This window comes from Phodopus roborovskii, unplaced genomic scaffold (genome assembly GCF_943737965.1).
Source record: "Phodopus roborovskii unplaced genomic scaffold, PHOROB, whole genome shotgun sequence".
NCBI lineage: Eukaryota > Metazoa > Chordata > Mammalia > Rodentia > Cricetidae > Phodopus > Phodopus roborovskii.
Window position 1 is genome coordinate 5,281,348 of NW_026125540.1, and position 72,089 is coordinate 5,353,436.

At 43.9% G+C, this 72,089-nt stretch overlaps 1 protein-coding gene across 1 annotated transcript; it reads right to left on the minus strand.

The window, feature by feature from the left end:
- Positions 1-7,186: 7,186 nt before the first annotated feature.
- On the minus strand, positions 7,187-45,537 carry Setd7 (SET domain containing 7, histone lysine methyltransferase). The gene is made up of 8 exons (XM_051176910.1): positions 44,961-45,537; positions 35,931-36,060; positions 26,627-26,828; positions 20,642-20,831; positions 18,087-18,168; positions 14,180-14,297; positions 11,965-12,122; positions 7,187-8,126 (listed from the first exon to the last, which is right to left on the minus strand). The coding sequence occupies exons 1-8, from the start codon at positions 44,998-45,000 to the stop codon at positions 7,946-7,948; spliced, it is 1,101 nt and encodes a 366-aa protein (XP_051032867.1). The 5' UTR covers positions 45,001-45,537; the 3' UTR covers positions 7,187-7,945.
- Positions 45,538-72,089: the final 26,552 nt, after the last annotated feature.

Sequence of the window (72,089 nt, forward strand, 5' to 3'; positions counted from 1 at the left end):
GAGACCATAAAAGCAGGCATTATAATATAATGAACTATTATTGTGCCCATCTCTCAGCTTCCTCATACGCCCAGTCTGGTTTTATCTATACCCCAGCTACTTCCCCCATTTCCTGCATTACCTTAAAGAAAGTTCCAAGCCTTGTACAGCTTCGAAAGATATTTTATCCAATCCTGTCCTGCTGGCTTGACTTTACTCTTCCTGTTCTCTGGTGACATCAGATATTGCTGCTTGGATCTTAATACAGCCCTCAGAGAGAAGTTTCAAGACAGTCACCGCTGTCATTTCTGCTTTTAATCTTTTCTTAATTACTCGGGAACACTACCATGAGCATCAATTACTGGACTACATAGCAAGGCAGAGCTCTGGGTTTTTTTATTTTTTGGTGGGGGGTCCTGCCCAGACAACTCCATGCAGATATGGGCTCTCTGAGACTAGGGTTCAAGAGGCCCTACATTTGACAAACCCTTATGCAACTCCACTGAAGTTGGAGAGTGAACACAGGAATGCTGTCAGTGATTGATAAGGTACAGAGGTAGTGACTGTGGTGCTCAGAACAATCTTGGAGACTTCTAGAATTTCCACAGTGCTCCTCCCTTCCCTCCCTTTTGCTGAATTTCATTTCTCCTGATCAGAGACCCAGAGTTTCATATCTGATGACACATGGTGGCTGAGTCAAGGGCAAGTGCATGATATTTGAAATAGTGACTGATTTTTGTCAGTTTTCTGGCCATATGCCACATTCTGAGGGTACTACAGGCATCACCTTTCTAAGAGTTCTTGTGCACACACATGCACACATACACAAGCATATGTTCATACGTGCACATAGGCTTAGTGTAATTTTAATATGTAATGTGACATTATAATACTATAAATATATAAACAAGGCTCTTTTAGGAATCTTTAGTTGCTATGGGGTGGATGCTACTATCTCTACCGTATATTCCACTCAAATGACAAGTTGGAATACTGTTTTCTGGGTTTTTCTGTTTGTTTTTTTGAGACAGGGTCTGTGTATCCCTGGCTGTACTAGAACTCACTTGTTATTGTTGTTTGTGATGTTTGCGTGTGTGTGTGTGTGTGTGTGTGTGTGTGTGTGTGTGTGTGGTGCTGGGGATGAACCCAGGGCCTCACATATATTGAGCACTTGTCTTGCCACTCAGCTCTACCCTAACTTCTTTCTCCTTTTCCTCTATTTTTGTTTTTCTTTTCTTTCTTTCTGTTTTTTTTTTTTTTTTTTGAGAAAAGATCTTTTGTATCAAATATTAGCCTTGAACTCAGAGTGTAGCCCAGGATGATCTTGAACTGCTGATTTTCTAGCCTCTGTTTCCCTAGTGGTACTTGTCTGGCCTTTGTGTTTCTTCTCAAGATACAGTAGAAGTAGGTCATTGTTTTATTTCTTATTGCCAGGAACAATATGAGAATAAACCCTCACCACTAGGGGGAGCTAAGCCACAGAGAAATTCAAGGATTGTTTTGGAACCAAAAGCTGAGGGTGAAGGTTAGTCTAGCAAGAGTAGTCATGGGGGTGGGGGGGGGGAGATACTTCCGTTAACTTTAGTTGTTCAGACCCCAACCATAGGGCTTGCCTATGTTGCTTAGTTTTGGTTCTGGAAACAAACTCAGGACCTAACAGTTGATGAGAGTGCACATGAGTGCATGAGCCTGCAGAGGCTAGAAGAGGCCATCACAACAATCCCTGGAATTGGAGTTATAGCCACTTGTGAGCCACCTGACATGGGTGCTGGCTACTCCAGCCCTCTGGAAGAGCACTGTGTGGTATTTTTGTTTGTTTGGTTTTGTTTTTCAAGACAGGGTTTCTCTGTGTAGCCCTGACTGGTCCCAAACTCACAGAGATCTGTCTGCCTCTGCCTCCTGAATGCTGGGACAGGGTCATCTCTGTGGAATCCTGGCTGTCCTGGAATTTGCTCTGTAGACCACACTGGTCTCGAACTCAGAGATCTGCATACTTATGCCTCCCAAAGTGTTGGGACTAAAGGAGTGAGTACCATTGAGTCATGTCAAGTCTCCATCACTTCACTAGGGTTTCTAAACAACTTGCAATGTAAAGTTCATTTACATTTAGTAATTTAAATACACAGGCACACCATATGGACATTGTTGCTGCTTTTCTTCCCTAGACAACCAAAAAAAGACAACAGAGGATTGTGTATTTTGTTTAATACTTGCATTGTTTCTATAGCGCAATTATAGCAATCTTTAAGTTTACTTTTCATTACAAATATTTGTCAAGTTTTGTTTCAGAAACATTTTTCCTACTTTCTTGCACATGCGCCCAGACACACTACAAAAAAATTCATTCATAACACAGTAAGGGCAAACATTACTCATGTAAACATCTTCCATTAATTTCCCATAATTAAAAAAAATCATAGAATTATAGATATTGAATAAGGCTCATAGATTTAGTTCAAATTTCACAAAAGACCAAGGATTTTTTTTTTGAACTGTGATATGGTTGACTTTTGGTTACAATCAAGGCTGAAAGCATAACCCATGGCTTCCATTCTGTAAACATACCTCACAACCCAATAAATGCATTTTAGGATGGGAAGAGAACATAGAAAACTCAGGAGGAAAAACATTTGAAGAAGGGAGCTAGAAATCATGGACATAACTTCATAACTTTCTTATGCAACCACCAGGCATGACATACATAGTCCCTGTAGTATCAAGGGTAATTATAGAAACCAAGGAGAGGGGTAGATTCACTGGCTCAGTGTTCATATTGCTAGTGTACACAGTGAAATTTTGTCAGATTATTGTTTCATTATATCCAGGACCAAAGGTGAGTTGGGGGAACACACGAGTGGCCTATCATTGTTAAAGGATTTTTTGTTTTGTTTTGTTTTCCTTCCCAGTAGTGTCGGAAGAGTTGGGAGGTATGTGTTAGGTACATGAATGGTCTTCATATTAAAATGACATTTAACAACTGTGTGTAAAGTCACAGACAGGAATCAAGGGTTTCCATTATCCGAGGAAGTCTCCCTCTCTGGTGAAGTCGGGTGCTTGGATGCATAGTCTTCCAGAGCTGAGACAGGATACGGACTGTGCTGAGAATGGCCCCCCCACCAGCGGCTGCCCGCCCTCTCTGGGAGAGGGAGGGCAGAAGGCAAAAAGCATTGGTAAATCTGTGAAGTCCCACCCCGGGGTTTGGACCCCAACTCCACTGAGGGTAGCCTCCCTGACATTGTGACTAGGCAGTTAGGGGTGGCGAGTGAAGGTGGCCGGGAAACCCTGTTCTGAGGTCCACACGGCCAAGTCTGGTTTCTGATTCTGTTGCCCTGCAAAGAAATTGTGCTCCAATAACTGCACCTTTGTCTCTAATGCCTTGATTCCCTCCCAGGCCCCTGGGAGGCCTGCAGGGAATCACTAAAAGGTAAACACACCTCCATTAGCACCGAACTTACCACCAGAAAGCGGCTGAGGCACTGGGGAAGCCTACCTCACATCAGACACCACCCCGCCAGGAGGTGGTCGCCAATCAGAGGGCTTTGTAGGCTTTTGATTTCTAAAAATGAAAATTGATCTGCATTATATCTCAATAGACTCAGATAATTCTCACCAAAATTTTTGTCATGTGTTTAAATAGTACTGGAATAATTCAACTTCATTTAAATATATTCATTCTACCATGAAAATATTTCATACAAACATCTATTTACATACAAACACATTAAAATTTGTGAAAAGGGTTTCCACCCCTGTGGCTGTATGGCTTGAAATAGTTTCATTGCTTTGAATATGTATGCACACATTTGGCAAATAAAATTTTTAAAATTTAGTACTTTTGAAAACAAAACAAAACAAAAAAAACACACCAAAACCCCAAACAACCACCCCCCCCCCAGAATGCCACAAGAAACCCTAAAACAAAATAAAACAAAACAAAAACCCTGACACCAAGGTGTAAAATTGCTGAAGGGAAAAAAAAAAATCCAAGGTATGGGTTGGGGAATCAATCAAAGTGCCTGAAAATTGAATATATTTTGTGAACCTTTGATCTGCAGCAAAGAAACATCACAACTATCCATCTTGCAACACAGTTTTACTTGTTTGTCTAAAACAAAAGATGTCTGGATTCTAAATCACTACTCTGAAGACAGAACTTGAAGTGGCTGTTGGAGAACAAATAAAATCCAGATTATTTTTGACTTTCTTGGAAGATTTTGAAGTGAGAAATTTAGATTTTTAAAAATCTATTAAGTGAAGATTAATAAAAGGGCCATATACTGTCTCACTAAGACAAACTTTTGATTCAATGTTCATAATTGACCCCCCCCCAGCATTAGGGATGTAATCCAAGGCTTCTAGTTGCTAGGGAAATGTTGGACCACTGAGCTGTATCTACTCAGTTCAATGCAATTTTAATTGTCACAATTAAATGTTGTAAATGGTTACATAGCCTTGTCAGTGTGTGTGTGTGTGTGTGTGTGTGTGTGTGTGTGTGAATGTGTGTGTTTGATGATAAGGAAATAGTTTTTCAAGTGTGATGAATCCCAAAGGGTAATGAATCTGAACTCTAGTCCCAGTAAGGTTCAAAGTGGTCTTGACAAAAAAAATTCCTTCTTAGTTACTAGGGGAGATCTGGAATCAAGCAGGTTAAAATAAGAATAGGTACTTAGAAACTCAGGTCCTCTCTACCTGTGTTATCTTTTAGCTTCATCATTTTTTTGTGTTCTAAATTCAGTCCTTACATTTGCTTGTTAGTTCGAACGAATGCCCCACACGGGGACATGCTCTGTAGATTAGTTCCTATTCCTAAGTCTAACACAAGGTAAACAGTTCATCATAGAAAAGATGCTAATGACCATGCAGGGTTGAACTGAGACAGCTCCGAATGAATCCCCTGGAGACCATGGCTTCAGTGGAGGGAGGGCACAGGCTCCAGCTGTTTGGAAGACAACAGGAGGGTAATTCTTTTTTCCCTACCACATAGACTCTCAATCACCTCTGTTTATGATTTTGATCATGATGGAAGACCAGATTTGCCTGCTTCCTATTTCCTTTTACAACAGATGTGAAGTAGAAGGTGCATTCTGAGGCTTTTCCACTTTGGGCCAAATGAGGAACAAACCCCAAGCCCCTTCAGTAGTTAATTCTCTATGCAACTTCTACCCTGCTGACATCTCTACCTGTACAATGACCCTTGGGTCCCTTTAACAGTTCCTGAGACAAAGCCGGCTATCTTGGGGAGGGGGCAAACAGAATGACTGGAATGGGTCACACTCAGGGAAAGGCTCAAAGCCAGGGTAGCAAGAGAGGAGAGGAACTCAAGACATAAAGAGGCGGAACAATCACCTGGGCTGCCATTCTGCACAGACTCCAAGGCTTCTCACATAGCAGAAGAAAGAGAGCTGAAAGACACAGGAAACACACAGGGCGAAGGAAGACAGAGAGGCTCAGCTGTGTGAACTATTCCCTGTGATTTGTCTAAGAGTCACGTACACAGCACTGGGCTTGAAGCCCAGGCTGTTTTCCTCCAGTATGGAATGTGAAATGTAGATTAGCTAGCTACAGTTCTTCAATCCATTATATATTTTAAAAAGAAGATTTATTTTTTGTGCGTGGGTCCATGCATGCTATACTCTGTGTGGCAGAAGACAGCTTTCACGAGTTGGCACTCTCCTTCTGCTATGGAGGTCCTAGAGATGAAACTCGATCATAAGCTTAGCAACAAGCACCTTTACCTGCTAAACTATTTTGCTGGCCCTCAAGCCCCCCAACTTTGTTTTTGAGTTCCATTTGAATGAGATTGCTAGAGTAGCCCTTTAGGATAGAAGTTGAACCCCCCACATCAACTGAGACTAGGTTCCATCTCCAGGTGTGGGCACACCATCCAAGGTGGGACTTGCCCTCTCTCCCTCTGCCTTATCTCTTGACCTAGCCCAACAGCGTGACTGATGGAGCTGAAGAAAAGCAGAAAAGCCATCTTTCTCCCTAAGGCAGCCAACTCTCTTTGGACACATTTACATGAAAGCACCTCTCAGAATTCTAATCCAGAGACCCCCATCCTTCTGTCACAGTTTACTGAATGGTCTCTTTCCGAAGAATAGAAGCAATCCTATCCATCCTGGTGACTTGTTGTCTAAAACCGATTCAGTTGTCTTTCAGGAAGACATCCTCAGAAGTCCTGAGGATGTTTCTCCTGAGCAAATTATTTTCTTAAGCTTTCAAACAGGGATGTGGCCAGCTCTCCTGGAAAGTACCTCCACCTAGGTGCAGAGCCTGGAGCTGGTGTGTCGGGAAGCTTGTAAAAGAGCCTAGGGCGTGGCTATCATAGCTGAGGGCAGAGACCTCCATTCTGGGGTTGTTCAATGGGCAAACCGTGTGCAGTCCCAGATGGAACACCTGTGAAAGCTGTTGTTACAAGCAATGTGCAACTGACAAAAAAAAAAAAAAAAAAAAAAAAAAAAAAAAAAAAGCAACCTGCCCTCTACCTGTCCCTTCTCTCCATTTCCACCTACTCGTGACAAGCATCTCTATACATTCTGAGCTCCCTCAAAAGCCTAAACCCATCCAGGCCACAGGTAGCCCTAGTGGCAGGCTTCAGCAACTGTTGTCCCCAGGCTTTCTGGTGATGGAGCGACACCCTGGGGGAGGAGTCCCCCAAATCCAGCATTCATTCAGAGCAATCCAGTTAGGTTACAGATTTAATGTGCTAAACTAAAAGAGTGGGCTTTTCTCTGTACTCCTGCAGTTGTGATTACATATGGCTTGTGCGGTGGCAATATGCTATTGATAGAAACTGCGCAGGTGTGAACTTGTGGCTTACAGAGCCTGGAAGCAGTTAAGTGCTAGGAGATCACTGTGGTGGACTGTGGTGGTGAGAAGCTTAGCTACAGATCTGATTTACACCCAGTGATCAGCATGTCTGTCTTCCTGGCACTGATTTTAAAGAGAATTCTGCATTCTGTGTTGGAATGCACATTGACTATCTTATTTTGAATTCCATGAGCTGTGTCACAAGCCAGACTGCACTAGGTTATGTACAATGAATGTGTACCCTAGGAGAAAAAATTGCCAGTACTACTAAATATACTGCAAAATTGCCACAATGACTGCTTAGAAAGACTAATTTTCCTCTCTTCTTCCTGAAAGTCTATCTTACAACTCTTTTGTAACTTAATGCAAACAAAGCAGATTCATTTCTTCTCACATCTGAAAGCAAAGATATCTTTGTTTACATGCGAGAATAATAAGTCTATAATAACAGTCTGGCCCTATGAGCCAGTTCTTTATATCAGGACATAAGAATGAAATGATAGAGAAAGAACCAGAGAGACCTGTACACTGCTATGAATGGAAAATCCGTTTGGAAGCTTTCTCTTGTAAAGGATAGCTAAGATAGGGAGTGAGGCTAGAGAAAAGACTCAAAGGACTGGGCTTCGGTTCACTAGAAGAGTAACAACAAAAACAAAGCCATTCTATCGCAAGATACAGATCAAAGGTTAAAAGGCAAATGACCCTACATTTATATAAAGATGTAATCGCTTCCAACCCTGCAGGTGGCAACATGCAAGGGTGATTGAACACCATTTGCAATGGCCATAGAAAACACATCATGGAAAAAAAACCATCGATGGAAAATGACTGAAGAATCCCATTTCCCTTTTTCAGCCTAATCATTTGGTATCTCTGAACGTGGTCCAGATTTAGACTGCAACCATCAAAGAACATCATGCTGTCTACAGTTTGACAGTACCTCTCAGTAGGGCGTTGCTGCAAGGCTAGCTAATTTTAAATCTGATATGAGTAATACAGTCAAACCTAGTTAGTATGCGAGAAAGTCGTTGCTAACGCGGGGTGAGAGGATGTGATGTCACAGCATGAACAGTCCCTGGTTGTCCCGTTGTCAGATAAATGTAGTGCATAGATCCAAGTTTCTATTCCAGGTCTCCAGACCCCAGGGCCAGGTCTCTCACTTTTGCTGGGTGGCCTGGAAGGCCTTCAGCTCCACCTGGTACCATTCAGGGGCTTCGGGCCCGCTCTTCCCTGGTGGGCTGTGGTCATAGCCATAGGCAACGGTCAGCTCTTCCTCAGCTTCCACGGCTCTCAGGGTGCGGATGCACTTGATAGGCCCAAAGCGAGGGTGGACAAACCTAGACATCAAGACGAGAAAGGTCATTATGGTGCCAAGATGGGACCTCAGTGGCAAAGAGGAGCATCTTGTCCACAGACACTGGTTGGGCATCACTCCTGTGTTCTCAGAGTATGGGTACAGTTCTGCTGGAGCTTGTAAGAGGCCCCAGCCCCAGATGCACTGGGTTAGAACACTACAGCAGGCTGGAGATGTAGCTCAGTTGGTAGAGTGCTGACTTAGCATTCTTGGGGTCCCTCAGTATTTCATAAACCAGGAATGGTGGTATATGCCTGACATCAGGGCACTTAGGAGGTGGGGCAGGAGAATCAGAAATGCAAGTTATCCTTGGCTTCATAATGAGTTTGAAGCCAACCTGGGATATATAATATCCTGTCTTAAAAATAAACCCAAAATCCCACAGAACACCCCAGACAGTGCACTGGCCTTGTCATATTTTATTTACTGTATTCATTTGTGTGTGTGTGTGTGTGTGTGTGTGTGTGTGTGTGTGTGCGTGCGCGCGTGTGTGTGTGTGCACAACATGATGCCACAGCACACGTTGGGGTCAGAGGACAACTTGCAGAAGTTGGTCCTTTCATTCTACTATATGGGTCCTGGGGATCAAACTCAGGTCTTCAGGCTTGATGACAAATTCCTCTACCTGTGGAGCCATTTTGCTAGACCCTGTCTGCATTTAGAGCCCCATGACGAATGTAAGACAGAGGTCACATCAGTTGGGAAGGAGCCAGCTTTAAATCAGATTGGTCTCTGTGGCCTGACGGGGCTAAGCATTTGGCTGTCTCCTCTGTTTGTGGAGGTAAGTGCCCTGACCATGCACTCAGGAATTCTTTGTTATTGGCTGAGGATATAGCTAGTGGTAGAGTACTTGCCTGGCATGTAGAAAGCCCTGGCTTTGATTGCCAGCACCACAAGATCACTATTCTGTATGTGTGCATATATGTACTTATACATGCATGTAGGTGTGTATCATCTATCTACTTACCTATCTATCTCATCTACCTGTGTATCTGTCTATAAACAGGTGTGATAATGTGAATGAAAATGGCTCCCATAGGCTCACAGGGAGTGACACTATTGGGAGATGTGGCCTTGTTGGAGAAAGTATATCAATGGGGTTTCAGAAGCCCAAGCCAGGCACAGTGTCTCTCTCTTCCTGCTGCATGTGAAATGAATGTGGAACTCTGAGCTGTCTCTCCAGCACCATGTCTACCTACATGCTGCCATGCTTTCTGCCGTGATGACAATGAACTAAACCTCTGAACCATAAGCCAGCTCCAATGAAATGTTTTCCTTTGTAAGATTTGCCATGGTCGTGGTGTTTCTTCACAGCAATAGAAACCCTAAGACAGAAGTGTATTATACTGTGTAGCTCTGGCTTGCCGGGAACTCACTAGGTAAACCAGGCTAGCTTTGAACACAGAGAGATTCACCTGCCTCTGCCTCCTGAGTGCCAAGATTAAAGACTTGAACTATCATGCCAGGCAGTTTTGTCTTTAAGTTGCCATGCTTCCTTATAATTGGTATGATATGATTTCAGTATGAAAATTAAATACTGTTCCTGAAATGGAGCGTTGATTAACTTTCTAGAAGATCTGCTGGGGTGGGGGAGGGGAGTCTGGTGTTGAAATTTGGGGCTTAAGACTTCTTTTCCAATGTTCTTGTAGCTTTATTCTCATGTTCATTGTCACTGGCTTCTTTTCATTGTGATGTGTTTTTTGTTGTTGTTTATTTTTGAATTTAATTATATATTTTGTTTTGTTATGTTTTTTCAAGACGGTGTTTCTCTGTGTGACCAGGCTGGCCTCAAACTCAAGATCCACCTGCCTCTGCCTCCCAGTGCTGGGATTAAGGAACTCATTCTCCTGCCTCTGGAGCTGGGGTTACAGGTAGGCATATCATCAGTTTGAATAGACAGAATAAAAAGAAAGAACTTGGTTTCAGGTGTTAAGGCTTGCCCAGGGCAATGGGTGTACACTGCCCTGGACCACTCTGTCTCCAGAGCTGAGGCCTGCCTGACTAGGAGTTCCTGAGGACTGAGATAAAACATGGAAGGCATCCAGAGTAGGGCTAGGGTACACAGGCAGAGTATGAATTTAGCATGTGTGAGGTCCTGGGTTCTATCTCTAACACAAGGAAGGAAGAAGAGAAGGAAGGAATGAGGGGAGGTAGGGAGAGCAGGACCCAGAATGAATGCTCAGAGGCCATGGCTATGGAAGTAGCAATGACCCCAAACCTGTGGGACCTTAGTTGACACATTACTATATTTACAGGTAGGGAAGTACTTGTGTGATTGTTCGCTGGGCACTTCATGCCAGCCTTCAGTGAAAGCAGCATGGAGAAATGCTGTTTCACTTATATTAATGCATACATTAACGCCAGTGACTTGAGGAAATATACATTTGGTTATTATTCAAGGAGTCATCACCCCACATAACTGAATTTTGGCCATGCTGAGCTTGCAAAACAATATACTAACAACAAAAGAAAGAAAACAGCCAGGCAGTAGAGGTATATGCCTTTAATCCCAGCATCCAGGAGGCAGGATCTCTGAGTCTGGGGCCAGCCTGTCCTACAAAGCAAGTTCCAGGACAGCCAGGGCTACACAGAGAAACCCTGTCTCGAACTTCCCCCCAAACAAACAAGCAGACAAGCAAACAACCAACCCCCCCCCCACCATCACCACCATAGAAAACAAACCAAAAAACCAAAAATAAAGCCTGCTGAGCAGAAACTGGTTTTGTACAACAAAAACTTCTCTTGTTTCCAGTTCTTTATTGCATTTGGGGGAAAAGCTGTCCTTGCAATGAAGTCACAGACAGGGTTGATTCGAATGAGGGGTCTGAGGATGGTTAGTTACAGGTATTAAGAGACCGTTGTTATGCCAGCACAGCTGAGAAGGAGCGTTAGCCAAATGCACACTAGCTGTGAAAGTCCTGCAGCCAATAACAGTGTCAGTTTCATCTCACAGGACACATGTCCTTGGCCATTTCAGCCAGCCCTTTAGAAGCAGCTGGAGCACCATTGCTTATTATTGGCTGCCAAGGAGAGCTAGTCACTGCCAGGACCATCTCAAGGACGAGTCTCAGGACATTTCCCATCAAGCTCCAGATCCTGGCAAGGTCTCAGATGGAATGCCCAGAGTGTGATCTTGCACAGAAGAGGGCTGAAGCTACTGCACCAAGCAGGGAAGAGATGCTCTATGACCACGCTACACTGCCATGTCTATTATGTGTGTGCACATGTGTATGCAGGTATGTCTGCACCAGTGTGTGCTGTGTGCATGCGTGTGTATGCGCGTGTGCACGTGTGTGTGTGTGTGTGTGTGTGTGTGTGTGTGTGTGTGTGTATATAGGCTAAAGGATAACTTCAGGTGGGGTCCTCAAACAGCATCCACCTTGGTTTGGGGACTGGGTCTCTCACTGTCTTGGAACTTCCTGGTTAGGCTGGCTGGCCAGTGGCCCAGGGAATCGTCCTGTTTCTGCCTCCTCAGTGCTCAGATTCTAACTGCCCTTTCCCACACTCAGCTTTTTATGTAGATGCTGGGTGGGGACTGAACTCAGGTCTTTATGCTGGTGCAGCAAACACTTGAATGATAACTCCTCCTTCCCTCCCCAGTCCTGCAATGTGATAAGGACAGCGATAAACAGCTACCATATTTCTATAACAGTTTTACTTTTGAAATTGCCTTTTCATCTTGCAGCTGGAAAGCAGGTCGTTTAGATATTGAACCTTAAATGACAAGGCTGAGGCTCATGGCAAAAGGACCACTTTTCCCATGTCACCCTGGGTCCTGGGCCCCTAGGCATAGATCCATCCAGTCACTAGCATCTACTTACATGTCATAGATGCAGTTTGGAGTGAAGGAGTGATTCGCCTTGTGTCCCAGTGAGGCACAGTACTTGGATACGTGGTTATAGGGCTCAGGCACATCAATGACTGTCTCCTCATCAAGGGAGAGAGTGTTCCCATTCAGGGCCCAGTCTCTGCTGTCAACCTGCAGAACACAGGGAAGTGGTGCTCGAGACCGCCTTTCTCACAGAAGCCCAAAGCACGGCAGAAGCCCTAGCTCACTTATCTTAGCACTTCATCGTTTGAGCACTGCAGACATGAAAGCCAGCCAAGACATCTTCCCCCACAAGGATGGTGCAACCAGACAGCTCAACTTACTGCTTATTGTATTTTCCTCGTTTTATATAGAAGAAAGGGTTTTGATTCTTTACAAAGACACACAAAAATATCAGAAAAACTTGAACTAAAAATAAATGAAGAACAGGCAGTTGAGATGGCTCAGTGCGTTCAGTTGCTAACTACCAAGACTGATGGACTGAGTGTTCAGTCCATAGAACCCACATGGTCAGAGGAGAGAACTGGCCCCTGGAAGTTGTCCTCTGACCTCTGCTCTTGATCCTCCAAATAAACAAATAAATAAATAAATATTTTGTTTTCTTGTTTTATTCCCCGAGAGAGAGTTTCTTTGTATAGTTCTGGCTGCCCTGGAACTCACTCTGTAGACCAGGCTGGCCTTGAACTTGGAGATCTGTGTGTCTCTGCCTCCCGAGTGCTGGGATTAAATGTGTGCGCACCAAAGCCTGGCCATTTTGTTTTATTTTTAAACTTGATTGTTTGGCTCACAAACATGAATTGTAGATGACTGTCGCACTGTCAGGAGGTTGAAAACGCCTGCTAGATTCACAAGTTCTACAAAATCATGATCCTTTTAATAAGAGCCATTAGGCTATTCTGCTCACCTCCCAATATCCAGAGCAATACAAAGAAACCCTGCCTTGAAAAACCACAAAAAATAAAATAAAAATAAAAAATAAATAAAATAAATAAAACAAAACAATCTCTCTTAAGTTTTCAGTAAACTCACAACTTTGTGTTAGGCTATGTCTGTAGTTATCCTTGGCCCTATGTAGCCTGTGGTTCCCAGGACGGACAACTCTCCTAAATAAACCAACCCTTCCTCCTATACATTACATTTATGTGTGACACTGTTAATAAACTGGGTAGCTGCCACAGGTAGCCGTATCAAACGTGAGGAAGGTCCCTTTAGGTCTCATGTAACCACATAACTCTGATAGGCTGTATGGAGTGTTGTTTGCTTTAAGTTGCTACTAGGTGTATAGCGGAATGTAAACTTCACTGTGTGCACAGGGCATGAGAAGCACCACACAGCAGATGCTAGTCTTACTCAAACTGTACATCTCATGTGCTTGCGATCTTGGGCAAATTGCTCAATCTCTCTAGGTTTCCATTTTCTCATCTGCAAAGTGTCTGAATGAAGAAGCATGGTTTAATATTTACAAGTCCAGAACTGTAAGAAGCCACACCTGACCTCATTTGATAGGTCGTAGGCAAAATGCAGACACAATAAAACTATAGACTAACTGCCTCCCAGCAAAATTTCATTTTGACTAGGGTCCCATTCCTAAAACGATTATGAAAATTATGAAAATGCAAATGTTTAAAAACAGCAGATTCCTAACATTTTTGGTCCCAGGCATTTCAGATAAGGGGTGCTCCACCTGTAATACCCCCTTATTCCAAGGCTACCCTTCTCTGCTGAGTGTCTCGGGCCTTCGGGAGGGCTGGTGAAGTGCGGCCACCTGTGTGGATGCCATCTGCTCCACCTGAGCATTTTGTTGTCTTTTTCTCTGCCAAGTTGCTTTGAATGTGTGACTAATTGGAACATTTCGTGGAACATTCTCTTATTATCCACAGGAATAAGTGGCAAATGCGGAGGCTTGATTTGAGCTATCAGCCATGAGCCTGAGACCTGTGCATGTATTAAAAGTGTGACCATGATTGTGCTGGAGGTTGCAGACTTGCCCCTAAACAGACACCAAGGAGTCAGCTACAAGGTGAGGAAACTTAACCAGAGCTATGAAGCTCTAAAATATGCCAAAGACTGTGTCTTAAAGGCAGAAGATATGTTTGGGGAAGCCAGAGAGCAACTTCAGTGTCCCTCCCCAAGGATTCTCCATGTTTGCTCTGCCGTTAGTTAAACTCTCTTATCAATTACGTTGACATTCACCTCTTTCCACTTACCTCTTGGTGTGTAATTCGGACTCCATTATAAAAAGACATAACAGTATTGGGTCCCACTGCTACCTTGGAAAATAGTCCTTCTCCAGCACTGGAGATGAGAGAGTCGGCAACATAAACCCTAAAATAAATAAATAACATGTGAATTTTCCAGTGTGATGTGTCACCCTTGATGTCAATCACTAAAATTCCATTATGGTTACTAAATCCCAAATGACAGTTCTCAATTATTCAACAAAGAAGGAAGGGAGGGTGAGAAATTAAACCATAGTATGTTGGCAACAGTAATGGAAGAAATAACTATTATCTCTTTAAGAGTTGTATTCAAAATAAACTCCACCACCTCCTTTAGATGTGGTAACTGGCTCAGGGTATCTGCCTCAGACTTGCTCAATCAGGAACTTGTTCTTTTTTTTTTTTTTTTTTTGGAGACAGGATTTCTCCAGTAACCCTGACTGTTCTGGAACTCACAGCATCTGTCTCCTGTCTCTGTGTGACAGAGCCTGGTGACAACCACCTGGTGATAACTAGGGATTTCTTAACCTGCCCAGTTTTATGTGGTGTTGGAAATCAAATCTAGGACTTTGTGAATGCATTCTATCAACTGAGCTCCATCCCCAGGCCTCAAATGTCTTCTCCAGGGGTAGAGGGATGGCTGCTCTTCCAGCATCTACAATGGCATCTCACAACCATCTGTAACTTCAGTTCTAGGGGTCTCATAGCTGGATCTCATGGGGGCATTTCCTCAACTGAGGTTCGTTCCTCTTTGATGACTTTAGCCTGTGTCAAACTGACCCACAAACCAGCCAGCACAGTACTTGATATTCCTTTTTAAAAAGAAGCTAGTGTTTATAGTTAATGACAAGAAAACATTTCCCAAAGTTTACTAACTCTGTGCTCAAATGTCTCAGATGACAGAGGAAGACTTGTTTAGTTAAATGCCAAGATATTTATACAAAATGACAATTAATGAGATATATCCAACAAGCATTTCTCAACAAAGGGGTTAAAGTAGAGGTTAGCTAACTACAGGTCAAATCTGACTGCTCCCCATTTTTGTTGATAAAGTTTTACTGAGGCAAAAGTTTTACTGATACATAGCTGCCTTCCCCAGTTTGTTTAAGACTGGCAAAGGAAGAGGCTGAGTCTGTGCAATAGATAACATAGGGTCTGGAGGCTCCCAAATTGTTACTTGATGTTCTTCCACAGAAAAAGGTTCCTAAACACTGCTTTATAAGAAAAGCATTCTGCCAGGTGGTGGCGCACACCTTTAATCCTAGTACTCAGGAGGCAGAGGCTGGTGGATCTGTGAGTTTGAGGACAGTCTGGTCTACAGAGTGAGTTCCATTACAGGCCCCAAAGCTACACAGAGAAACCCTGTCTCAACCTCCCCCTTAACTCCCCCACCAAAGAAAGAAAAGTGATGGGAGATGTCATTCTGTAAATATGTTTCTCTTATTGGTTAATGAATAAAGCCCTGTTGGCCAATAGGAAAGCAAGGTAGGCAGGACTAGGAGACAAGGAGGATTCTGGGAATTGTAGTGGGAGATTCAAAATGTAGAGACTTGAGAGAGAAGAGGTCCGGACCCTCTCTCTGGTAAGATAAGACCACATGGAAACACTTAGATTGATAGAAATGGGTTAATATTTAAGACAGAGCTAGCCAATAAGAAACTCTAGTAACAGGCCAACAACTTTATATCTAATACAGCGTCTCTATGTGTTATTTGGGACTCAAGTGGCTTTGGGACCAGGCTGGCGGGAAAACTACTCGTAACAAAATGGCACCTACAATGTGGGTACTAAGAACTTCCACTTAAAACTTGACAAAAGCTAAAAGGATTTTAAAACCAAAATAACAGAGACAAACAAGTCTTCTTGGTAGCAACATTTTCCTCGGTTGGGCTCTGTTTTGCTAGAGACAAAAGAGACTCGTGTGACTCCTTTAAGGGAGGTTTCCTGACTCAGCATAAGTGACAAACCCTACTAACAATTGGTGTGCACGAGGGCTGGCAATGGCAGTGATCACATCTCCAAGCTGGCAGCATGCTGCTGGATGGCAGTGTAGACCAAGGTGGTGAGCACAGCTCTCAGTGCTGGTGGTAAATGTACCCCCGACATTTTGGATAGACTGTAGCTAAAACAGCTGTGGCTTTCATTTTAGCAATGTTGTTTAGAAGATAAAAGATTCCTGGCCAGAAAAAGATAAAGATTTACAGTAAAGACAGATCCTTGGCTGTGGAATGGAGGTAATTAGACCTTATGTTCCCCCATCAAATCTTGCATCCCTTCATTTCTTCCTGCACTATGATGATGAGGTGGGCATCTGTAATTTTGGCTTATTTTATGGACTGGAAATCTGAATTATTGCTTCTAATTCTGCTCCTCTCTAGTGATAGAATGATACATGTTACTCTTTTGCCAGGTGACCTCATGACACTTCCTTCCGTGCACGTGGGTCATACATCCCCACCATGCTGACTTTGCCAGCAGAACATGGAAGAGGGCTCTGCTGCTGGGTCTCAGATGTTAAGAGACATGGCAAGTTTTTGCCTGTCTCTGCCAGTTTCTATTGTCTCCAGGAGAAGACTATACCTGGGAGCTGTTGTTTCTTTAGCCAGAGTCTTGGAATGAAGAGATGTGAAACAGACCTGAACCCAACTTGAATCCTGGAGCCCAGCCTAGTCCAGCTGAGCCTGGTGAAACCCAAGTAAAAATGGCTGAACCTAAGCCAACTCACAGAACCATGAGTATAACACAAAACACTGGCCTCTGTAAACAGCAAAGCTGTTTGAGAGTATTGTTATGCAGGATTTCACAACAGACTAGATTGATAGATACGGTTGGCCCTGTGGTGTTTTGGGGCAAACACAGAAGCTACTCTACACCCACTGGCCCTGAGCCAGAACCTCTCTTTAAAAATGAGGACATTCTCTCCCTGCCTGTGGCACTGTGGGATCAGTGCTGTCATATAGACCAGGCAGAGGCTTGTTTCTCAGATGGGAGCAGAAAGTAAACAAGAAGTAAGCCACGCCCCCTGGGGGCTGTACTTACTCAGGAGACCAGTAGAAAGAGAATAAGGAGAATTCTGGGCACTGAGAATCCACACTAGAGGGCAGCCATCCTTATAGGTTAGTTATGGAAAGGACAGACCTGACACGGAGGGATGCTTTTATGCTTGCCCTTATGAATAAACAAGCTTCTTTATATTCCAATGGTCAGGCTGTAGAGAAAGGGAGTTGTGCTGGAGGTGTAGGCTAGGCTTGAAAGACCTTTATGTTCCAGGGGTCAGGCTATACAGAAAGGGAGTTGTGCTGGAGGTGTAGGCTAGGCTTGAAAGAGCTTTATGTTCCAGGGGTCAGGCTATACAGAAAGGGAGTTGTGCTGGAGGTGTAGGCTAGGCCTGAAAGAACAAGGGTTGCTCCCCCAGAGGATTACAACATCAAGAACCCTGAGAGGGTCTGGAAGATGGCTTGGTGGGCAAAGGAGCCTGCTTGCAAGCTTGAGCCTTTCCCACATGGTAGAAGGGGAAAAAATGATTTAAACGTTGTTCTCTGATTTCTACATGCATGCTTCCCCAACCTCCCAAAGTCCTGAGAAAGGGTGTGACTGTCTGACCCAAAGCTTTACCTAGAGAGGTCATTCTAGGACGAAACACAAACCTGCTTGATAATGTAGAAACCTTCTGTGGACAGCTTCTATATAAAAATATAGTAAGTCTTCCTCAGAATACACAAATACTTCCTCAGAATACACAAATACTTCCTTGGAAGTGTGCCAAGGAAAAGTATTCATTACGGAGGGGTTTGGCTTGAGCAGGAGCCCAGCCTGATCAGAGAGCCGCAGAAGCTCAAGAGTGACCACCACCGGGGCATAAACAGTACAATGATTGCCACAAGGAAAGAGTTACCTCTCGGACTCATAAGGATCTGGAAGGAGGGCATCACTAGAGATGCAGGAGGAAGTCGATTTATCAAAGTGGTACACGGAACCTAAAAGGCAAACCAACATGTCAGTTTAGGTGCAGACGTGAGTTCCCAGCCACAGCATCAACCAAACAATCACAGGCACCATTCTGGTTATGCCAACTAGATCAGCAAAGTGGGCATTTGCCAGGTTTACTCTTTGATTATGTTTTCAAATCTCACCCCTTTTCTCTTTCCTTAGTGAGCTAGGTTCTTCCCGAGTTGCCCAGCCTGGCTTCTGGGCTGGGATTGCAGGCCCACATTTACTAGAACTCGTTTATTTAAGTTTTAATGTGTCACCACCAGACTTAACTCTTAAGATTCCTATTTGTTGATTTTCTTTTATTCAAATGTCTTGAAATATTCTTGTGTACTTAAAACTTTAAACAAAACGTGGTGTCACCCAATTTTCAGATTTCTCTGGTCAGAATACTCTGAACCTTGGTTTTTAAATTTCCTTGAAGTTTCTTCATACCGGACAGTAAAACATACAACCGAGCTCAGAAGGTGACTCCTTCAGTGAGAGTAAACTTGGCCTCACAGAAGTATGGAGAACAATGTTACTCTCCATGCCACAATAAGAGTCATTTGACACCAATAAATAAATAAATAAATAAATAAAGCCAGGCATTGGTGGTGCACAACTTTGATCCCAGCACTCGGGAGGCAGAGGCAGGGTGATCTCTGAGTTCAAGGCCAGCTGGTCTACAGAGGAAGTTTCATGATTATCCGGGCTACACAAAGAAACCCTGTCTCAAAAAATAAAACAAAACAAAAAATAAAACTATTGTAATGGGCTAGAGAGATGACTCAGTGGTTAAGAGCTCTTCTAGAGGACCTGGTACCCATTTCTATTCCCAGCATCCAATTGACAGCTCACATCTGATTGTCACTCCAGTTTCAGGGGATCCAACGCCCTGTTCTGGTCTCTGTGGGCACCAGGCATCTTTGACAGTCATCTCCGAATTTGCCACTATTTACTTGCTGGTGAGGCATAGTGGAACAGCAGGGGTTTAATTTAATTTTTAAAAAGAACTTCATTTTAGGATTAAATGAATTAATTTATACATGTGTCTCTGTGTTGGTATGAATGCCAGCACTATTGTGTGTGAAGATGACCTCTAAGGTTTTGTCCTCAGGTTCTGTTCACTTTGGTTATTTTATTTTGTTTTTTTTGAGACAGGTTTTTCTCTGTGTAGCCCTGGCTGTAGACCAGAGATCTGCCTGCCACTGCCTGCTGAGTGGGATTAAATGTGTACATTACCACAGCTCAGCCACCTTGTTTTTAGAGACAGGGTCTCTCAGCCTGTGGCTGGCCACCAGGCTCCAGGGATTTCCAGTGCCGTGGACATAGGTTTTAGAGACTAAACCCTGGCCTTTATGATTAGATGGTGAGCATTTTGTTGACTGAACTATCTCCCTAGGCCCTGGAATAACAGTAAATACACAGAAAAATACAAAGAAAGAAATACTGTTCCCACTGTTTCTCCTAAAGGTAACTTTTAAGAAGGGTTTCACATTCATTGTGTGTGTTCATGCATATGTGTGTTCACATACATGCATGCATGCTCTGTGTATGTGTGTGTGTGATGCATGTGTGAGGTCAGAGGTCAGCTTTCAGGAGTTGACTCCTCATTCACTATGTAGGTCCCTGAGAGTGAACTCAGGTTATCAGCCTTTGAATCAAGATCCTACAGCTGAAGAGCAATCTCCAGCTTAATCAGCTATAAAGTTTATATAGATTTTGAAGTCTTTCTCATTTGATTCTTACATAAAAATGATGGCTCCATGTTTTAGAGAGAGAGAGAGACAATGTTTTCATTGCCTGACACTGGTTTCATTGCCTGTCATTTCTTAGTCCTGTACCTTCTTAGAGTCACCCATGGATGCCTTCTCAGGGGACTTCTTAGCATCCCCCACTGAAGCACGTACTATACTTTCTCTGTCTCACACTTGGGGGGCTTTGTCATGTAACTTGCAACATAAATGGGGGAAGTTCCAGGGTGAGGCTTCAGGAGGCACAACTGATATCTGTTTATGTGCTGACACATCTGTGGTCCATGGTCCATTATGAGAAAACACTGCCCAAAGCCTCTGTGCCTTCAGAGGGGCCCAGGGTAAAACACAGACCAGCTTAGACTAGCTGAACCTAGGGATGCAGCAGACCTGTTTATGCTGCCATAAACAGGGAGGAGCTGAGGGGTCTGGGTTTTTTTTGTTTTGTTAAAATGGGCTCCACAGAGAAAAAAGGAACCCTTTTTGAAGGGTGATGGTGGTGCACACCTTTAATTCCAGCACTAGGGAAACACAGGCAGGGAGTTCTCTGTGAGTTCAAGGCCAGCCTGGTGTACAGAGTGAGTTCCAAGATAACCTGGGCTACACAGAGAAACCCTGTCTTGAAAAACAAATCAAAAAGAGGGGGAAGGAGAAGGGGAAGGAGGAAGAGGAGGAGGAGGAGAAGGAGAAACTTCTTTAATCTGTCACCCACTGGACAACTCACTTCCAGATGTCAGTTCAAAGTGTGGCCTCCCTTCTTCGGTGGCCATGAGGGTGGCCAGTTTCCCTTCAATCATCTCTCCATCAATAAATTTTCCATAGAGCGCAGTCCTCTGATCAGGGTAGACATAGGCTATCTTCTCTCCAGTCATCTCCCCATCTTCATTGACTTCCCCGACTAGGCTGCCTCCATCCTGGTGGGAGAAACCATAACCACGGATATTATGTAAAATATTCATCTATAGAGTGCAAGTTCAAGAAGTTTGTTTTCTGCAATGCCCCCCCCAGAAGAACACTGACAGTAATGGTGTAAGAATCCAGAGCTTTTGATAAGAGGGAGAGCTCCTTGTGCCTCTGCAGGTAGCTCCTCTGCCACAGGCAAACACACTTTTGGAATGTTCTATGCACTGGGACATGCATGCCTCATTTAGATGAGGAGACTGAAGTGTACCATTCTAGCTTGGTGTGTTATCTAAGAAACAAACACATTACACTCAGAACAGACTTGCATACAGTTAAGGGAAATATAATTAAGCACACACCTGTAATATGTTAAGGGAAATATATTACAGGATAACTATGTTACAAATATATTACAGCACACATCCTATAATCTTAGCACTATGGAGGCAGAGGTAAGCGGATCTCTAATTTCTGTGAGTTTGAGGCCAGCCTTATCTTTCCAGGGCATCCAGGACACATAGAAAGACAAACAAATAAAAGACAAACTTCAGTTAAAATGTACTTTCTTTTTTCTTTCTTTTTTTTGCAGTACTGGGGTAAACCCAGAGCCCAGGACCTTGTAGGATTGTATACGCTAAACACTCTCCCTCTGAGCCAAAGTATGCCTTTAAACGTACTTACGAATTAATTTGGTCTACCCGAGTAAAAATAGAATTGCTTGCATTTTCTAAGAGGTAAACAAAGGCCCTTGTCTTTCCACATAAGTTCTTTCTTTCATTCTTCACCTTCGGCTCTCCAGTCTCCCTCCCAGAGAAGAGCCAGCTAAGTCCTGCTCAGTGCCAAGGTCACAGGGTGTTATGTTCCTGTATGTGCGCATGTGTCTGCACGGGTGAGCACGAGCCGTGGCGCATGCGTGGAGGTCAGAGGACAACTTACAGAAGTCAGTTCTCTCCTCCCATCGGGTGGACCCCAGGGGACCGGTCATATAGCCAGGCTTAGTGCAGACACCCTTACTCCTCCCCCGGAAGTCTAAGTCCTTTGTGAGCTTGCTGAACAATTTGAAACCATGGCGCTTTAGATAGCTTGGTTCATGTCCTCACTCAAGTATCTGGGAACAGCTACTCAAGGCAGCAATTCGGGGTGACCCTCAGTGCTGCACACTGAGACAGGAATAAGTGACATTACACACGCACACAATTTGCATAGCTCGCCACCATAAACTAAATTTATAAGCTAAACTAAAATTCAGAACTTTTGAAGGAAAATCACAGCATTATTTTTCATGGCAGAAAGCGCAGTAGGGTGACAATTGTTCTTCTGAAGTTAATGCTTGCTGATGCGGTGTAAATGGGTATGATCTTTCTGTGTGATCTGCCTTCAAAGTGTTAGAACACATGTACTTCTTACATGCCATAACAAACAGAGGCCACCACATTCCTGCTCATTTGAAACGGAAGTCTGTGTTTAGGGCCTCTCACCTTTCCCCTCAAAAGTTGAATTTATTCCTTTGGACTGACAAAATAGAAATCCTTTGGTTTTCTAAAGGAGTTATGAATCTTTTAAAATAAAAAAAAGTGCATTGGAAATAAAAAATCAAAACAGAACAAAGGGGCGTAGCGGGGCTGCTGCTGCTGTGTTTGGTAAAGCCCTTGGCTAGCACGCACCAGGTCCTGGGTTTGAATCTCAGCACTACACAACCTGGGTGTGGTGGTGACACCTATAACCCCAGCATTTAGAGACGGGTCAGAGGTTTAGGGTCATCCTCAGCTACACAGCACAGTGAGACCAGCCTGGGCCACACAAGACAGTCTCAAAAACCAAAATATCAACAGCAAAACTTCTGTATCGCTGTTCTTAGAGTGATCCTATAAATGTGATAGGGAGAATGGTTCTGTTTTTCTTGCCGTATCACAAATGTGGCCCACCTGCTCTATCAAGGAGTATTGGGGAGAGGCCATTGCCTTGTTTCTTCTGCTCACTGGCTCCCCCTTTGGGAAGGAGGCGTCACTGTGATTGGTGAGAAGGCAGGTCACAGGCTTCCTCTGCTGGGTGGGGATTAACAAGATGAAGGCTGCTTGTCGTGTCCAGTCTCACTTTTCACCCTGTCCTGGGTTCCTAGGCACTTCCCTGTCAAACCCAGGAAGGCCCTTGCCCCTCAAGAGAAGCGTTTTCTTATGTATGCCGGCACACCGGAAGAGGGCATCAAATCTTATTATTGTGAGCCACCATATGGTTGCTAGGAATTGAACTTAGGGCCACTGGAAGAGCAGCCACTGCTCTTAACTGTTGAGCCATCTCTCCAGCCTGCTATAGAAAAACTTTAGCAGTGCTTTAACAGCAGGAGGGACCAAGAAGCCTCCACCATGCCTCCAATCCAAAGTTATTACAATGAAAACCAGCAACTCAGTCCCTGACACTAATGTCTATTTCCTTATTGATTCAGACTCCAGACAGCAGAGGGGTGCAATCAGCCCCTTCCACTGTCATCAGATACCACACTTACAGCAGGTGCCATCGACTATTCTGAAAGCTAGTTATTTCTCAATGCTTTCTTCCCAAGTGGTATTTGATCAGACCACAGGGAAAAATGTTCCTATAGCAGCTGATAGGCGCCTGTACTCCAGTGACTGGGCCCCACCTGTGTAGCTGCAGCAGTACTTATTGGACACAGGGTTATTAAAAGAGGGAGGGAGGGAGAGAGAGAGAGAGAGAGAGAGAGAGAGAGAGAGAGAGAGAGAGAGATGAGGTCAGGCAGCGGTGGCGCACGCCTTTAATCCCAGCATTCGGGAGGCAGAGATAGGTGGATCTCTGTGAGTTTGAAGCCAGCCTGGTCTACAGAGTGAGTTCCAGGTTCCAGGAAAGCCTCCAAAGCTAAAGAGAAATGCTGTCTTGAGAAAGAGAGAGAGAGAGAGAGAGAGAGAGAGAGAGAGAGGTGTGAGCTGACATGTTGGGAACACGGGGGGGGGGCGCCTGGGAAGCAGGGTTTGGGGGCATATGATGAAGGCATGTATGAAATTGTCAAAGAACACAAAACATTCTCTAAAAACGTCGCTGTATAAGTTTTAAAATTTGGCTCCAGTCAGTGAGATGAATGCAAGAAATGGCCTCAGTGTACCTTGGATCTCATACAGGACTTTGGTTGATCCTAGACAGAAGTAAAATGACAGGGCGTGGGAGTCTCTGGGAATTCCTGTTTCGTCTCTCTCTCATCCTCTGCCTACACAGGACTTCACTCCTTCTCTGACAACTTTCTCTCTCAAATGTCAGCAGCTCCCCAGCACAGGCAGCATGGTCTCAGCCTGGCCACTCAGGAAGCCCACTCTCAGCCTTCTGGACCTGTCCGTCTACTTGTCTGCTTCTACCTAGACAGTCACCTAAATGACATCTGAAAGATGAGAGCTGACCAAGAGGAGACCTAAATGTTTGGGGCAAGTCTTAGACAAAGATTAACTACATTCTTTCCTTAGAGCACAGTCTCTTTTTGAAATTCTTTGTGTGTGTGTGTGTGTATGTGTGTGTGTACCTAGTGTGGATACTGAGATCCAAACTCCAGTCCTTAAGACAGATCAGCAGCCGTTCTTAATCGCTGAGCCATTTCCCCAGACTCAAACTCCCAGGTTTAAGCCCTCTGTCTCAGGCTCTCCTAGTAGCTGGGTCCACAGGTGCATAAGCACAATTGTGTTTTCTGGGCACAGTGGTATGGGTGCCTTTAATCCTAGCACTAGGGAGGCAAAGGTAGGTGGATGCCTGGGAGTTCTAGGCCACACTGGTCTACACAGTGAGCTCCAGGACAGCCAGGACTATGTAGAAAATCCCTGTCTCAAAAATAAATTTAAAAACTGTATTTGGATGACATTGGACGTCCTACTCTGTGTCAGTGCCTTAGTCCCTTGAGGCAGGGTCTCACTGAACTTGGAGGTGTGTCAGCCTCAGATCCTCAGTAAGAGTATTGTGAGTGCATAAGTGACCAAGCCAGGCTTTTCACTTGGTTTCCAAGGATTTGAACTCAGGTCCTCATATTTGTAGCAAGTGTTCTTATCTGATGAACCACCTAAACAGTTCCTAAAGAATAGTAATGTGGGGCTGCAGAGATGGCTCAGTGCTGCTCTTATCCAGGTCCTAAGTTCGATTCCCAGAAACCACATGGTGGCTCACAACCATCTATAGTGAGATATTATGCCCTTTTCTGGCATTAAGTTGTTCATGCAGATAGAGCACTCATATACATAAAATAAATAAATGTTTTTTTGAAAAAAGTGCAAGTACAAATGCTGTGTATGTTTTAAAATAGAACAATAATAATGTGAGCTGGTGAGATGGCTCCGTGAGGGGGTTGGGATGGGGAAAGGTGCCTGCTGCATAGGACTGGGGACTGAGCTCAAGCCCCAGAACCTAAGGAAAGGTAAGGAAAGAGAGCAGATTCTACAAATTACCCTCAGATCGCCACCAGACATGCATGTGACACATGCATCCCCACATGCCAAGCACACTCATACACAAATAATAAGTAAACAATTCGTAAGTACATTTGCTAGGGTTTACTTTTCTTGTTTTACATGTAATATCTTTTTTTTGGGGGGGGGGACAGAGTTTTACTATGTAGCCCAGACTGACCTCAAACTCTATAGGTTGTTGAGGCTAACCTTGAACTCCTGATCATCTGGAGGGGGCACCATTCTCAAATGCTGGGATTTCAGGCAAGCACCACTGTGCATAGCCTCTTCTTAATAATTCAGAGTAAGCAAAAAGGTATTTTCAGTTAAGCTCTGGACATGATAAAACAGTAAACAAAGTACATCTGAAGGTTTATTCTTTTCAAAACACAGTTTTAAATTCATCAACAACAGATGGAGTATTTGAAATGCAAACAAAAGTTATTAATTCCCAGCCACAGGCTTTGCCATATCTATTTGCTGTAGTTAACTCAAAACCAGCGCTGTTTCCCAACACTTAAAGGCAAGTTAGGTTAAATCATCTTAACGCAAGCAATACAATCTATGACACACCTTCATAGTGAGGGGACTATAAAAATCCAGCTGCAGTGGTGTAGTGACTCCAAAAAGGATTCAGTCTCACTATAAGAGACTAGATAAAATTAAGCAACAGCTGGGTGGGGTGGTGCATGCCTTTAATATCAACACTTAGAGGCAGAGGCAGGTGGATCTCTAGGAGTATGAGGACAGCCTGGTCTACACACTACATTTGAGGTCAGCCAGATTACACAGTGAGAGCCTGTCTCTCTCCCTATATCCCTATATGTATTTCCCCCTCCTTTTTTTTTTTTTTTTTTTTTTTTTTTTTTTTTGACAAAAGATCTCTCTGCATACTCCTGGCTGTCCTGGATCTCACTATGTTCTGAGAGTAAAGGCATGTCATCATACCCAGTCACCCCTCATATGCCCTCATATGTATTTCAACAATGAAATGTCCCACCCCTTCTTTCTACATGAAAAAGGAGTTAAAAACAACTTATCCTTTCTTTTATATCTTTGGTTGTGAGCCTAGCCTTTAACGGCTGAGCTATCCCTCCATACTTTATAAATGGTACAATAAAACTAGTTTGTGCCAGTGATGAGTAAGTACTCAGGAATATGCTATGAGTCAGAAGAATAATTAATAACCATCTAAAGCCTAGTCATCTAAGTCACGGAGAACAACAACAGCAGGCAGGTGGGCCTCAGACATTCTCATCTGCAGCGACTGATCTGTGGCTTCACAATGAATACATTTTACTGTTTATCAGGAGGAGTCAAAACACTGTCTTCAAACACATTCCTTTCCCTCAGAGCGACAGGTGCCAGCTTACTGGGTAATGGATCCAACACACTCCATGTCGAATGTTGTCTTTGTATTGCCCCTTGAAGATCAGCCTCCCGTCGGTGTCATATTCCTGGGCAGGTCCATTCAGCTCACCATCCACATATGTGCCTTGGAGAACACCTCCATCCTCATAGGTGTAAACACCCTGGCCCTGCAAGGCATCATCCACATAATATCCTTCCAGGGTGCTGCGAGGCAAGGGAGAACAGAAAAGAACAGTCAGATTACACAGCACTATCCATAGTTTGTTCTCTCTCTCTCTCTCTTTCTCTCTCTTCCTCTCTCTCTCTCTCTCTCTCTCTCTCTCTCTCTCTCTCTCTCTCTCTCTCTCATATGTGTGGTGGGTAGAGAATATCTTGTGGGTTTTGGTTCTCTCTTTCCACTGTGTGGGGCACAGGGATCAAACTCAGGTTATCAGGCTTGGTGGCAAACAACTTTACTCTCTGAGCCATCTTAAAATAAAAGATCAGGTCCGAGGACCCACATGCCCAGCTCTGTGTCCACCCTTTCATGTATTCAGGACATGTGGAATTCCCGTGGATGGCTAGGGATGGCATGCAGAGAGGTGAATAATAGTTGGTGATGTCGGCTCATTGGTAGAGCATTTGCCTAGCATGCCCAAGCCCTGGGTTTGAGGAAGACTTAACCTATAATCTCCTAATTCCTGAGAATCTTCTCTCTTTTTTCTTTGCTAAAGGAAAGAGAGAAAAAAGCCCCAGGTTGGGCTGAGAAAAGTCTCAGCTACCCATGTCTCCATGGCCCGGCAGATGTCCAGCTTACACCGGACACTGGCATTTCTGCTGTTACACTCTATTTAACAGTGAGGAGCACTGTGTGTCTTTCTGGGGTTCTTGAGGCCCTCTTAGATGGCTTGTATATGGGGTTCTTCAGTCACACAGTTTAGCTTGTGCAAATGACCATCTTACTTTCAAGTCACTAGTGTTTTATTCTACAGTAGCAATGATAACTGGCATCCAATCAAAACACTCTACTTTGACTCCTTTGGAAGATTGACAAGGATTCATTTTTGTATTATACAGTCATGTGTCCCTTAATGACAGGGACAGGCTCTAAAAAAAAATGTGCTGTTAGATGATTTTGTCATTGTATGAACAACACAAGTATGCACACACAAATCTCAGTGCTATAGCTGGCTTCATACTGATGTTACATGGTAATCTTGCAGGTCTTTTGTGGCATATGTGTGTGGAACTCAGCTGTACACATATGCTCATGTGCACAGTCATGGACATGCAGGCAGGCCTATACCACCCTACATATAACACATATACATAAAATAAACAAATGTAATTTAAAAATTAAAAAAATGAATGTTAGATATTCAGAAACAAAGACAGTTTGATTAACATCCAGCTTTTAGTCACAGATTCAGCCAGTAAACATTTTAAGGTATTTATTCTATATAATGAGCATTATATAGGGCTCTAGCCAGCATAGTGAACGGGCTAACTACAGCCTAACAGTACTGTCTAGTAAGCAGACAGTGCTCAAGAGGCCACACAGGATAGAACACAATACATACTAGGTAGGCAGGGTAAACACATACCTTATATTGGGACAAGCACACACTGTGTACTGGGTTAAATAGGACAAGCACACATCATGTACTGGCTTAGGTAAGATAAGCACACACCATGTTCCCGGGCAGGTAGAATGCAAAGTGAGACACAGGGTTTGAGCAGCCTGTCCCTGACTGCCTAGAGACATCTTGTCTTATGATTGAGAATGATCTGTAATTATTAAATGAAATGCACAGCCTGAACAGTGACAGCTTCTCATTTCATTGTAATTACACTATTTGTGGTCTCCCAAGGAGATAAATAGTTCTCTTTCCCGTTTGTTTGTATTATCGATGACAAATAGGCTTATTAAATTCATGAATGGAATAAAGTATACTTTAACATAGCTTTTGCATAAATAATCAAAACTCTAAGTTCAGTGAAGCTGAATTAATGAGATTCCACTGTCATTAGATTCACACAATTGAAAAAGAGCCCACTTGGAGAAGGATTGCTAATCAACAGACTGGGTGATGTGTGCAGTGCAGAGAAGGGATTCAGTCATCTCTCTTCATTTCTGGGAGGGATACAGCCAGGTGGTGGTGGCACATGCCTTTAATCCTAGAACTTGGGAGGCAAAGGCAGGGGGCCAGAGGCAGGCAGATCTCTGTGAGTTCAAGGCCAGCCTGGTCTACAATGCAAGTTCTAGGACAGCTAGGGCTACTCAGAGAAACCCTGTCTTGAAACCTCCCTGCTCCTCCCCCCACCCCCCACAAAAGATACAGGATGCCCAGTGAAATCTGAATTTTATTTAGACAGGTTATAAACTTCAGCAGGTGCATATCCCAAATATTGAATATAAAATACAAATATAAAAAAGTTTTGTTGTTGTCTGAAGTTTTAATTTAACCAGTGTTCTCAGTCTTTATTTGCTAGTCCCGGTACCCCATTTGACTTTAGATTCCCAGCAGCATTCAGAATGTTTATTTGGGTGTTGTCCCAACAGACAAGTGTGCCGATACCTCAGACTCATGATCAAATCTAAAAGTCACAGGTCTCTCAGACAAGTTTAAAAAAAAAAAAAAAACAAACAAACAAAGACAAAAACAAAAGCCAAAACAAAAAAACAAAAAACAAACCCAAAAAACCAGCCCAGACTTGCACATATTTTGTGAGTGAAGGTTCACGCACGCCAGGGCTGGCACATGGAGTAAGAGAACAACTTTTAGGAAGCAGATCTTCCTTCCACTGTGAGCTCAAACAAGGCAAGTTACCTTTTTGTTTGTTTCGTTTTGTTTTGTTTTTTCCATACAGGGTTTCTCTGTATAGGCCTGGCTGTTCTGAAACTCACTATATAGTCCAGGCTGGCTTCCAACTCACAGAGACCTATCAGCCTCGGAGTGCTGGGACTAAGGGCAGTGCCTCTATACCCAGCCCTTCTGAGTCATCTTATTTTGGTCTCCGTCCCAACCGAGTCATTGCCTGTTCACCTGTAAGCCCATGCTCACTTCCCTCTCAAGAGAAATGGTCATTTTCCTCTTTGCGCAGCTGATTTACTCCACACAGCAGTTTAAGGCAGGATAGTGAAGTGATCTACAGCTCAGCTAAATTCCAGAGCCCTCAGGGCTACTTTTTTAGGGAAGTAAGAAAGATGCTTCTTCTGCAGTAACTTATGAATGATCCAATTGAATGGAAGAAGGAAGGAATGGGTACTTTTTATGTTAGAAATAAGAAGTAATGTGTTTGTTATAACAAACAAAATAAACTAAGTATCACCAAGCTACAGAAAGTATAGATTTTCACTATTCTTGTCCAAAGTATTAGACTGACATTTTTACGTAAGCATTATATATTCCATTCTCCCTCCCCATCCTTCCTCCCCCTCCTACATCTCTTTTTTGTCACAGGGACTCACTGTGTAGCCTAGGTTAGCTTCAAACCCAGGATCCTTCTGGTTTTTTTTTTTTTTGTTTGTTTGTTTTGTTTTTGTTTTTGTTTCCCCCCTTAATGTTGGGATTGCAAGCTTGTAACACCATGCTCTCCTGTTGTTCGTTTTGAGACACCGTCTCATGTATTCATGAACCCACTATAGCTGAGGAGGAGTGTAAACTCTTGATCCTCCTGCCTCTACCTCCCAAGTGCTGGAATTGCAGACATAGGCCACCACTAACAGCCCTTGCTGTTTTAATTTTGTCTTTTTTATGTGTGTGTGTGTGTGTAGAGGCCAGAAGGGTGTCAGATTTCTTGGATCTGGGGTTACAGACAGTTGTGAGCCATGTTATGTGTGTGCTGGGAACTGAACTTGGGTCCTCTGGAAAAGCAGCAAGTGCTCTTAACCATGGAGCCATCTCTCTAGGCCCAGATTTAATGTTCTTAAGCTGTGCTCCCTTTTAACATTTTGGCGGACTCCTCAGGATGATAGTAAGAAATAACAGAAATGGTCATTGGATTGTTTGATTTCTCTGGCAATGACATCTAAGCAAACAACTGGAAAACTTAGGGGAAATGAAAACATCAGTTTAACTACATTTCTTTCTCCTTTTTACTTTATGAGGTGCTAAGTATTCAAAAATAATTAAACCGGAAATATACCTCCAAATCATGGAGAAATTTAGCAGCTGCTCACCCCAGTTGGTGCGCCTGTACTTCATTTAAATACTACTGTATTTTCATCAACAGTCACCTCTCTAGTGTCTGAATTCACGAAGGTAGTTAGGAAGATTGGCTTTTTCTTCATGGTTTGGGGACTGAGAAGTTTCTGTCCTTTTCAACTCATGGGCCTAACCATGGTTCCTTTTCTCTAACGGGTGTGTCCAACCTGTAGTTTGAGGGCTGCATATGGCCTGGGACAGCTATGCATGTGGCCAATGCCAAATCTCAAGGTTGCTTAAAACTTAAGATTTTTGAGGGGGAAGTGATCTTTTTTTTCCCTTGGTAACTCTATTATATTGTGTTTTTCAAGTATGAACTTTTGTAGATGATAACATTGTGTCCAGTATAGAAGGTTGGGCATACCTGCTAGTGTGTCCTCATCAATATAAGTATCCAGAAAGAAACTCAGATTTGATGGGAGATGTCATTCTGTAAATATGTTTCTCTTATTGGTTAATGAATAAAGCACTGTTGGCAAATAGGAAAGCAAGATAGGTGGGACTAGGAGACAAGGAGGATTCGGGAAGAAGTAGGAAGAGATTCAAGATGTAGGACCTACAGGGTAGAAATCCAGATCCTCTTTCCAGATAAGACCACGTGGAGATACTTAGATTGATGAAAATGGGTTAATATTTAAGACAGAGCTAGCCAATAAGAAATGCTAGTAACAGGCCAACAGCTTTATATCTAATACAACGTCTCTGTGTGTTATTTGGGGCTGGTGCAGCTATGGGACCAGGCAGGCAGAAAAATCTACTAGCAATACAGATTCTACTTTAAAGACATATTTGTAACAAATCAAATTGTTTTGTGAGAAAATACTGTTCTAGGAATTATCAAATGTGACTGTATTATTATCTCATATTGCAAGGCAAAGGAGCCCTAACCCATCTGTTAAAGCTACTTCCAGCCAGCACCTTCAGCCTTCCCAGGCGGGATGGACAAGCAGAGGGAAGCACCTCCTGCAATTCCTCTAGCCACATGCTGGGCACATTTGAAGCTGTTCTTGTCTTCACTTTTATCCTTTCACAGAGGATGTGTGAGGCTAGAGAGTCTGATGTTCACAAAGGTTCAGAATAACAGCAATTAGAAAAATTCTTTAAAAGAACACCCTAAAAAAATGTACTGCTTCAGACCGAATGTTTAGGCCCCTGTTAAATCTGTACATTGAAGCCTTATTTCCCAATAGGGTGGTGCTAGGAGGTGGGATGTTGGGGAAGGTATTAGGTTATGAAGTTAGAGCCCTCCTGCGTGCACTTACTGCCCTTATAAAGAGACACAAAGGAACCTTTCTTGCTCTGACTCCCCTCTCCACCCTGTGACAATATAAGCGGTCATCTAAGCCAGGCAGCAGGTCATGGCCAGACACCAGTCTAATAGCTTCTGATCTCAAAGCTCTCAGCCCTCCAGAACCAGGAGAGGTGAACACTACCCAAAGCAGACATCGTCAGAATTGCAATGTGTGACATTGGTTGGTATCTGGTGCTGAATTGCTTGCTTGATGATGGGGGCTGGGAGGGGAGGAGGACCACACCTTTTGGAGTAGTTGATTGTTGTATGAGTGTAGCAACATTAAAGACATTTGACACTTCCAAGTTTTCCCTAACAAGTAGTCTTCTAGGCCATTGTAATCAATTAAGTTTAGAGTAACATCAGGATTGGTCACCATCATCATCCTCCCCTCCTCCCCAGGCACTTGCCAGGTATGCTATGTCTTCCAAGATCTTTATAGCTTTTCTCATTCAAGCATTTATCCTCATCCTACAAATGAGAAAGCAGGAGTTTGGGGAAGCCACTACTAAAGATGACCCTTTAGGAACACCTTCCATCAACCCACTGGGCTCTTAGCAAGTGCTAAAGCACATATAGTAAAGACGCTGGCCAGGTGGTAGTGGCACATGCCTTTAATCTCAACACTGGGTGAGGGATTGTGGGGAGGGGAGACAGAGACAGAGGCATGTGGATCGCTGTGAGTTCAAAGCCAGCCTGGTCTACAGAGCAAGTTCCAGGAGAGCAGAGCTGTTATACAGAGAAACTCTGTGTCAGAAAACAAAACAAAACAAGACACCAAAACCAAACAAACCAAACAAAAAAACCCCAAAACAACAACAAAAAACCCAACCAACCAGACAACTAAGCAAACAAACTAACAAAAATAGTTAAGAAGTTATCTAAAAGAAAATAAATAAAGCAAGGAAAAAAAGGAAGCAGACCCATCACTATTTCCTCACTTCTGGTCAGAATGGAGTGGCAGATGTAGTTTAAAAAAAAAGGGGGGGGGTTTTCTCTAAAAGTGAATTTAGTTAGTGTTTCATTCCTGCAATCTCAAAACTTGGGAGGTAGAGTCAGGAGTGTCAGGAGTTCAAGATCATGGTGCGCTACACAGTAGGTGAAAGACTATCCTGGGCTACATGCGACCCTGTCTGGGGGTCGGAAGAGAAAGCAAATGAAAGAAAGAAAATATAGAAATGAATTCATGTCAACTCGAACTCTTACTAACTAGGGTACTCCCTAGCCTTAGTTTTTTTCATAAATGAAATGGGATTGTAAGCCCAAATGTATTTATTTGCTGAGTTTGGTTCCAACAAAAGCTCAAAGATGGTCAGGAACACCAATAGAATTTTGCGTCACATGAGAGGCTGGAATGCGTGACTTCAAAAGTTCATTTCCACCCCAGCTTCTCTGAAATGTGATCAAGCACCTTGTGACAACCTGGGGAATGTTGTTGTTGGCATCTGCCCTTCAGCCTACAGGGATCCCTCTCAGCAGGACCCAGCAGGACAGGAAACCAGAGTCAGAAAATGACTTTGGGAGACTGATAGCTCAGTCAGTAAACCATTTGCCTTGCAAACATGAGGATGTGCATCAGTCCCTTAGAGTCCACTCAGAAACCAAAGCCAAGTGTGATGGCATGGATTTGGACTCTCTGTCCAGCCTACTTGGTGAGTGTCAAGCCAGAGAGAGACCCTATCTCAAAACAAACACAAAACACATCAAGATGTGGCCTTCCAAATGGTTCATCAGGTAAAGCACTTGCCACCAAGCCGATGACAGCTTTATCTCTGGCACCCACATGGTAGAAAGAGAGACCCAACTTCTGCAAGTTGTCATCTGGCCTCCACACTGTGGCATGGTTAGCCCCTCCCAATAAATAAATTAATGAAATAAAAAACCCATAAAAAATCAAGATTCGTGGCAATGAGGAACAACAATGGGGTTTTTGTCCTCCACACATGTGCACCACAAACATACACACATGTGCATCATGTATACATATATCACACACATACACATATATATACACACACACACACATATATATACACATATATATACACATATCATACACACACACACATACACACACACACACACACACACACACACGAAAATTACTTGAGTACAGAAAACTGAAGGCATGCAGTAGCAAATACTTGAAAACTAGTTGGTATATCCAGGAAAACTTTGACAATAAATATTTACACCTGGGTTCTACGGTACACAATGATGACCCCAGCACTCTAAGGGATGAGGTAAGAGGACAGCAAGTGTGAGGGCAGCCAGATAACTTGAAACAACATTGAAAAAGCAGGAGATAAAGCTTAAAGATCACTTGCCTGGCATCACAAGGCCCTGGGTTCAGTCCCCAATACCAAAGAATAATCATTCATATAATAAATGACCTCACTTTTATCTTGGGCTACAGACAACATGACTCCCTAATATTACCATTCCACAGCCTCAAAGTAGATGCCTCTGGATTTGTTTGCTGCTTCTTTCTCCTCTCCCAGTTCTAGGCTAGTGACAAGTTCTAGCTCTAGGTTTACAAATTTTGTTAACACTGAGAACAGCTAAACTGTACTAAACATCCAGATTAGAAGTTACAGTCAATCAGAGGTACAGATGTCAGAGCATTCTCAGTACCAGAGAAACATTCCCACAGTATCCTCAGGACCATCCACACCTAGTGCCAGGCTCCAGACCACGTGCACCTGATGGGGAGTCTCTGTCCCTTCCTGCCCCCTAACGGTTCAGTTTCCTGTGGCAAACAGGGAGTGAGTACATTTTGGCACACCAGCTCAAATGCTCAGGGTAGCTCATTAATACAATTGTGCACCAGGTCTGTAAAGCCGGTAGGTAAATACCACAAAATACAACCAACTTGATGGACTCTTTTCCCTAAGAGTCAGTCAATTATTGGCTATCTTTATCTAACTATCAAACACAAAATATGAATATGCTTATGTGTGTGAGTGTGTGTGTGTATGTGTGTAGCCATCTGGATAAATCCTAACTTCTTTTCAGCTCCCACATCCACGTGGTAAGGACTTTACTATTATTGTTTTTAAAGTATCAAGTTAAGAGAAAGTATCATAAAGCACAGTAGATGTTATAGACAGAGATTCTGTACTCAGGAAACTCGCCTTAGGTGGGCAGGGGAAATGAGACATTTTAAAAAATATATGTCGTTGAATAATCACAAAAATAATCTCAGAATAAAGTAAAAATTGTCATTTTCCAGTAAAAGAGCTCTGGCTACATCACCATGGAAATGGAGCAGGAGAATTACTTTTCAGACAGAAGGATTCTGAAAGAGAAGGCACTAATGCAAGGCCTTGAAAGAGACCCCTGGGGACCAGGTATCTAGAGGGCATTGTGTGTGTGTGTGTGTGTGTAAGATGTGTGCGTATGTGTGCATATATGATGTGTAGGCCTGTGCACATGAGTATATGTGAGTGTGGTCCATGGAGGTCAGAAGACAACCTTGGGGATCAGCTCTTGCTTTCCAGCTTGTGTGATGTCATTGAGCTATGTTACAGTTTTTGAACTGTGTTTGAAATGAATCAAGATGGAGCCCCCTGAATCTGGCTTGGCAGAACATCACTACACAGACACATGCCAGGTTCAGCATACCTTAGGCTGACTTTTGCACAACCACCACTGTCATTTCTGGTCACCAAAACCTTACATACATGTTGGCGTTACTCTCACTCACCTTTGCATGAGGGGTATACAGACTTTTAATTGAGTTCTTGCATTTGTATCATTCTTTCTTTTGAAATAATTGGACACCCCCCACACACACAGCCTCAAACTAATCAGAATAGAGAGGGTTACCTGCCATCAAAGAAGAAGAACTTCCCACGTCCATTCTTTTCTCCATGCACAAAGTTGCCCTCAAATCTGTCTGTGGAGGAGTAGGTGACAGTACAGAATCCATGTGGTAATCCATCATCATCCAGGTGTCCTGGGGAAGGAGAAGCACAGGCCACACCTTAACACCAGCCTCAGGATGAAATGCTGTCAGCTCAGAACCTCCAAAGGTGCCCCTTCTATGCCCAGAAGAGGGCATCAGATTCCCCTGCATCTGGATGGCTGTGAGCTGCTCAGCATGGGTACTGGGAACTGAACTCAAGTGCTCTTAAATGCTGAGCCCTCACACTAGCCCCTGCTTCTTCTGTGTCTTGAAAGGACTAAGTATGCAGAACTTGATGTTTTGTATACTTCACAAATGAACACATTTGAGAACGTGGAGTCTGTACCAGCTTGCCTTTTCCCTGGGACTGGGATTTATTATCAGTAGGGCCATCTGCAGCACTGGTTACCACTTCCCAGGCTTCCTCATAGTACTTACGTTTGAAGTGAATGTCTCAACTTCTCATCCTAACTGAAACGTGGCTCAGATGGCACTGAGTTATAGTCTTATTGTCACACCCACTACTCTGCAGTTCTTGCATGTTGCAAACATGCAATATGATTTTATATGTTATCCTAGAGTATGCTATTGAGCACTAGTACAGTCTTGATGCACCATTTTATTTTACACTCAGACAACAAGGGAGAGAGCCACCGTGTCTAAAACTGCCCTTAATTCTTCATTACTAAGAGCCCTTCTAAGCTGAACTTAAGCTAACCCTAAGTTCTCTAGTTTACAAACTCACTTCACCTTTGAAAGTTTAATGGTAGCCTTTCATACCCCCTACGTGTCAGAGGACTTATAAGTTGTAAACGGAGATAAGCATGTCCACACTGCCACTAAAAGTGATCTTGGACCCCAGAAACAGTCCCTATGCTCACCTTTTACCAACTGGTGTTCCTGGTTATGGACCACACAGCACACGTCTGGAGTCAGCATCTAGGCATCCAGGTTCTTTGTTACCACTTACCAGGAACCCTCATTAGCATCCCCATCATCTGAGGGAGTAGGTTTGGCAAAGGTGAGTGAAAATGAAGGCAGCAATACCTCCACTGTCTTTTCCCTTGAGTTAACAAGTGGGATCATGGGTGAAAATATTAAATACTGTGCATTGCAGGGACACTAAATATAAAAATGTGACTTCCAGATGGCTCACTGCATAAAAACACAAACCTTGCCACCACAACAAATTGCTTTAATCTCCCAAAACTTTTATCGTAAGATGATAGAGTACCAGGCTAAGTAAGGATAGAACTTAATGGCAAGTGTTTAGATAGTATGCCTGAGAATGCGAATAATCCCAGCACTCAAAACGAAACAACACAACACAACAAAACAAAAACTTAGAAAAAGAAGTTATAAAGAAAGGAACAGCCATAAAGAAATAAAAATGTTCTTTTTCATTATTGACTTCTGAAATGTTTTACAGCTCTACCTGACTCTATATGGAATGAGTTACCTAGAAAATAGTACAACAATACATGTTATTATTTATTTGTTTGTTTATGTTGTTGTGTGTGCCTGGTTCAGTTTATGTGTGCCATACCCATGTAGGAACCAGAAGAGGCCATTGGATCCCCTGGAATTGGGGTTACAGGTGATAAGTGCTGGGAATTTAACTAAGGTCCTCTTCCAAAGCAGGCAGTGCACTTAGCATGAGCTGTCTCTACAGCCCGTTTATGGCTCTGTAAACACACCACAGCCAGCCATATATGGTTATGGAAACACACCAAAGATAGCCATTTATGACTATGGAAACAAATCACAGATTTCTTTAAACACAACATTTCCCTACAAAGGTCAGCAGGGAACTAGTCCAAAATTGCTTTCTTTTGGTAGAAAAACTGAATTATATGATGTAATTCTGACACTAGAGTCAGGAGAAATAATTTGGACAAGTCTTTCTAAATATCTACTGATGACAATCTTCCATTGAAACAGATCAAATTTACTTTTTTCTCTTTTAATAAAAAATACTCAATATAGAGCTAAAAGCTTTCTCTTATGAAACATTGAAATCAATTAAATGTAGCCATTAACATTCCTATGAATGTACTGTCCTATTTTTGATTTAGGTAGAGATATCAGAATAATTAGGTTAGTCTCTCAGGAGAGTAATTGCTGGTGTGTCGAAAATACTACCACAATAGAAAAGGTTCATACACTTCAGATTTTAAACAGCGGTTGTTAATAAAACTGGTTTTCTTCTTGAACTCAAGAGAAACATGATAAACGTGAACACGGAGGGGAAAGAAACCAGTATAATCCTTCCTACTTTGCTTCCTCCCTTGTCCTATTTCTGAACCAAATACTGAAGGTGTGCCACCCTCTACCCTGAACTCAGATGTGAAAGAAAAACGAAAGGCGAAAGGCGCTGTGTAACGGAAAGCAGGCACAGGTCAGTTCTGACTCCAGGTGAGAGGGCACCCAAATCTCACCCCTGCTCCATTTGGACCCCCTTCTGCAACGACCCAATGGGGAAGGAGCCTCTTCCCTGTTTCCTAGAGGACTGCTGAATGACAGCCACCTCTCAGGTGACCTTGTGCATTTACAAGAAGATATGTGGGCCGGTGGCCATTCTTTGCTGGTCTGGCTGTGTATGCAAGTTCTGAAATCTGTCAGACCTCAGCAGGAATTCCATCTTGACTTGTTTTCTTTTGCATCCTTAGGTGCAGGCAAGGAAAAGCACTAGGAACTAGAGAGAGTATTGTAGGTTTCTGGGCAGTGTAAAACTGTGAAGTAGCTACTTCATACATCAGCAAGGCCAACAATCTAGGTATGGTAGGTGAAAGCTTGCATTTTTCCTGCTGGGGATTAGAAGTTCAAGGAGGACCTCAGCACACAGCAAGTTTGAGGCCTGCTTGGGCTGCACAACATTCTGTCTTTAACACAAAACACAACAGAACAGAAGGGAACAGAACAAATAGCCCCAGTCAAAACAACGACAACAAAAAGACTTGCAAAGCAGAAAAAGCCAGGGAACAGATTAGATTGTTACAGTCCTGTTGCTTTGGTACATTAGTGCTGTGAGAGATCTCAGCACAGTTCTTCAAATGCTGCTGGGACAATAATGTTATGTGGTATCATAACCTTAGCAGCTAGCCTATGGGCAGGAGGCTACTATCCAGAGAAGAAAACTATGAAGCTACTGTTTGGGGCAGTCAGGGGCTGGGCTAAATGCTTTCTTGTTACCTAGTTTAAACCTCACAACAGATTACTACACGTTACCACATGAACTGCAAGAGCATACTGATCACTCTAAATGTAAAGCCCCTGCCTCAAACCCACCAGTTCACTTTCTTCCTTGAGAAAGGCAGACAAGATGGGTGTTCCTTCTTGCTGATGGCAGAATGAGGTAGCTCTAAGAGCTGGAGGTACCACACAGCAGTTAAAGGCTTTCTGCTCTATCCCGAGGACAGTGTTCCAGCATCACATTGGGCTGCTCACAAATGCCTGCAAGTCCAGCTGCAGGGATCCCAAACCCTCTCCTGCCCTCTCAGGGCACCAGCATAGGCTGAACAGTAGGGGTAATTCAAAAAAGAAAGTAAAAGAGAAACTGTTTAGGGAGACAAAGGGGCGGGCAGGAGACTAGGGGACAATATATTCAAAGCCTATGAATACATAGGCTTACATAACCCAGTACCAAGTATGATGAAAGAAAATATATATTTTAAACAAATCAATGTTTCAAGTTTTATGAGCATGTAAATGACTATGCACTATTGAGCTAAACCGTGTACTGTGATTTGGTAGCTTCTCATATAACTTCTCAACTTAAAAATTGATCTTTCAGAAAAAACAAAGGAAAACGAAATCACTAGCAATGCCCAGGCTTCTTATAGAGAAGTGCAAGGAGTCTTTGTGGGCTGGCTGCAGAGGATTGCCAAGACTCTCCACATCAGACCCTGCTTGCGAATTCCTAGCTCTTGCCTGTGTTGCCTAACTCAGTGTGGAAACTCTAGTCTTTGCTGAAGATTACAGAATGCGCCGAGTCAGCCAACCACCTTCCAGCCCAGTTCCCACTACACAGAAGGTGGGCACCAGGCCCAAACATCATGCCAAGTTCACTGGAATGACCACTTTGTGCTAATAACACAGCTCCAGCAATCGAGCCACCACAGACAGACTGAATGGTAGCCAGAGAAACGAGAAGTAACATGCCTCATTTTCCCTCATTTTGTTCTAGTTTTCTCTACCAGAAGAACAGAAAGGTAAAAACTTCCCCCAATGCTACCTCTGAGCAGAGTTTTTTATTTTTATTTTTCCTTAACTTGATAAGGTTAGTCTGTTATGATGGGCCCCCGACGCCTCCCGTTTACACAGTAAGATCTGACAGTGTCTATTTCCCTTAGAACAAGAGACCCCAACCTATGCATACTGCTAGTTTTGCTGACAAAACACTGCTCCTCCCCTCCTCCCCCACAGAAGTCATTTAAGAAAAAGCAAGCTTGTTAATGCAAGGAGTGTGCCTTTTTCATGATGTAGTCACAGTGGCTTTGGAAGGCACAGGAGCTCTAATGCCAGCTGCTGAGGGTGGTAGTTTTCATGTGACCCACATGGAATGGGTGCAGTCAGAACACAGCACACTGTCCCAGACACACACAATAGATACATGTAAGAGACAGGCAGGATTGGACAGTTGCTAATAAAAATAATCCGTACTGTTTTGAGGTGATTGGAACAGTAGAACATGGAGCTGCTTGCTTCATCTTGGCTCCTTGCTCCGAGGACTCTGATAATTTCCAGCCTTTTTTTGTGTTTTTCTATCCTCACAACTGCACATCTAATGCCACAAGACCCTCTAGGTGATGGCCTCAGTTTTTGTTTTGGCCCTCCAACTACCTACCACATCAGACAATCAAACTTCCAGCTGAGCAGAGCTCTGGCCTGTCTTCCTTCACTCCACAGCCTCCTTCCAACATACAGCCTAGGCTCTTGGCCTGTGACCCAGCTTCCTTTTCTTATTTGCCCCTTGTGTATCATTTCTTCTTTCCAGCCCCATGTTTCAGCTAGAGTGAAAGTATTTTCTGGATGGGTCAAACAATTCCACACCTCTCTCGTTCACTCACCAAACTTCACTCTCTACCACTGCCTGCCACTTCTCCAGGGAAGTCTTATCCCATCTACTCTGGGCTGTAATTGTGAGCCTCAAGGTGCTCTTGCACATGTGTGTGCATGCATGTGTGCGTGTGTGTCCATGGTTCCTGTAGAGACCTGTTGTTCAATTCCCAGCACCTATATGCTGGTTCACAGATGTCCACAATGCCAGCCCCAGGATGCACATGATACACAGATGTACATGCAAGCAAAACATTCATATACATAAAATAAAATAATAAATCTAAGCAAAAAAATTTTTTTTTGGGGGGGATGCTTTAAAAAGGTAAGAAGATATATGGTGGTTCATGCCATCATTCTGTATTCAGGAATTTGAGGCTGGAGGACTGGGTTACACAAGTGAGTTCCAGGCCAGCCTGGGCTACATAATGAATTCCAGGTTAGCCTGGGCTACAGAATGAGACATTGTTGGGAAAGGAAGGAAAGAGAAGCAAGGAAGGAAGGAAGGACAGTAGGACAATTGACAAAGGAATTTCTCCAGTCTAGCCTGTCTCCCTTGTTTGACAGGTGTTCTTAACGTCTTCTCTAAGTTTCTCTGAAAATTGAGGATAATATAGTACCCACCTCCTAAGACTGGATGGATAATGTCTGAGAAGCACTTAGCACAGACTCTGCACATAATAAGAGCTAAACAATTACAGAGATGATGATAAAAATAGCGTGACAAGGAAACCAGTGAGAAGACAATGTGTATGCAGAGTTGAGTAGCTGGCGTCGAAGCATCAAGACACCCAGACGAGTTTCTATTTAGGAAAGGATCACAGCCGTTTATACCAGTTCAGAAATATGTGTTAGATTTTAAGCAAAGAGTGGTGCAAAGTGCCAAGGCCAACAATATCTGGAGAAAGACCCAAGGATGCAGTTTCCTGCAAGTACACACTTGCTCCAGGCACCCTGAAAATCTCAGCCTGAGATGGGTCAGAGTGTTGGTACCCACTACTGGTGGTTGTGGTTTGCCAATGTGGGTGCCAAGGACCAACTCCAGGTCCTCTGCAAAAGCAAATGAAATGCTGTTAAGCACCAAGGCATCTATCTATCCAGCCCTTTTCTCTATTTTCTTTTCTTTCTTTCTTTCTTTCTTTCTTTCTTTCTTTCTTTCTTTCTTTCTTTTTTTGAGATAGAATGTAACTCTTGGTCCAGGCTCTGCTGGTCTAACCCTGTTAGCTGTCTCCCAGTCTTAAGTTATCTGTTCCCCTCAGCCTTCCAAGTAACTGGAACCACATGAATGCCCCACTATTCCTGATTTTTCTAAGGGCTTTAACATCTTAAAAGTTACTTTTGGGATGGGGTATGTAGCTCAGTGGCATATTGCTTGCCTAACACACAGAGCAAAATAAATAAATGATATTTTGTTGTTGTTCTTTTAAAAATTCAGGTATAACTGCTCACACCTGTAATCCCAGCACTTGGGTAGAGGAATGCTGAAAGTTCCAAGCCAGTGTGGGCTACAGAGATCCTGTTTGAAACAAAACAAAATAAAACCACAAAAAGCAAAACTAAAGTTTCTCTACTTGTTTACTTTTAGGTAAAATTGAATGACTGCCCAAGGCATGCCCGGTTTAAGCCTGCTGTTGTTGCATAATTATTAATGGTGCCTTTGTTGCTCAAATGAACTGATTAATAATAACACTGTCTGCTCATCCTATATAACAAGCCTCCCTGTTTATGGAAAGAAATTTCAGTGCTTCGAATCCACTGGAATAACTCATAATCAACATGGAAACATACTTTTAAAATTACTATTTTGAGACTGGGTCTCAGGCTGGCTTTGAATTTGCTATGCAGCTGTGGATGACCTTGAACTCCAGATCCTCTTGCCTCCATCTCTACATGCAGGGCATACCAATGCTAGGAACACACATAGCAGGGCTCATTTCCAACACAGCAGCACTAGGGAAGGTGGCTCAGTCTGGGGCACTCTGAGATCAATGCTTTGTTTTTCAAATTTTAAGTAAAAACAAAAACAAGTTAAGAGAGAGAGAGAGAGAGAGAGAGAGAGAGAGAGAGAGAGAGAGAGAGAGAGAGAGAGAAGGAAGAGGGTCTGGAGAAAGGCTCAGTAGTTAAGAGCACTGGTTGCTCTTCCAGAGGACCTGGGTTCAATTCCCAGCACCCACATGGCAGCTCATAATTATCTGTAACTCCAGTTCTAGGGGATCCAACACCCTGCAGGCAAAACACCTTAGCACATGAAATAAAAATAAGTTAAAAGACTAAAAATATATTGCTAAAAAAGGGAGGAATGAGAGCAACACTAGCAATTTGTTAAGAACTTCTTTTCCTATGATAACAGAAAGGCAGAAGAAGGCAGTAACTGGAAAGTTAAAGAAGACTTCCTGTGGCTGATTCCTCTGGGCCTTACTAAATCTCAACAATGAGTTTACTTAGAGAAATATAAGCTCTGTGAATTTACAACATTTCTAGTCTCTTCTAAAGTTACAAGCATAACCATGCACTTTAAAATTGTTTTTTAAAAACTAAATGAAGAAATAAGTTTTATAACTTAAATTAGAATGGATGCCTTTCCAAGAATTCAAAAAAATTATTCTACTTCATCTCACTCTAAGTCTCCAGCAGCCTGTAAAGCAGTTATGTCCATGAGGCCATCAAAATGGGATTTCTTCCAATGTAGCACTAACAAATGCATATCCGTATGTATTGTGAAACACGGCCACTTTATTTTTCTTTATCGTTTGTCAGAACCTGTTTATACAAATGAGATCAAAACCAGATTCAACCAGCGACTTAAAATTATTTACTGCGATGCGCCGTTTAAGAAATCCCGGAACAACACTACTCAGTCTTGCAAAACATCACGGGAACATTATCTGGGATAGGGTAAAATAAATGATAAATACTCTAAAGAGTGTTTTACAGTGTTCACTGTTACAAAATCATAACCTCTCAGGACACAAACAACGAGATTGTATAACGTCCCCACCGTATCTTTTAGAAGTTGGGGGCTAAAAAAAAAGAGGCGGAGAAACTCAGCAAAAACATAGTGGCGACAAAAGTCGGGGGAGGGGCGCTCGAGAAGGGGCGGAGAAACCTGACACCCAGGCGGTGATATCACCCTCAGGCAACAGCTCGGAATTCAGAAAGTTAAGTGTCACCCTGCAATTTTATTCCCGGCTCCAGCGTCTGCACCCCGCTCGGAAGCAGGGAGGGGGAGGGAGCGGGTGACTGAGTTCGCCTGGGGGCAGCGCAGACCCGGGTTAGCCGCCTCCGGGTGGCCGGGGGTTCGAGGCCGGTGGGGAGTGCGGTGGGCACTATGAGCAATGATTTCATCTTTTTTTTTCCCGGAGGATTGGCCGGGGCTGCCATGTGCCTGGTGTGCAGCCGGGTACGTTGCGATGGGAGACCCACCTAGACGCGGCCCTGGTGGCCGCGGGATGCAGCGACTCAACCAGGAAAGGGCAGGCGGTCGGAGAGGGGAAGTCGAGGTGGCTGAAACGCAGCTGCTCCTCAGAGATGACCCGCCTCAAGGGACTGCCCTCCGGCGCCCTCCCCTCCTCCATCCCCCTCAAGGACCGAGGCCAAGGTTCTGGGGCAGCTTCGCAACTCCCAGAGAGGATGCTGCTGTGGCCGGTCGAGATGCAGGGGGCGAGCCTTCCTAGGGCCGCGGACCCCGCGGGGCCCCATTCCCCGCCTGTGCCCCGCCGCGCCCCGCGCGCTCCCGGCGGCGTGGCGGTGGCAGTGCAGCCCCCTCCCGACCGGCCACCCGCTTAGGGACCGCGGTGACCACCGGCCCAACCCGGCGCGCGTCGCAGACCTACACTCTTCGCGCCCCAAGCGCCTCCCCCAACCCCCAGGTCCTGGAGAAATGCCGGTCGTACCTTCCACGGCTTCCTCCACCATCTCGTCGTCGCTATCCATGGCGGCTGCGACCCTGCCCAGCAGCGGGCCGTGCGGCCGGTTCCCGTCCCTCCGGGTGCTCGCGGCAGCTGAGAGAGCGCTGGGGCTAAGCCCTGCGAGTTTGGAGGAGGAGGAGGAGTAGGAGGGGGAGGAAGAGGAGGAGCAGTCGGGGCGGATCGTGATGCCTCCCCCTACAGTCCTTTCAATTCCTCGGCCTGCCGCGGCTGCGGCAGCCGCCGTCCCTCCTCCCTTCGTCCCCGGTCCTCGAGACTCCGGGGTGCAGCCGCTGCTGCAACTTTCTCCTGTGATACCCCCTCTTTGTTATGGAGCAGCTGATCCGCTGACATCACCCGGCGCCGGTGCGCTCCCTCCCTCGTTGATTGACAGTTCCCTGTCCTTTCCCAGAAGTGAGGATCTTTAGAACCGAAGGCGCTTCGGGGCCGCGCTGCCTCTGCTAGGCTCTGCTAGGCTGTGGGCAGGCCCGGCGGCGGTTACCTTTTGGCTTGGCGCGCTGCGCGACAGCCACGCGGACCTGGTCGCCGCCGGCTGCTCGATAACCCTGGGGATCGCGGGGTATCCGCCCCGGGGTTGGAGGGGGCTCGGAGCGCAGCTACCGGTGACTTGGAAATGCGCCGCGCAGGGTTTTCCCACTCCTGTCCCCCTCCAGGATAGCTAAAGCTCACGCGGAGCTAAGGAAGCCTTTCTGATGCTCCCGAGCCTCGACTTCCTCTCGCCCTTGCGCTCCCACTTCACCCGACTTGCCACCATCCGGAGCTACAAGGTGCCTGGCACACAGGAGCGCAGGTGCCCCCTACGGCCCAGCGTCGCCTCCATAAGCCAGTTTCCCAGACTCCAGGGAGCGACCTGAGCTCCGGAATCGGCCCCCCGACAATACGTTCCACCCAGGAGTCCTCAGTCTCCACCCTCTTTCGCAACTCCAGGCCCCTGGGAAGATCCAGGAATTCACCAAACGCAGATGGCAGCAGGCTGGTAATCAGGCCTCAACCGAGGCTTGGCAGGTTCCCTCTCGCTCTTGTCTTGGAGATGGAGCCACCAAGTGGAGAAAACAGGAGCCAGGACCCTGTGTCTAGTGCGTCACCTCTCGCCTTCTGTCCTGTATGTGTGATGTCCCTAGATGTCTTTCTGGTTTTCCCAAGAGTCAAACACTTCGCAGATTCTTGCGTCTTTGAGGGAAGAAAACCCGGGTTGCCACCCCAGCCACTTAAGAGTGCCATTATAGCTCTGCCTCTTACAGGTGGCAGTAAAGGACCGCTTTAAATAGCGGGTTAAACGGATGCAGATGTACAGAGTGTACCGTGTACCGTGGAATTACCGGGTGCCGGTCTGGCCTTCTGCCAAGAACAGCTACCGCAGCGGGTGGGAGGGGTGGAGCAGGAAGCGAAGAAAGTTGTTCCATTTGATTTGAACAATGAATGAGCCAGGATTTCAGAGCACTTCCAACGCCCGGGAGAGTCAGCGCCCTCAACTTCTTCCCCTCACTTTTTAAATGTCCCCCCTATTTTTTAAAGATAGGGTCTCCTGTAGCCCATGGCCTCTAACTCACTATGAACAGGAGGATGATCTAGAATTAATAGTCCTGCCTCCACCTCCCCAGAGCAGCAGTAACAAGCATCGGCTAGCATGCTGAGTTTATAGGACACTGAAGAGTCAGCCCAGGTTCCGCCACACTAGCAAGTACTCTACCAACTGAGCTGCATCCTTGGCCATTATATCAGGTTTAACAAACAAACAACAAATGGGCTTGGTGGCGCAGGCCTTTAATCCCAGCAGTGGGTAAGGAAGGCCGAGGCACACAGATCTGAGTCCAAGGCAAGCCTGATCTATACAGCGAGTTCCAGGTCAGTCAGGGGCAGAGAAACCCTGCCTTGAAGGGGAAAAAAAGCATCTGAGAGAAAAATTATAGAGATATTAGCCCCCAAAACTATCAAGAAGTTTAGCTACATGCTGTCTCATTTAGAAAGCAGAGGGTGGTGGAAGATCAGTTAGGGTTAGTGACCCTCAGCTGCCCACATACCAGGGAGGCCGCTCTAGCTCTCACCTGCCGCTGTGCCAGGGAGGCTGCTTTAACAGTATGGGTTCCTCTTACGTCCTGGTCACATCGGGAGAGACTCCTCCGGTTTAGACTCCTTTGGACCTTTAGCTGAGGTTACACCCCTGTAGGGTCCTATGGCTCAGACTACATTGTTCTGATGTCTTCCAGACTGTCGTGATACCTATCTTAGGCTTGACCTCCTTAAGGTCTTCCAGGACAGATACCTGGGCATACAGATACCTGGGCTACACAGAAATCTGTTCCTGCAGTGAAAGTTGAAAAAGCACCTTCAGACTATAATTTAAATTTTAATTAGTTATAAATTAAAATTTAATTTAAAATGACTTTTAAAAAGATTTTATGTGTATGTGACACACATACACACACACACACACACAGAGACACTGTGTGTCTCTGTGAGTAGATGCAGTGTGTATGAGGGTACCTAAGGGGGCCAAAGAACCCAGGATCTGGAGCTACCCACTGTAGTGAGCCCTTGGATATAGGTGCTGGGAACCAAACTTGGGTCTTCTGGAAGATCAGCAAGTACTCCTAATTGCTGAGCCATCTGTGGCCCCATAGTACATCATTTTCCAACTACAAAAACAAAATTTTACTGAGTGTATGTACATATATATGAATGTATGTTCATATGTATGCCTATGCACATGTATGAGTGTGTGGAGCCAGAGGACAACTTCAGATACTCTCTTACTTGCCTGGAACTCACAGAGTAGTCAAGGCCTCAGAAACTCACCGGTTTCTGCCTTCAGAGGAGCTGGGATTACACCCATGCTCCTCTGAATTTGTCTTTATTTGTTTTAAAGCATGCATTCTGGAGTTTGAACATCTCCCCAGTCCTCAGTTCGATACTTTTTTGAAAAGGCATTTATGGCTTCATTCCTTTCAGGTTTTGAGCTTTATGATAGTTCCTCTTATTTTCAGTTTTTAAATATCACCACTTTCCTTATGCATGATGCTGGTGTCCAAAGAATATTAAATACTCATCTCTTTCAGCTACTGGACAGTAAAGATGCTGGAAACTGAAGAAAGAAGCAAAAATAACATAGTTCTTCCTGAGAAAAGAGTAATGTCAGGGCAGGAAACATCTCAGAACTTAAGTGAGACACAGGCTCATGACAGGAGAGTATGTATGGGGGAGGGCTGGCTGAGGGAAGGGTCTGTCACAGTGTTGCTTCTTGTCTTTGGTTTCAGAGGAGAATGTCTTTTTGGAAGAGTGAGCTTTTCCCAGTCTGTTTTCTGAGCAGCCTACCTCTGTCATGGGTCTTCCCTATGCTATTTTGACAGGGTCTGGGACCAGTGCCCACTCCCCCCAGCTTGCAGAAATTTGTCTTTATACCTGGAAGAGATGGGTGGAGAGCAGCCAGAGCCCTTCTGGATTGTTGCAGGACTAGGAGAGAACTCACCACCTCTTCCCACAAGGCAGACTGCTGTCAGGACAGTGCATCTTAGCTCCCTTACCATTTATCTTTCTCTGCTCTAGACCACAAATTTAGGCAAAATGTAAGCTGGTTCCCTTTTTGGGTGTTTGAACCTTTACAAATGGTTTTTGTGCTAAGTCTCTAGCCTGACAGATCTTTATTTGTAGTCCTAGAACCCAACAGAGCATTTGGAACTAAATGTAGGATGTTTGTTCGGTGCTGAATTTTCCTCAGACTTGACCCTCTTCCTGTGATTTGGCCAAGCGCTTTGTTTCAGGACAGGTCTGAAGGGCATCTTTTGCGTTATTCTGCTGGCCCCATCAGTCATGTTCTTTCTTATAGAGCTCTTCATTGAGAGCTCGTTTTGGTGAACTCTCCTTCCATTTGGTTTCCCACCAGCTTCCCCTGTCGTCATCGTCCTCTGTCCCTACCAGTGGGGTTATGAGCTAAAAAACCATCCCCATCCATATGGCCCATCTCTCCAGACTCAGTGTGGGAAACCTAAGTCCCCCCTCCACTGTCAAAAACAATTAAAACAGCCAGCTACTTTGAATCATGTCCCCATCCAGGCTTTCCCCAGAGAACTCAGGATTCATTTCTTTGCAAAAGTGATAGCACTGTCACAGTAAATATAGTTCTGTGATCTTCCTGTATTTAAGGCACTTCCGGTATCCAGGGTAAACAAGCTTGTGGGTTAGCAGCTGTGGATTTGGAGGAAAGAGCCAGCATGGCTTCCCTTGTCTTGGTGGTTAGTGAAGAACCACTCTCACCCTTCCCCAGCAGGTGGGGACAGGAAGACTCCAAGCATCCTTCAGGTCCCGGTGCTCCTGGGAGTGTAGGAGCTTCCAAGGCTTGACACCAGGAGCTCTTTTGAAAACAATTATTTTATCTATGTAAGTGTATGCCTGCTTGTATGTGTGTGCATCAAATGCATGCCTGGTGCCAGTGGAAACCAGAAAAGGGCATTGGATCCCCTGGAACTGGAGTTACAGACTCTTGTGAGCTGCAATCTGGGTTCATTGGAGTCGAACACCGCTCCTTTAGAACAGCCAGTGCCTCCAACCCTAGCCAGCAGCTCTTCCTGCTGCTGTTTTGATTATTATTATTTTTTTTTGTTTTTAATGGCTGATTTGGACCTTGTGATTACAGGTGTGGGGCTACCACCTTATCTAACCCAATGAAGTGAAGGGATTTTTTTTTTAATTTAAATTTTATTTTCTATTTTTTTAAAATTTGTTTTTTGAGACATAGTCTCATGTAACCCATGTTGACCTCAAACTACTGATCCTCTTGCCTTTAACCTGTGAGTGCTGGGTTACAGGTGTGTGCCAGGACCTGGTTTATGCTGTGCTGGAGATAGGACTCGGGCCTAGTTATATCACCACCCAGGAACTTTTTTTTTTTTTTTTTTTTTTTTTTTTTTTTTTTTGAGAGAGAGGGTTTCTTTATATTGCTTTGGAGCCTGTCCTAGAACTCACATTGTAGACCAGGCTGGCCTGGAACTCACAGAGATCTGCCTGCCGCTGCCTCCCAAGTGCTGGGGTTAAAGGTGTGTGCCTCGAACACCACACCGGCAACCTAGGAACTCTTAAGCAGTCAAGTCCCATTTGACTCTGGTTATTAACAAAGTTATTTTCTGGGCTGGGGAGAGGGCTCAATGGTTACAAACCTGTACTGCTCTTCCAGAGGCCCCCAGTTTACTTCTCAACACCCACATCAGGAAGCTTACAATTGCCTGTAACCCGAGGGGATCGGATGTCTTCTTCTGACCCTCATGGGCACACCCCCCTCCCCGCCACGGCATATGATAGATAACACAGACACGCATACATAAATGACAATAAAACAGTGTGACTGAATTTTCTACTTCTGTGTTTTAGTTCAGCTAAGAACTAGCAAGTAGGTGATAAAACACCTTGAACAGAGGTAGATTGGTCCACACCAATTCTCTGTTCAAACCTATTCAGTACAGGTTGGGAGGGCAGGGTGGGGGCTCACGATTAAGCGAAGGAAATCATCAAAGCCAAGCACCATAAGAGAAGAAGGAAAGGGCTGCATACATGCTGGCTGATAAACTGAGCGCTAACTTTCTCATGCCATCTTTTCCTAGTATGAAGGAAATCGCCAAGGGACGGCCGAGAGGCTATTTTCTTGACCCCAGGGAGAGATGCGTGGGCTTTTATGAGAACCATGGTTTTTGGGTTCTGACTCACTAAACCAGTACCCAACAGTGACAACTGCAAAAGCTGGAGGGGAGGGGACAGGGGCAGGGATAGGAGTGCTGCTGCTGGTGGTGGTGGTGGAGACTGCATGAAAGGGGCCACTGTAGCATGCTGAGTTGTGGCCAGGGAGAACAAGAACAGAGGGCACCACATGAAAAGGTCCAGGGAGCAAGGGAGGGGAGGAGAAATCTCATCCTGCCGGAAATAGACATGACTACAGTTAGGAGAAGACTCATAAATTCAGGGTGACCTGATTTGATTATGACAACAGGAAATGCTGGGAGGCTGGGGGTGGGTGGGCAGAATAACCCGATCTGAGGAAGTGAATTAAATAATAGGGAAGATTTCACAGTTGCCATGGCGTTAAAGTACCTCTGGCCACATTAAACGTCTTCCTCTTTTGCTTGGTTCCTATTCTTCCAGCAGGCTCATGTTCTTGCAGTGTATCTACTAAACTAAATTTAGACCCTCCAGGGCAGTGAGGAAGGAACCATGTAGCCCAGATCTCTGTCTTTGTGTACAATGGGCTGTATTTACATCCATGAGATGTTTGGGTCTTTTGCCTTCTCAGATCTAATGAAGCTGCCAAACTTGACTTGGGAGAAGGAAGGAAAAGCCAAATTGGAAACTGTGTAGGAACTGCTTTAGCAGTAACTTCAGAGAAATCAATAAGATGCAGATTGGAGAATAAGTACAATTACTATCAAAACCAAACATGCTTCCTTAGGTACTATTTGGTTTTACTAGCTTTTAAAGTGTATTGTCTTTGGATACAGTTACAGTGATTCAGGGCTGAGGATGTAGATTTGGTGGTAAAGTGGTTGGCTTAAAGCACCGGGGTCTGACTCAGTCTCCAGAATCCATATTAAAAGAAAAAAAAAAACAAACAAACAAACAAACAAAAAAAAAACAAAACAAAACTAGAAAAGGAAACAAACAAAATAAAAGTAAAATACCTAAACAGACTTAGAGGCACATGCTTGTAATCCCAGAACTGGTGGTGGGGAAAGACATGGGTGGATGCCTGGCTCACTGACCAGCCAGCTAGACTAATTAGTGAGCCCCAGGTCCCAGTGAAAGACTCTGCCTCAAAAACAAGGTGGACAGCACCTAAGGAATGACACCAGAGTACCATGTGCACATCTGTACACACACTTACACATACGAACACACAGAGGTAACTGGCTCTTGCAATCGCCCTATAGAAGTGCAGACTCTTGGGAGACGCTGGGATATGAACCCAAGGAGCATACACCCCTTTAGCTTTGGAAGACTTGGTATGGAGCTGAACAATGGTGGTGCATGCCTTTAATTCCAGCACTCGGGAGGCACAGGTAGGTGGATGTCTGAGTTCAAGGCCAGCCTGATCAACACAGAAAGAGTTCCAGGACAGTCAGAGCGACACAGAGAAACCCTGCCTTGAAAACCAAGAAAAAAGGGGGGTGGCAGTACTATTAAAAGATCAGTTCCATCTGATGTATTGACTACATACATAGAAACACTCTCTGGACTCACACAAACTACATCCCAGAAGGATGTACATATATCTGAATAGATATCTGACTTATGACTGACAGATAAGAATACTCATGTTGTCATGATAAGTATAATCTCTTTTTGAAAATGAATGTGTTTGAGAAAACAAGTTCTTTTCATTTATTTATTTATTTTATTTATTTGTGACACGGTCTTTCTGTGTAGTTCTGGCTGTCCTGGAACTCACTCTATAGACTCAGATATCCTGCTTCCTCTGCCTCCTAAGGGCTGGGATTAAAGGTGTGCTCCACCCCAGCCCAACTGAGAAGACTAGCTTCATAGACACATTTCTCAGGTAGCATGGAGTTAGGGTAAATGAAAATCATGTGAACCACAAGGAAGATGCTAAACTAGAAAAGCCTGAGACAGCCTTCTATCTCACCTACTCCTCCTTACATTGTTCTATTGGCTTCCAAGGATTTTAGTCTTTTTTCCCATGTGCCAAGCCTATGTAGCCAACACAACAGACTGTCATGTTTATTCATTTCTTTTATTTTTCTGGATTGAACTGGGACTCAAGCATGACAAACATTCCCTCATCACTGAGCTCTGCACACAACCTTGGCTTTCTAGTGTATCTTATGTGCATGACTGTTTGGTGGCATGCATGTTTATGTACCATGTGTGTGCCTAGTAACCCCAGAAGATAAGGAGAGGGTGTTGGAATCCCTGGAACTGGACAAATGTGTGAGAGCCAATGTGTGGATGCTGGAAATTGAACCTAAGCTATCTCTCTAGCCCCACTAGTTTTCATTGTTAAAGTTATAACCACATCTCTCTGTCTTTCTGATATTAGCCATGTCCCTTTAGGGGAATGAGATATCCACACTTCTCCCATTCCTTCACTATCTTGGCTTACTTCTGCTGAATTCTAGCCAAATTTTAGTATGCCCCTTTTGCTAATCTTTTTGAGGGCAAACTGGTCTGCCCAATCTCTGTGAAGTATCTCTCTCTCTCTCTCTCTCTCTCTCTCTCTCTCTCTCTCTCTCTCTCTCTCTCTCTCTCTCTCTCTCTCTCGGTGTGGTGGCTAATACTGACAACTTGATGGGAACCTTCACCTGGAAGACAAACCTTTCTGGTCATGTCTGTGGAAAGAGTTGCTAGCCTGGGTTGACTAGGCTTATGTGTGTATGTGTGGGTGGGTGTTTGTGGGTGTGTCACAGTGAGTGTGTGAAAGTCAGACAACTTGCAGGAGCTGTTTCTCTCCTTCCACCATGTGGGAGCAGGAATCAAATCAGGCTTGGTGGCAAGAGTCTTTACTTGCTGAGCAGTTTTGTAACTTGATTGAATAGCTCTTAAGCTTGACTTTGGTAGGACACAATGTCATGTTAAGAGGTTGGACAAGCCTAGATGCTGTCATTTATTTCTTCCTGGGACATACTTTGCTGGGGGAATTGCCAGTCTCTGAATCTAGAGTGTCCTTTTAGGTCATTTAAGGTTCTATTGATTCTCTTTGCTGATTTTATAGATTCATTCCTAGGAAAAATATCTCTGGCCAACCTTATGGAATATTTTCCAGACAGATTTAAAGAGCTTAGCTCAAATGCTTCTGTGCTCAGTATGGAGGGACACAAAGCAAGCAGCCCCAAGGCAGGCCTTATACTGTCTCCTTGGCCAAGGGCCCATTTATCAGCTTACCATGGGGGTGGGTCTTCTGCAAGTCATCAGCCCTCTTCCTGACCTGGCATCTGGGGAATGCCTGCGCTGGGATATACAGTAGAGTGTTGTGCCTCATCCCTGCTGGCCTGTAGAGGTCCCTCCTCCATACTGCCTTGTCCATGCCGAACTCTCTCTCTGGAATCTTCCCCCTGGACAAATACAAGAGGTTGGATACAAACCATGGTATTCATGGGCAGATGTGGATGAGATAAGAGGTAGATGTAATTGACACACTTCTTCCTCTTCCCAGACAGTTCTTCTGAAAATGAGGACTCAGATTTTGGGAATTAATTTGGTGGTGGTAGTGGTGGTCTCTCTCTCTCTCTCTCTCTCTCTCTCTCTCTCTCTCTCTCTCTCTCTGTGTGTGTGTGTGTGTGTGTGTGACAGAGAGAGAGAGAGAGATTTTGTTAATAAGGTCATTTTTATTCTAGGTACCATTTCTATTGCTGCATACTCTTTCAAGTTTTGGAAGAGATTTAATCTGACTAGGAAGTCATTTGACATCTCTGTTTCTTAAGACCTCATGGCAGTCTCTGAAGCAAGAGAGACTTCAAGACTTTTCCCAGGATCTCACAACTAAGATATGACCAGTGAGACACAAACTAGGACTCCCTGAGGCTTCAACTGCCCCCTCTCATTCTTCATAAATAGGACCTGGAGTCCTCAAGGGGTTGGCAGGGGCAGCAGGACTAAAGTGAGGAAGGAATGTCACTTAGAGACAGTCTAAGATGTCCCAGCAGTTTGATTCATAAGACTTAATTCTAGCCAGGAGGCGGTGGCACTCACCTATAATTCCAGCACTGGGGAGGCAAAGGCAGGTGGATTTCTGTGAGTTCGAGGCCAGCCTGGTCTACAGAGCAAGTTCCAGGACAGGCTCCAAAGTTACACAGAGAAACCCTGTTTTGAAAGCAAACAAACAAACAAACAAACAAAAAGACTTAATTCTAAAAAGTTACCTTTTCAAATCTATTTCTAGATGAGGAATCCAGAGACTTGGTGTTAAATAACTTCCTGAGGTCATGTACCTAGTAAGAATGGGACTGCATAGGTCTTAAAACTGAGGAGACACAGAGTATAGCAGCACAGCTGTAGAGAAATCATTCCAAAAGATGCCTGGGCAAAGGAAAAATTCTAGAAGTTACATCGTGTGTGTGTGTGTGTGTGTGTGTGTGTGTGTGTGTGTGTGTGTACACGCATGTGTGCGTGCACATGTGACTATGCTAGTTCATGCTGTGCATGCGCGCATGTGGAGGCCAGAGCTCTATCTTGGATGTCTTTTTCTATCTCTTATGATTTGAAGCAAGTTGCTCACGGAATCTGTATGAGTTTCTGTAGGTATACCTGCATTCCAGAGGGTGTCAATTCTTATTACAGATGTTGTGGGCTACCTAATTGAACTTAGGATCTCTAAAAGAGCAAGCACCCAATGCTCTTAATCACTGAGCTGTCTCTCCGGCCCCCTAAGCCTAGCTTTTTATGTGGCTGCTGGAGAATCTGAGCTTACGTCCTTGTGCTTGCTTGTAAGCACTTGACCAACTCAGCCATTTCCATAGCTTTTTTTTTTTTTTTTTTTTAAATAGTGTTTCACTCTGCAGTCCTGGTATGTAAACGAAGCTGACTGCTAATTTATGGTTGATCTCCCTAAGTGCAGGGAATATAGGAGTGAGCCACTCACCTGATTTTTTTCACACCAATATTTAAGTGCCATACAAGCTGGCCTTCTGCAAGTAACATGGCCACAAAAGCTACAGGCTCACACTGTGAATGTGTGCTTGCTAACAAGTGGTCCTATTTTGAAAGTTCTGGGAATTTGGGAGGTAGGGCCTGATTTGTGGGCATAAGGGGTGGGCCCTTAAGGACTGTATCTGACCCATGGTTTCAGCCTAGCTCTCAGCTTCCTGTCTGCTATGGTCAGAACAACTTCCATGGCAGACTCTCTCATCATGACATGAAGGACTCCTTGAGGCCTTCTGCACCATAGTAGAATGATGCCTTCTGAAACGTAAGCCAAAGTAGTTCTTTTTCCCCATATGCTGCTTCTGGCAAGTATTTTGATCACAGAGATGTAAAAAAAAGTGATATACAGCTACGCAGCTGGCCACAGCTGGCCAAGGAGAGTGGTGAATGTAGGTTCAGCTTCATGGGTGTGTCCCAAGTGACCCTCCTTATTTGAAATGTCTCTCACTTCTTTGAGATCTCATATTCCTTGTTGCTTCTAGGCTTCACTTCCTTTATATGTAATATTGAAATTCCAGTAGTTTCTGCTTCATAGAGAGATTTGGCATTAATCAACCAAACACAAGCAAAGCACTTTGCATACATCCACACACAGGAAGAGTATTCAGGACATGATAGCTTCCATTATCTTTTTACCCATTATCTCCATTATCACCAGGCTCATACTCTTCTTCTTGGAGTAGGAGAGTGGCATTTCGCAAGTCAGGGCTCTGGATGAGACCCTCTGATGTCCTGGTACTTGGGGTCAAATCTAAATTGGCACACTAGACCTCTCTTAACCTCTTTGAGCTGCCCTTTGGCACCTGGCCTCTATTTAGGTTTTATACTCTACCTACACTGGCCCTTGATTCCTTGATTAAGTTTAAATTCTAGCCCACCTCAAGGCCTTCACAGACACTGTTCCATCTGCTTGGGATGTCATTCTCATAGCCTCCCATAGTTGATTTTTGGTCTTATCATAGAAGGCACTAATCCCATTGGTTAAGAATAAGAACACTACCAGAATTTAAAGTCAAATTTGAAGCAAGCTTTAATTAAATATTGGCAAGGTGGATGGTGGATGGGCTCTGCCCAGGTTCATATCTGTGTTCCCAGGAAATGGTCTCAGTCACATTTTTCTTTTTCTTTTTTTCTTTCTTTCTTTTTCTTTTTCTTTTTTTTTTTTTTTAACAGGGGCTTAAGAAGGCAAAATCCATTTCCCACAAGCTCCAAGCAGGAGCAAGTATGTATCTTGATGTATTTCCTGCCCATATATCTCCCCCATACAACCAATCAGGGGCAAGAGTACATCCATTGCAGATGGGCTAAACAAACTTGTTTAGGGCCATGAAAACTGTTATCTCCAATAAGTACTACTAGGCTCAAGCATTTCAGGAACTATCTGTCCTTGGGCAAGGGGCTTGCAGATCAGAGACATTGTTTTGTTTTTCAAGGACCTCTTAGGCATAGTAATTAAAACTTAACAATGTAACATTGGCTCTCTCAGTTTTCCTGAATACCCAGCTGAGAGCCACCTCTAAAGCACACTATTCAAGATTTCCCTTGTGGAATTTTTATCATGACACGTGTCACACCACCTTACATGGTTTTGTGTACTTGTTTTAGTCTCTTACCTGGTGTCAGTCTCCCCGAATTCTTGCTTGCCCTGACAGAGATGTCACTTGAACACTTGAAACAGGGCCAGGGGTCTCACAGGTGCTCAATCCACCATAGGCAATAACATTAATGGTTAAACTTGAGGCCTTTCTGCCACCTCAGAGTAGGACTACTTCCCCAAGGAAGAGGTCAGCTAGTGACTTCATTGTCTTACCTCACTCTCCATCCCCCTCCAATAGGAAGAGGATCCAGAGCAAAGTGAACAAAACACCGGGGCTCTCAGCTCCCCTCTCCCATGTAACCAGACTTGAAAAGAGAATCTTGCAAGCTTTTAGTTCTGATGCCTGCAGGCTGATCCACACTCTACAAAGAGAAAAGTTTCCTTCTGCGCACTGGGAACAATGCCCTGGGACAGGGCCACGAAAGCCCATTTAACCCACAATGCGAAGCAGAAAAAAAAAAAAAAAAGCCTTGAAATTCTAGGAAATGCAACACGGGAAATGAATAAGAAATATAATTTGCGTGTTTGTCTTGAATGTTACTGCTGGAGGAAAGAAGGAAATGCTTTGAGGAGGGTGGGAGTGAGGGAGCCAGGTCTCTGAGGAACAGGTCTCAGTTTGCCTAAGGGAACATGCCCTCATATCCACAAGTCACAGAGGTGGCCAGAGGCCAATGCCCATGCTTTACCCATTGAATCCCAGAGGCTGGAACGAACACAAGAGGATTATTCTGGAACACCGAGATTTGTGTGTGCAATGGGGGTGACTGTTGAGCTCTCCAAGGGTAAATAATTGGACAGCTTTAAAAAGAACAGGTTCAAGTCTGAGAATCGGAGCCCTGCTGAGGCTCTGGGTTTAATCTGCAGCTCACAAACTAGCAATGAGTGGCCGCCACACACTAATCCCAGCATTTGACTGGTGAAGGGCCACACATTCAACTTTAGCCTTCTTTACACAGCAATGATTCTCAACCGTGGGTCTCGACCTTGGTAAGGTCACACATCAGATATCCTGCATATCAAATATTTATATTACCATTCATAACAGTTATGGAGTAGCAATGAGATGATTTCATGGTTGGGGGATCAGGTTCAGTTTATTTTCATCATTGTTTACTATAAATGTACTGCCAAATGTTATTATTATTATTATTTTTTTACCTTTATTTGATTTTTGTGCTGCATCTTTGAGGCAAAAGCTTTTGTCTCTTGAAAGTCTTCCAAAAGCAAGAGCAATATCCTAACATGGGGGAGTGAGTAAAAATCATGATGTCATTTTGAGGAAGTGCTCTTTTTGGGAAAGACCTACCAACTTGAAATAATTCCAATCAAGACTTTGGAAAACTCTGTAGAAACAGCCAGAGACAAAAAAAGAAAGCAAACTCCCAGTCCTTATTCCTTGAAAGAAGAGCTCTCCTTTTTGTTCTTTTTAATGTGTATATGTGTCTATCTGAGTGAGTATGTGCGTAGGGAGTGCCAGCAGCATCCAGAAGGGGATAGCAGATCCTCTGGAGCTGGTGCTACAGGTACTTGTGAGCAGCCCTAGGTAGGTTCTGGGAACTGAACCTGCTCCCCTTCCAGAGTAGCCAGCACTCAGACTATTGAGACATCTCTCCAGGCTCCTCAATGAAGTGTTTTAAAGATCACCAAGATGTTGCTGAGAATGGTTGTGCTCACCTTTATTCCCACCATGCAGGAGAGAGAGACAGGGCCATCTCTGTGAGTCCAACTTAAGATACCGATGCCCCATCTTAAACAACAGCAGCCACCAAGAAGAAAAGCTGCCAATTATGCATTAGCAATGTCAGATCTGGATTTAGAGGCTAGGGTGGGAGAGTAGCTCAATGGTGGGATACCTACTTAGAATGTGTGAGACCCTGGGTTCCATCCCCAGTGCCACCAAACAAATAAGCAAGCAAATGAATAATCAATTCAGGGGACAAAAGCAGAATTAAGGTAACATTTCTGATGACATTGTTGTATTTGGAATTTCAAATGCTTAGACAGGAGAAATAATACTCTCTTGAAAATGGTGTTAAAGGACTCCAGAAGGCTGTGTGATGATAAATATGCTAATATTATGGTTTTACATGAAGAAATTTGAATAAAATTGTCATAAGATGTGAGTTCAAAAAATAGCAGTTTGTGTAATGATGGTGGTACATGCCTTTAATCCCAGCACTCCAGAGGCAGAAGCAAGGTGAATTAGAGGCAGCCTGGTCTACAGAGCGAGTTCCTGGACAGCCAGGACTACACAGAAAAATCCCCTTTCAAAGGAAAGAAAAGAAAAATAGCAGTTTCTCTTTCCTCTTTTTCTTATCAGTGTTGGGTACTGGAACTGTGATTCTGCATCCTTGGCAAGTGTTCCACCACTGAACTACAGAATCACCAAAATTAAGAATATTTCTTAATTAAAGAATCTATTAAAAGTATTCTTTTTATATAACATGTGGGGGGATATTGCTTTTTTTTTTTTTTTTTTTTTTTTTGTACAGGGTTTCTCTGTGTAACAGCTCTGGTTTTCCAGAACTCACTTTGTAGACCAGGCTGGCCTTGAGCTCACACAGATCCCCCTGTCTCTGCCTCCTGAGTGCTGGGACTAAAGGTGTGCACCACCATTGCCCAGCCAAATTTGGAGTATTTTACTTGTAGACATGTATTGTACAGGTGGTGTGACTTCATGGGAATAAGATTAGTGTGTGTGTGTGTGTGTGTGTGTTTAGCCTATATATGTGTGTGTATATATGTGTGTGTGTGTGTTTGTATATGTATCCCAAGGAGCCTGTCTTGCTGTAACCACAGCATCTACTTAGGTCATTAAAAGTCATTGCTTGTCCCTTTGAGCCAGGTCTCCATATTGCTAAGGAAAGCAGTCAGGCTGATACTGAAAAATCAAAGTTAAAATTGCTTCAGTTGGTACAGGAGCCAGCAAGTCGAACAGCAGAAATGAAGAAAGTGTCAGCAGCAGATGTCACAACAGCTGCAGACTGGAACCACCCAAAATGACTGTGCCTAGTAGAATGAGTGGCTTGTGGTGTGTGTGCACAGTTGAATACTAGTCAGTAGTGAAGATGACGCACGCACGTCAGCATGGAGGAGTCGCTGTGATGAGATGGGAACCGTCAGTGTGCCACCACTCCCAGCTGTAATGTGTGTTTTAAAATGAGTGCAAAAATGATATATCAGGGACTGGAGACGTGACTCGGTAGTTAAGAGCAGGTATTGCTCTTGCAGGGACCCAGATTCAATTCCTAGCACCCACGTTGGGCAGCTCACAACTGCTTGCAACTCCAATTCAAAGGGAATCTGATGTCTGTGGCCTCTGCTAGCACCTACATTCACAAGTGCATACCCACCCCAGACACAAGTAATTAAAAATAATAAAAGTTAAATAAATAACATACTAAATATTAATGTGGTTTGAATGTGAGATGTCCCTCCTAGATGCCTATGTTTGAACATTTGGTCCCCAGTTATTAAGTACTTTAGGAAGGTTGTGGATCATTCAGGAGGTGGACCCTAGCTAGAGGAAGTGAGTCACTGCGGGAGGACCTGAGGCATCATAAACTGACCCTACTTCCTGTTTGTGCTTCACTTCCTGAATGTGGAGGTCAGTCAATCCCTAGCACCTGCCCCCATGCCTAGCCTGCCTGCTGTCATTTTTTTTCCCCAACCAGGAGGAACTGTATGCCTCTGAAACTGTTAGCCAAAATAAAACCATTTCCCCCCTTAAGTTGTTTTGTCTTGTGTTGTAGCATAGCAATGAGGGAGTAACTATGACAACTACAGCATTTGATTTTTTTCTGTGTATGTGCCTAAAAGTTGATATTTCCAGCCAGGCTAGTTAAAGGAAGATAATGTCACTGTAAAACCAGAAGTCAAATTCTATAGGTCACTTCTTTGTTTGGGAGGCACGGGTGTCCTACTTCAATAACTGTTTGTTTCTGAAAGATGCAGAGCCCGCTGGAGGAGCAGGTTCTGGGACTATCGTATGTGGTGGCTGTGCCTTCTGGGAACTTATCTCTCCATGTTTTATCAGATGGAAAAAATAGAGACAGTCACATTTTAAAAAGTCATGTTATAAGGTCTTGTTGTATAATTGGGTTGATCTGGAACCTGCCTTATAGACTAGAAGAACCTCAAACTTTGAGTAATCCCTCAGCCTCACGTTTCTGAGTACTTGGATTACGTATGTGCACCACTGTGTCCATCTTTCTGCAACTGTACTTAAAAAAAAAAAAAAAAAAAAAAAAAAAGCGAGGCCATAAATATTGACCTCATTGGCTGAGCTTTTGTGTTAATGTTCTTTTCAGGCTACTGGTTCTTCCAGAAACCTTTTCTACATACAATATTGGTAGCTTCAGGGCCAGGTAACTGGGGGATCATAGCCAAGTTCAAACCCTTTTAAAAGCTGTCTGATTTCTTAGTCTTACTTGGTCATGTCTGCCTCACCCTGAGATGGAGGTAATTATGAAGTCTGCTTCACTGGGTAATGGAGAACATTAAACCTGCCTGTAAGTCCAGAAATAAATGGCATCATCATTATTATTATTGTTATTTTATTCCTGATTTTGTGTGACAGGGTCTCATTTTTCAGAGGCTGGTCTCAAACTCACTACATAACTAAAGATTGATGGGAGATGTCATTCTGTACATGTTTCTCATACTGGTTAATAATAAAGCACTGTTGGCCAATAGGAAAGGAAGATAGGAGGGACTAGGAGACAAGGAGGAAATAGGAAGTAGTAAGGAGGAGTCAAGATGGAGAGTCTGAAGAAAGCAGTATGCCGCCGGCTCCCCGGTAAGAGAAATACATAGATCAGCAGAAATGGGTTAATAATTAAGGCAGAGCTAGCCGATAAGAAACAAGTAACAGGGCCAACAGCATTGTATCAAATACAGAGTCTCTGTGTGTTATTTGGGGCTGGCGCAGCGGCAGGACAAGACCAAGCGGCAGGCAGAAAAACCGTACTCGTTACAAAAGATAACCTTGAATTCCTCACCCCAAGACCCCTACTCTACTCCCAGTGAGATAAGATTACAGCTGTTCATAACAATGGTTGGCCTGATTTATCATTTGTAAGATAGATGGACCCAAACCAAGGCCTTTTTTCATTAAAAAACAACTGTTAAGTCTTGATCAGATTTATGTGTGTGTGTGTGTGTGTGTGGTCATGTGTGCATACCACCCTGCCTGGCTTATAGCTTATGTGGTGCTGGAACTGAACCCAGGTGTTTGAGCATAGTAGACAACCACTCTACCAATGAAATACATCTCCATCTTTGACTAAGGTTCTTGAGAGATGTTTCAGGAGCCTCTGAGGGTGTACCCCTTCTCTGGAGCTTTGTAAAGTAGGTTGTAATCCTGGCAGGACTCAGGTTGAACTTTGGGAGCTAAACGGCATCATTCCTATTTCAAAAGTTCTCTAGTTTTCTTTTGAACTTTGCTGTTGAGTTGTAGTAATAGGGGTGTGTGTGTGTGGGGGGATTGAACTTCATGTGAGTCTGGTCTTCATATTTCAATGATGCCCCAAATCCATTATGTGGTTTTGAAGGCTGTGGATTCTTTGATGGAATGGTTATCATTCAATAACTTAGCATATTAACAATGAATGTTCTAGACCAGGTACAGACACTCTCTCTGAACCCTGTTTACTATGCAGAAGAAAATAAAAACAATAGAATTCTACAGTGCCTGTAGCCTTGGATGTACACTGTGTGTTGGGGATTAACACTGAGCCAGTTCAGTCAGCTGTTAAGTAGCAAGCACATCCTTACAGGGGAGAGTTAGTTGCTCTTTTATCTTTCCTCCAATAGATCCATAGTAAACACCCAGATGCAGCAAGAGATGAAGAGTAAAGCAGCAGCTCTGGTTTACAAGGTGTCCCTAATGTCAGCAAGGTGTTCCTAATGTCAGTAAGGTGTCCCTAATATCAGCAAGCTGTCCCTAATGTCAGCAAGTTGTGCCTGATCAGGAAGCTCGGGCTTCTTGGGTGGGGACTAGTGCTGGCAGAGAGATTGTCCAGGAGGTGACAGAGTCAACTGATGCCCTTCCTAGTCTCTCCATAGTTGCTCTTTGTTTGTTAGACTCTGTACCCTTACTTGAGGTTCCCCAAACTTCCACCAAGGTAGCCATGGAGTAACTGAGAATTGTGAAAAACCACCCTTCCTCTTCCTCTGCCTCCTCAGTGTCAAAAGAACAAACCAAGAGTAAAGTGGCCCAAGTTGCCTTAGTGGTACCCTATTAATCACTAGGTTTGTGCAGGCATACGTTTAGGGGTGGGTCTTGAAAGTACTAGCCTTTGTGGGATCTTTCCAGGTCCACAGCAGGAGGCAGAGACCTAACTAAGGAAGGCCAGCTCTGTTTGAGGTATCCAGGCTCATGAGATGACCCCACCTACCAGTGACTAAGGAAGGAGAGCTATAGTCACACTTGCTGCACACACAGGGATATCAAGCTGCTGAAAGTTGCAGCAGGTCCTGCGGTCACGTGGTGAATTAGTAACTAAGTCAGGAAAAGGGGCCAGAGTTCTGGTCTTTCCAGTTTGGCTGCCTTAGTCCAGGTCTGGCAGCCTCTTTAAAACCTCAGATATAGTTAGAGCCTAGCTAGGGCTGTGGGTGTGTGGCTGTGGCTTTGAGATTAGGGGGAAAGGACCCTCATTTTCCCAATCGTCTACTGCAAACCTGCTTTTTAATTTCTAGGATCAAGGCCTAAAATGAGGCTGAACACACCCTTTCCCTCAAGCACACAAATACGTTTGTTCTTTCAGAGCCTGGTATTTCACAGCAACTGCTACTAATGGAGCCTATATGGGCTGGAACTGCAGCTGCTGATGAGCAAATGTGTGTTATTTATAGCTCTCTGTGTGTGTGTATAAGAGATGGAATTTTTTTCTTCTAAGAAGCATTGATACCACAACAGGAAGTGATCTCAGCCAGAGACAATGCAATCGCTGGAATCAAGTCTACTGTTCTCAAACTTGTGAATGAGTCAGAATCACCTGGAGGGGTTTGTTAAAGCATTCTGCATCTGAGAAGGTACTGGCAGGAACATCACAAGTTCAAGGTCAGCCTGGTGTACTTGGAACAACAAAACAACAAGACAAAATGAGATTGCTCAGTGAGTAAAGTCCTTGTAAGCAGATGCGGGGGCTGGAGTTCAGATTCCCAGTACCCACACAAATGTCAGGCAGGTGTGGAGACCCTCTGTAACCTCAGCATTGCGAAGGCAGGGGTTGTGGTGGTTTGAATAGGAATGGTCCCCATAGACGAATGTGTTTTAATGCTTGATCATAGGGAGTGGCAGTATTAGGAAATGTGGCCTTGTTGGAGGAAGTATGTCACCGAGGAAGCAGGCTTTGAGGTCTCCTATGCTCAAGCTACATCTAGTATGGCACATAGTCTTCTTCTGCTGCTTTTGGATCAACATGTAGACCCTTCAGCTCCTTCAACACCATGTCTACTTGCATGCAGCCATGTTTCCCGACATGACGATAATGGACCTCTGAAACTGTAAGCCAGGCCCAATTAAGTGTTTTCCTTTACAAGAGTTGTGTGGTCATGGTGTCTTTTCACAGCAATAGAAACCCAAACTAAGACAGAGATCATTCAGTGGGTTAAGTGTTGGCTGATCTTTTGCTGAGTTTGGATGCTGGGGAGAGCCCATGTAAGTTGAGGTTGGCTGTCTTCCTTTATTGCTCTGAGACAGGATCTCTCACTGGTCCTGGAGCTCACCAACTGCCTAAACTGGCTGGCCATGGAGCCCTTGAAGCCCTCTTGTCTCTTCTCTCAGTGACGGGGAAAATGCTTTCACACCTAATTTTATACCTGGGTGCTACCGATCTGAACTCAAGCCCTGATGACGGCAAACTCCCTTTACCCTCTGAGCCATCTCTCTATCTCACAAATGATTCCTTTGGTAAGAATTGCACTTTTTAGGGCTGGTGAGATGGCTCAGTGGATGAAGGTGACTGTTAAGCCTGAAGACCTCAATTAATCCACCCTGACCTATTCTGACCATACAGCCAGTGGCAGAAGAGACCTGACCCCTGCAAGTGCTCCTGTGTTCTTCTCTACTCAAGGGCCATGGCATGTGCACACTCACACATATGTACACAAAATATGTTGTTCTTTTGTTGTTTTGCTTGCTTTTTCAGTGATTCATTCCTTCCTTTCCCTCCTCTCTCTGCCTCACCCTACTTCCTTCCTGTCTTTTTTTTTTTTTTTTTTTTTTTTTTTTTTTTTTTGCCAGAGTCTCACTTTGAGCTTACGCTATCTTAGAACTCTCTGTAGCCCAGGCTGGCCTCAACTCTTGTCTCAGCTTCCCTCATGCTGGGGTTATAGGCATTCATTACCATGCCAAGTTTTGAGAGGCATTCTTTATCTTAGGAGACTTTGCTGTACAAACCTTGAAAAGATAATCCACAACAAAGACAGCTGGTACAAAACCCACAGAAATTATCTCCCAGCAGTCAGTTCTGCTGGCTTTGTATACAAGTTTATTACACAGGTATCCCTGCATATCCATAGGAGGATGGATTCCAGTATCACCCCCCCCCAGATACCCAAATCTGCAGGTGCTCAAGTCTCTGACATAAGCTCTTATAGTATTTACCTATAACCTATACACATGCTTCTTTATACTTTAAATTGTCTCTAGATTATTTAAAATATCCCAAACAATGCAAATGCCTTGCAACAGTTTTTATGCTGCATTGTTTAGTGACAAAATATCTGCATATGATCAGCCAAGACCACCCCCAATCTTGTCAATCGGTAGCTGCACCCACAGATGCAGAACTCATGGGTATAGATGACTGACTTTGGTTTTATTTTAATTCTGCCTTTCTGTTTCCTTTAGATTTTAAAACTTGCTTTTAAGTTGAATCAGTTCTTTCAGAGTCATTCTCCTTAAATGATTTTTAAAATTAAATTTATTTATTTGTGTGTGATCTAATGGAGCACATATGGAGGTCAGAGAACATCTTATGAGAGTCAGTAGTCAGTTCTTTCCTTTATCTACATGGATCTTGGGGATCTAACTCAAGTTGTCAGGCTTGGCAGCACCACCTGAGCCGTGGTGCCATCCAGCAAATGATTTTGAGAGTTCTGTTTTTCCTTTTAACACACACATATACACATATACATAATACATACTTTGATTACATCTTACAGACTTTAATAATAAATAGATTTTCCTTATTATTTGCTAATGATCTAGCTTTTTGTCCTTATTCATGGAAATGAAAGATGTGAGACACAAATAATGGATCAAATCTTTATGTCTTGCTATTGTTCTGTGATCTTGGTCTGGGAACAACTTTGTTTTCTCTTGGTGTCTGTGGATTAAAGAAATAAAGCCTTTTAACAGGATTCCTGTGTTGTGTGTGCTCCATAAGGTTAAGCTGCACTTCTCTGCAATTTGGAAGGAAATGGAATTGGAAGATGGAAGTTCAAGTCCCAACTCTGCCACTTTTTATTGGTAACCAAATAAATAACCGTGTACAGCTATAAGGTCACATCACATTGTCTTTCGTGCAATTTGGGACTGCAAGGGACATGGAATTAGTTTCTATTAGGCTGGATTAATGATTTCTAGGCTTGACTGTTAGTTGAGTCAGCTGGGCCAGGGGAACTCATTTCCCTCACTTTTTGGAAGATGGGCCCTAGAATTGGCTGTAGGGGATGAGAGCCTGCTGCCAGAGCAGGCTCTGTGGAGACACCTCTTCCAGGAGAGGCTGTGTCCTGTCAAAAAGATCACTGCCTGGTGATCTGGATGACCTGACACTTGGTTATCTGGATGATCTGCTGGCATCTGGTAATCTGAATGATCTGGCATCTGGTTATCTGGATGATCTGGCATTTCCCTTCCACATGCTTGGAGATTGCCCAGGCTCTTTCCCTGGTTTGGCTGTCCTTCTGTGACAGGGACTTCTCTAGGGGCTGAAACCTCTTTAGGGACTTGTAGGTAGGATTTCCTAATAAATCAAACACCACAACACATGCCTGTCCCTCTTGTGTAACCCATCGATTTGATGACCTTAGAGGCATACTTTATACATATTGTGTCTTGTACTCCCCACAGCAAGCTTGATGCTATGGAAATTATTTCCTGTCTTACATGGGGGACACCTGGTGCTCAGAAAACATGAGAGATCCCCCCAAGAAGCAATGACGGAGGTAGAGACTCAGCTGCTTGGTTTGATTTCAACTGCAGAGTGCTAGTCCCATCCCAGACATCACAGTTTTCCTGTAGGTGGTGCTAAAGGGTCTGATTCACTCTGTCTATGATGACAAGATTTCAGTAGAGGAAAGTAAAGTGTAGGGAACAGATTTTCTCCTTTGTCCACCCACCCCATTGGGGCGAGCAGCAGCCCTGAAGTAACATGATGATGTCATAGGAAAAAAATCAACACAGGGTGATGAAAACATTTCCTCAGGAGAGATTTCATTCTAGGCATGTTCTGCTTGCACAGAAAGCCAAACCTAGTCTCAAGAGAGAAAGGAGTGTAGAGCCAGAAGCAGGAAGGCTGTACCTTGGCCATGAGGTCCTAGTGTGGATTTGAAGCAACCATGACTTCTCCTCTAGTTTATAAGGCATTTTGTTTACATAGCCCAATTAAAAATGTAATGTATAACTAAGAAACACAGATTAGTAGATAGTTATATATAATAGTAAAACTTACAGTCATGTTAGTTAGGTTTTCTAGATATGCAGAGATATATTTCAGATGGCTAGGTAACCTTCAAACACTTCAAAGACCTACAGGATATGGCATTTCAAATGTCTTAAGAACTTAGACTTTTCTTAACAATGAGACACATCTGCTCTTGGTGGCATCAATTACTTGAAATGGATGATGGACACTGAGAAAGCTCCTTATGGAGTTTGCCTTCAATGTAGCAAGACTAGCCATTGGGCAAGAAACTGCTCTTGCCTGGACTGCTTGACTGTGTGCTGTATAAACTGGACATGCAGGACCCACAGGAGAGTGACTGCTAAACCTGCCAAAACAAGGCAGGATGGCCCTTCAGCCTTCCTGCTTCACAGAGGAAAACGCCAGACATTCCACTGGGCACAGAGGAAAACAACTGACAAACTTCGCCAGTGCAAGGCAGAACAGATCTTCAAATTTCCTGCTACACTGAAAAGTCTGTAGGCTGAAGAGGGATGCCCCAATGTTACAGCAGAACTTTGGGTTACTGTCCAGGCAGCAAGATGTCTCTGTCATTTTTAGAGTTTTGGAAGGTGCTTATAATGCACTTCCAGCTTACTTAGGTAATATTATATCCTTCTGGGGTCTTTGATGGAGTTGAAGATAGATAGCTATAGTTATAGTTTTCCTTAGTTATGATTAGAAATAAAACTTTAGACTCACAAAAATGGGATAGATGATAGAGTATTTTCTTTAATTTTATCAATTATAAATAGACTGAATATTGTAACTATAATTCTTGCTTGGTAACTGTTCTATGTAATTTTACTATGTTCAAGTTAAAACCTTCCTTTTCTATTAGACAGAGAAGGGGAGAAGATGGCCCTTCTGTATGCTGTGAATATGTATTGCTTTTATTGGTTGATAAACAAAGCTTATTTGATCAATGGCCAAGCATAATAGGTCCAGGTGGTAAATCCAAACAAATATATGAAAAAAAGAAGGGGAGTCAGAGAGACACCATGTAGCCACCATAGAAGTAAGATGTCAGAACATTACCAATAAGCCACAGGCATGTGGTGATACACGGGTTATTAGAAGTGGGTTAATTTAAGAAGCAAGAGCTAGCCAATACAAGCGTGAGCCATCAGCCAAAAATTATAACTAATATTAAGCCTGAGTGGTTATTCAGGAACTGGCAAGTGGGACAGAAAACATCTAGCTAATCTAAAATCCTGACCACTATTTCCCCTCCTTCTTCTCCTCCCATCTCCTCCATGCCTCCCTGCACCCACCCTGCCTCGATCCACCCCTCCTCTGTTTCTGCTCAGAAAGGGGCAGTTCTCCCATGGCTATCCACAAAGCATGGCATATCAAGTTGCAGTAGGACTAAGCCCCTTCCCTTGTATTAAGGCTGGGAAAGGCAACCCAGTATGAGGAATAAGTTCGCAAGAGCCAGCAGAAGCATTAGGGACAGTCCCTGCTCCCATTGTTAGGAGTTCCACAAGTAGACTAAACTACACCTGTCATATATCTACACATATATGTAGAGGGCCTAGGTGGGTCCCATGCAGGCTCCCTGGTTGTCAGTTCAGATGAGTTCCTATGAGCCAGGTCAGTTGTTTCTGTGGGTTAGTTGTTTCCTTGGCCTCCCTGGCTCCTCCCATCTATCCTCCTTCTCTTCAGCAGGATTCCCTGAGCTCAGCCTGATGTTTGGCTGTGGGTCACAGCATCTGTTTCCATCAGTTCCTGATGAAGGTTCTCTGATGACAGTTGAGGTAGTCACCAATGCAATCACAGGAGAAGTTCAGGCTAAATATCCGCTATTACTAGGGATCTTAGCTAGGGTCATTCTTGTAGATTCATGGGAATGTCCTAGTATCATGGTTTTTATTACATTTTGTTACTTTTGTGATGATGATGATGTGTGTGTGTGCCTTAGCGCCAGTGTAGAGGTCAAAGGACAGCTTGCAGGATTTGGTGTTCTTCTTCTTTAGATTTTTAAATTTTATTTCCCCTTCCCCTTTTTCCTCCTTTCATCACCCTCACTCCCATCTATCCCATTTCCCATCCACATCCCTCCTCCATTTCCATCAGAAAGGGGCAGGCTTCCAATGAGCTTCAACAAAGCATGACACATCAAAATAAGATAGGATGGAGCCCCCCCCCCCCACACCTGCGTCAAGCCTGGGCAAGGTAACCCAGCATGGGGCTCCCAAAAGCCAGCTAAGCACCAGGGGCATGTCCTGATCTCACTGCTAGGAACCTTACAAACAGGCCTAGCTACAAGCTGTCACACACATACAGAGGGCCTAGCTGGTCCCATGCAGGCTCCCTAGGTTTTCTTCTGATGTTTGTACACCAAAAATCAACCTCAGGTCATCAGGCCTGGTATCGGTGCCTTTAACCACTAAGGCATCTTGCCTGCCCTTCCGAGATTTCTTAAAACTATAGTTCACAGTTTGAAATCTAAGGTCTATGACTTTCTGTGATCCCCTGGCACAACTCAAGCAAGGAGAGAGCTTTGATCTCACAAGACCGCCCCAAGTATGAAAGGAGTTTTGTCTGAGCTGCACAAATACCTTTTGAATCTATTTATTTATTGTTCTGTTCTTTTTTTGGTTCATCCTTTTGAGCCTTCTAATATAACCTGGCTCCCTGAGAGGCTTCCCCTGAAGCACTGCTCATCTCAACAGAACTTTAGTAATTCCAAAGATAGCGCTGTTTGGCATTTTTTGGGGATGTTCCCCAAGGAAATATTAATTCAGGTTTATCTCTCACAGCAAAATAATAAATGTTTTCTAGTGTATAAATTAGTCTCCTGACAATTTGGCTATGAATTCACTCAGCAGAGTTTGAACTAAGAAAATTTAGTTCATTTTTAATAGCAGGCCAAAAAGTACTTCCTCAGGACATTTATCTCTAACTTTTGGGAGATAATTTCATGGCATTCATTCATTCATTCATTCATTCATTCATTCATTCACTCACCCAACAAACATTCATTTAGTTCCTAAGATGTACAAGGGCTTCTTTTAGGGACACCAGTGAACAGATAAACAAGCTTCCTGTGGTTCTCTTGTTCTTGTGAAGACTGTATCTTGGAGCTTTACATGGTGTATGTTTATCCATTTGTGTGATTAAAAATATATTGTTTTTTCATATTCTTATCTCTCTCTCTCTCTGTATGTTTGCTATGGGACATGTGGAGGTCAGAGGGCAACTTTTGGTGAGTCACTTCTCTCCTACCATATGAGCCCCAGAGAATGAACCTGGGTCACCAGGCTTGATGGAAGGTAGCCTTACCCTCTGAGCCATCTCCCAAGTCTTTAAATTCTCTTAAAACTGATATATAAGGACATAAAAGCTACACATACTAGTAGGGTACCAAGTATGATTAGGATTGATCATCACTTTTTTTTCTTCTCTTGTGAGATCCACGTGGATGGGCCCAGTGTTGTAAAATGGCTGTCCATCTAGTTCTCACACAGTACCAGTCCATAAACAGGCATTCAAATATTTGATGAACAGAGTTTCTCAAGGCTTCATAAGAGGATATTGGATCTCTAGTAAGTGATCACCTAAGCCTATCACTTGTTTTCAGGGTTAGAAATTACTCATGGGCATTACTGTCTTGTTCTAAGATTTCTGGCAGCCAGTTTTTGGTGAAGGAATAAAAAATGAAAGTCATGATCAAGCAAGGGTAGCCCCAAGCTTATCTTCTGTTCTCAGAGCAGGATACTCCATGAACTCTGAGTGACTGGCATCATAGTAGGGTTTTGGGTAGGCCAGTTAGCCAGCTGGAGGATGTGGAAGAAGCCTGGGTTTTTGTAGTAGGACCAGGATGAGTTGACAAGGACAGAGCTCCCCTCCCTTCATTCCTTGCATTGAAACTGGTGAACCAGCAGTTGCCAGTTTTTGAATTTCAGGCCTTCAGCAGCAGTGGGGAGAGGAGCATGGTCTAGAGGCCATCTGAGACAAATCTAGAGCCAGGGTCCTACACTATACTCATCTCTCTTCATGTAGTCACGCTCATGCATGCCAATCAATCATGGCAGAGACAGATCAGACAAGCCTTCAAACTGGCCACTTCCCTGCCATGGCATGGGTGATGATGTGAATGAGTAAGAGCTTGGATGACAACAAAGACAGAACTCTAAACACAGCTCCAATGGGGCAACCCTTTGGAACAAATAACCAAATTTTTGTGCT

Coding starts and splice junctions, on each gene's coding strand:
- Setd7 (XM_051176910.1), bottom strand. CDS start 45,000: ATGGATAGCGACGACGAGATGGTGGAGGAAGCCGTGGAAG. Junction 18,169..20,641: donor CTTTGAACTGACATCTGGAA/GTGAGTTGTCCA, acceptor TTTGCCTTTTAG/GTTCCGTGTACCACTTTGAT. Junction 8,127..11,964: donor CCAAACTGCATCTATGACAT/GTAAGTAGATGC, acceptor CTTGATGTCTAG/GTTTGTCCACCCTCGCTTTG.